At 35.0% G+C, this 63,747-nt stretch overlaps 4 protein-coding genes and 1 long non-coding RNA gene across 12 annotated transcripts; 4 read left to right on the forward strand and 1 right to left on the reverse strand.

Moving 5' to 3' along the window:
• The first annotated feature begins 15,080 nt into the window (after window positions 1–15,080).
• On the forward strand, window positions 15,081–23,672 carry LOC18438414 (CDT1-like protein a, chloroplastic). Of its 3 annotated transcripts, none has more exons than XR_016040894.1 (8): window positions 15,081–15,139; window positions 17,517–18,017; window positions 18,117–18,236; window positions 18,342–18,588; window positions 20,591–21,538; window positions 22,653–22,882; window positions 23,013–23,106; window positions 23,358–23,672. XR_016040894.1 is itself a non-coding variant. In XM_020669994.2 (8 exons), the coding sequence occupies exons 2-8, from the start codon at window positions 17,578–17,580 to the stop codon at window positions 23,437–23,439; spliced, it is 2,133 nt and encodes a 710-aa protein (XP_020525653.1). In that variant the 5' UTR covers window positions 15,081–15,139; window positions 17,517–17,577; the 3' UTR covers window positions 23,440–23,672. The 3 variants fall into 3 exon arrangements, 2 of the variants coding, with proteins under 2 accessions (XP_020525653.1, XP_088702976.1); XM_020669994.2 differs by having other exon boundaries at window positions 22,681–22,882; XM_088846850.1 differs by having other exon boundaries at window positions 22,804–22,882.
• Window positions 23,673–25,962: 2,290 nt separating this feature from the next.
• On the forward strand, window positions 25,963–27,505 carry LOC18438415 (E3 ubiquitin-protein ligase). Its single transcript, XM_006848599.4, has one exon. The coding sequence runs from the start codon at window positions 26,022–26,024 to the stop codon at window positions 27,240–27,242; it is 1,221 nt and encodes a 406-aa protein (XP_006848662.1). The 5' UTR covers window positions 25,963–26,021; the 3' UTR covers window positions 27,243–27,505.
• Window positions 27,506–28,762: 1,257 nt separating this feature from the next.
• On the forward strand, window positions 28,763–32,122 carry LOC148780285 (uncharacterized). Of its 4 annotated transcripts, none has more exons than XR_016040896.1 (3): window positions 28,763–30,164; window positions 30,565–30,629; window positions 31,541–32,122. It is a non-coding gene; the product is annotated as an uncharacterized LOC148780285 (long non-coding RNA). The 4 variants fall into 4 exon arrangements; XR_016040897.1 differs by having other exon boundaries at window positions 28,766–30,164; window positions 31,544–32,122; XR_016040898.1 differs by having other exon boundaries at window positions 28,801–30,164; window positions 30,589–30,629.
• A 13,444-nt stretch (window positions 32,123–45,566) lies between these two features.
• On the forward strand, window positions 45,567–48,473 carry LOC18438417 (high mobility group B protein 7). 3 transcript variants are annotated; one of them, XM_006848601.4, is made up of 8 exons: window positions 45,567–45,844; window positions 46,028–46,110; window positions 46,775–46,838; window positions 46,934–47,047; window positions 47,214–47,274; window positions 47,354–47,398; window positions 47,931–48,017; window positions 48,190–48,473. In XM_006848601.4, the coding sequence occupies exons 1-8, from the start codon at window positions 45,741–45,743 to the stop codon at window positions 48,229–48,231; spliced, it is 600 nt and encodes a 199-aa protein (XP_006848664.2). In that variant the 5' UTR covers window positions 45,567–45,740; the 3' UTR covers window positions 48,232–48,473. The 3 variants fall into 3 exon arrangements, 2 of the variants coding, with proteins under 2 accessions (XP_006848664.2, XP_020525648.1); XM_020669989.2 differs by lacking the exon at window positions 46,934–47,047; XR_016040899.1 differs by lacking the exons at window positions 46,775–46,838; window positions 46,934–47,047.
• A 2,477-nt stretch (window positions 48,474–50,950) lies between these two features.
• LOC18438418 (Leucine-rich repeat (LRR) family protein) lies at window positions 50,951–53,513 on the reverse strand. The gene has a single exon (XM_006848602.4). The coding sequence runs from the start codon at window positions 53,131–53,133 to the stop codon at window positions 51,262–51,264; it is 1,872 nt and encodes a 623-aa protein (XP_006848665.2). The 5' UTR covers window positions 53,134–53,513; the 3' UTR covers window positions 50,951–51,261.
• Between the last annotated feature and the right edge of the window lie 10,234 nt (window positions 53,514–63,747).

Below are 63,747 nucleotides of genomic sequence, written 5' to 3' on the forward strand. Positions count from 1 at the left end.
TTTCGTATTAGAAATTTTTGAGATAGCTTGAAAATTTATTTTTATCTCTAATTAAAACATTTAAAATTTTAAAAATAGTATAAATCGAACATATCTATAAATACTTGAAAATCTTGAAAATTAACAACCTGAACCTACATTACGGGATGCACTATTTTCAATACTATTTTTTATCATGTTCATACATCTTAATGTCGAAACGATAAATTTAAGGATTTTCAAGCAACAAAATATAAAATTTTTGATGAGTGCCTTATTTTGATTGTTTAGGGCCTCGCCTTTATATAAACCTTTTTCATTTTCTCTAATTTCAGCGTCGGACTACTCAATCTTTTTAGCTGGGATTTGGTGCCCATTTTTACAAAAACTTCCCTTTCATTTAATCTACGAGTCCTAAGACTCATATGTATATGTGCATCCCCTCTTCGTGAACTTTCTTTGAGATGGATTTTAGACCTAATTTTTTGCACATATATTATCTAACATTAAAATTATAGACGTAAAAAAAAAGCTAAAATTTAAGAACTAATGATAATATTTTATAAAAAGTTATAGATTATTGATTTTACGTTTTTTTGTGTGATGCCTCGGGGGGTGCAAATGTAGTTATGCATCTCCCCAACACATTACCCATTTTTCCTAGATTTTCCATTTTATTTTTAGTTTCTTATCTTGCTGATCAATTATAGGCGTCAAGAACAACTTTTTGCAGAAAATAGATAATAGAAATTTGATCAAAATACCACAATAGATTAGATATTTACTACCTTACTCATTTGAAACTATGGAAAGGTATCAAAACACCCACGAGAGATGTATTATTTAATAGTTTACATATTTACGGCTATTCCAACTCGTCATCATGTGTAATAAAATAAAAGCTAGTAGGAAATACACTAAGTCCTAGAGATGAATCGAGTATTAACTGTCGTGAACTTCCTTAATCCTAACAAACCCAACAATCCCTGGGTCGTGAACATCCTGAACCAAGAACCCCTGGGTCCGAGCGGATAGGATGTTTAAAACATTGCCTTCTTGAACATTGTTTATTTCTCTATTTTTCTGCAATATCAAATATGATGGTTCTTGTTTTGGACTAATTAAACTCGCATTGGATGTAAACGTGCAGAGCAAATAGATCTAAATCTGCTTTCCATTTTTACAAAAGGGCAAAGTTTTTATAATGCCTAGGCTCTAAACAATCAAATCGGAGCCTACTTCAAAACATTCACTAGAAGAGCTTGTTTTGATGCCTGAATATCATTAAATTGATCATCTCGACATCAAGATGAATGGACATGAGAAAAAATAAATTTCAAGTCTTAGAAATAGTGCATCTTGTAACACATTTTTTAATTGTCAATTTTTAAGCTTTTAAAGTTTTCATAGATCTGATCGATCTACACTATTTTTTAAGCTTTAAATTTTATAACTAAAGATAAAAATATAATTTAAGGCTATCACAAAACTTTCCCGCATTAAACAATATTTCTCGATACTATTTGAAGGTGGGCTCAAATTTAATTGTTTAGAGCCTTGGCTCTATACAAACCGCACCCTTTACGAAATATTCACAAAGTGGATACTCTTTTCCTCAATTATTGGTTGAAATTTCATTTGTGAAAATGATGATCACTAGTTTATTTATATTTCTTCTATAAAAGTTTGAACCTCCTAAAAATGTGAAGGGTCTGTTTTTTTATTTTGGCCATACTTGTTCCGTACCAAATTCCAAAAGCCAAACGTTGTTATACTCCCAAGGGAGCATGCCATCCATTTACTCCCTCGAATGTGAGAGCTAAGTGTTAGAAAGCATAAAATTCAAAATTTATCTTTTGGAAATAATCGTATAGTGATTCTTAATTAGTTCCCAGAATTTTAGGTTTTAAACAATTCACCCAAGTAGGTATGTTGCCTTAGGGAGTTCATGAACAGTATGCTCCTGTCAGAGCAGAGTATACACGCCCATGTGATTATAATATTATAACATTATAATATTGAGCAATGTTCCAATGCAACGGTTGTATCATAGTATAATGCAACGATACTTTTAAAAAACTATATTTGTGATATTTGTCTGACCCCAAATTCTGCACAAACACTTTCTTCATCTCAATAATCAATCCCCTTCAAAAAAAAAGTTCAATTTTAACCCTAGATATGGTCAAAATGAGTCCCCTCAAAAAACAAATCTAGATCATTCATTTTGTGAATTTAAGATCTTAGCATTTATAAAGTCAAAATCATTTTTTTTCTTTTTTAACATTGTTCATCTAATGATAATAAAACCATCTAGAAAAATTGAGAATAACAAAATCCTTCTAAAGCGTAGATCTAAGCATCTCACCAAAATGAATGGCCTATGTTAATTGGGCTAAAAAAATACTTTATAAGTTGTGTTTTCAATTTTTTCTTTTTTTGTGATTGTTCATTAGAATAGAAATAGTGTATATTTCAAAATTTGGATCAAACAAATGGCTATAAGATGGTTTTTTTAATGTTGTTGCATCATATTATTATACAACCATTGCATGAAATTATTGCTCTATAATATTATCGAGACTATAGGACCAAGACCACAATGTAGTTATGAACAAGTGGTGCTTGGCGGTTCGTAAGGCCCACCCAAGACACGGCCTCCCTTAGGTGGGTCATGATCTATCAATTTATGCATTATTTTGACATCATCTATGATTGGGATTGGAGTGACGTATGAACAGTAACTATATCCAAAAATGGGAATACCAACAATGAAGGAAAGAGGACGTAAACTCTATGGCTTCTAGCCTAGACATTTTATAATCCCACGGGAGCATACTGTTCACCCAAGCCCACAATGATATTATATCGAGAAGAATTTTTAGAACCCAAAGCTTCCTGCTTTCAGGTATGTAATCTTTTGAACCTAGCCGCAGCCTCCAAAGAAAGGAAAGAAAAAAGAGCACAATATATTGTATATGTGCCTGAAAAAATAATATCCTATGGTCGATCAAGCAATTAGACAATTAAATTTAAGTGTTTAAAAACAATAAATCCATTTTTTTTTCATTTGAAACACTCATTTAGTGAATCTGAAGGTGGTCTCAAAATTTCATTGAAAAAGAGAAAAAAACTCGAGAGTGGGCATTTTTCTAGAGGGAGTAAATGTAAAACACGCTCCTGGGGGTACACCATACATTATTATTATTTTATTAAAAACAATATTTTATGAGATCCAGAGTCACCATACATGCTTATTATTTTATTAAAAACAATACTGAATGAGATCTAGAGTCCCACATTAATATATTGTCGTTTCTAATTTATTATGACCTGCGGACAATCCTCAACTGTTATAAAGGGTGTGGTTTGAACAAAGCTGTGGCCCAACACAATTTAAGTAAGGCACACCTTCAAATACTGGTGAAAGATGTTGTTTTAGTAGTGTGAAATTTTGTGATGGCCCAAGGCTTTATTTTTATTTTTAATTATAAAATAAAAAACTTAAAAAATAGTGTCTATCTAGCATATCTATAAGCATTTGAAAAATTTTGAAAATTGACGGTCTAGAAAATACATTACAAGATGCACTATTTCCAATATTTGAAATCTATTTTTTTTTATCATATCCACACATATTGAGATCGAGATGATCGATCTGACAATATTTGGACATTAAAACGACTTCTTTTAATGAATTTTTGACATGCACCTTAATTTGATTGTCTGAGGCCTCACCTTTATATAAACTTTTTCCATCATTAGAATTAGAATGTCAGGTAAGGTAGATGGATAGAGAGAGAGAGATACCACAATAACTAAGCAGCTATGTAGAGGAAATTGATGTAGAAAATGAAAACGAATATTTCATGTACTATTGTGACTAGATAATGCACATGGAGGTTGATAAAGAGCTCCTAAAGTGTTCTAACTACTGGTCTGGAAGAGAAAAATATTATAATATGGAAAAGTGTTCAAAGAGTCAGCAAGTGCAAGAACCCGCTCACTATCGAACATCCATCTTAAGAATATGGACATTGTGTAAAATGTAGGGGCCAAATCAGACATGAACAGTGCGAAAAACACCCACCCAAAAGAACACATTTAAAATTTTTATTTATTTATTTGTGATCAGCTTGGTTTAGATGATGAATCCCCAAAATTTTGAATAAAATATTAATTTCTAAGATGAGTTTTAGAGGGGTTGCACATGTACTTATCAGTCGGCTGATTCATAGAAACCCACATCCTTATATTAATGTAAGAGAAAAATATTATAATTGGTAGGCCATTGGAGCCGCCTAGGAAAATTCACATAATAAAGCATATCCAAGAGGGGAATGGTCATATTGCCCACATAACTTCAAATGATTACTTATCTGAAGGTGGGGAATATGTCAATAAATCTTCTCCTCTCTCTCACATTTATTGACAAACTTACATTGGAGTCAAAATTGTTAGAAAGGTGGTGGCTTAATTGTTGGATTATAGTGTTTAGCCCATTGGACACGTGGTCGGATTCCATGCAGCTTAGGGATTTTTTATGCAATGACAAGTATTAATATAAATTTGGGTGTCCGTACATGCGTATACTGTGTAAAATCCAAGGGCTTGGTCTTATTCCTTTGTTTATTTTTGAAAAAGGAACCTATGTGATGAAGAGTAATGAGTGATTTGTTTAGGAGAAGATCTTTTACTTTTGTAATAATAAAGTCATAGTGACGTTAATTTATTATTGACACGTTCTCACCGTACCTTAAAAAAAAACTAACTCTTAAATTATTTGAGAAAAATGGCAGGGGCGTGTTTTTCCCGGATTGCTTGACGTGAATCACAAAGTCCGAGATTTTATTTTTTAAATTTTGTATTTGATCAAAAATACTTTTACAACCATCTATTTTAAAATTTAAAAAACAATAAAGATTGTGATCTTAATGTACTAAAGCCAAATGATTTCTTTGTAAGCATTCCCAATCAATATGTGGAAAAACAGGCGAAGATAAAAGTTACCTTGTGGAAGAGGTTACATAGATCGGAAGGGAGGATCAAATCGGTGATTTAAAAATGAATTCGTTGAATCACCTGGTTCTTACGTCTTATTTTTTAATTATTTTATTCTAAATTTTTATTATTTTCGATGTCCTCCTAATCTGGGTAATAAAAAATTGGTCCAAATTAAGCTTCATCAAGAGCAAGGCCGACCTTCTTGATATTGGGAAATGAGGATTCTAATTATCACATTTGGAAGTAAAGTAGCTCTACAAGATTATGACAACGGCTATGACCTATGTGGGCCCAAGCCCATAAAGAATGAATAAGGTCCAAGTCCCGCCCCAGCTCACAGTGTGCTTGCATAGCGTTGTACGTGGGCTTTTTCCTAACGAAAGTTAAAAACTGGATCGGTGACCTAGATTGTTTATCCAGAAATCGTTATGGATCGACAAAGCGCTGGTTTGGATTGGGGATATGGCCGAGTGAATCGGACAATAAATAACCAGTGATTTAAAATACGGATCGGTGATCTAGATTGGGCACTCTAAAAACTAATTTGAATTGGTGAATGGGTGGTCCAGATCGGCATTTTATTGTGAGGTAAAAACAATGAGCCCGTGAAAAAACAGCGAACAAGCAAAAAATCAGTTCGGGTAAGTGAATCGGTGGTCCAAATCACCGTTTACTGTGCAGAACCGTCGGTGCCCTTCTAGACTCACGCATAACCAAAATGGGTGATCGATTCCCAGGTTGAACCAGGCGATTGTGTTCCAATCCGACGCTTTTCAAAAAACAAATTAACAATAAATGAAATGTGGGACCAGATTGGCATATTGCTTGACAAAACCGAACAGTTATGTCAAAGAACATACTCGGCCGGTTCCGCTCCTAGTGGCCACCGATTTCTTACCCGCATCGGCATATTCTAATGCGAATCTGCGCCGTCTAAAACACTAGTAAGCACAATTAATGTCATTGCAATTGCACCCAAGTGCAATAGTCAAAGTCCATCATTTTTAAGCTCAAGGTAAATGACTAAATATATTATATAAGGCTGACGCTCTAAATTTATTTTTATATGTAATTATAATTTAAAGATTACAAAATAATGTAGATCAAACAAATATATGAATATTTGAAAATCTTGAAAATTGACAGTCTAGATAATACATTACAAGATGCCCTACTTCCAATACTTGGAATCTACTTTTTATCATCTCTATACAACTGGAGGCAGATTGAATTGATGGCTTTCAACATCGAAACAACCTCTTCTAGTGAACTTTTAAAGTGCGTCTTAATTTGACTGTTTAAGCCCTCAACCTTAAATAAATTTTTCCTTTGTTAATTATATGAAAAATTTAAAACTTAATCCAGTTTTTATTTTATTTTATTTTAATTTCACCGGCTGTGTTTACCCCGACAAAAATTATCAAGATAATTATATTTATTCTCTTCGATATTAAAACTAATTACATAGCTTTCATGTCACAATAGTAGGAGCAATATAAGTAAAAAGATGCTATGCCACTATTCCGGAGGTGGACTGAAAACGCTAACAAAGGGGTGGAGTGAATACGTGGGGAGAGAAAGTGATCGATGCAAAAGAGGAGATTGAGACATAGAGAGAGAGAGACTGCCTAAGATCTAAAATGCTCAGAGAAAGAAAGTGTCATGAGAACATTACAGTTCTTGTGGGAAATGGGAACTAAGTCAGATTTTGGCAACAAAAATGTATAGGGGACAGACCGTTAAATGTTCAATTCCCTAATCTTTTTATCAAAGTGACTTTAAAGAGCAAGATGGCCAAAGAAATGGTTAAAGGCAATGGGTATGATACTGATAGGAATATAAGGTGTTCGCATAGAAAAGTCGATGAGTTTGCAACCGAGGAATATGTACGACGTTTGACGATGCAGTAGTAGCACTACCATTGCCCAGTAGTTATGGAAGATAAGATTACCTGGGAGCTAAGTACGAAAGGAGCATTCACTGTGGGATCGTTACTGTTTAATGATCGAAGAAGGTGGAGTGATTCAACATGGGCTGCTCTGAAGGAACTCTTAAAAAGGTTGATGTGCTGCTCTAAAGAAACTCTTAAATGTTCATGCGTTTAGGAAAAGAGGCAAAACCCTACCAAATGTGTTAAAAAGAAGAGGAAATAATAAACGCTTTGTTTTTTAGTGTGACCATGTAGGATCGGTTTGGAAATAGTGTCTTGATAAAAAAAGGGACGAGGATTTGAAAAATAACTATTCTATGGGAACTTTGGAAAGAGAGGAACAGAAAGATTTTGAACGAGTAATTAAGGAAGTTGAAGAGTTATGTGAGAAGATAAAAGTGAATGATAATATTAAAAAAAATGAACGAGTGAATGTTGCAGAACATTGACCGAGTCGAGTCCCATAACACTGAATATGACTATATTCATAGGTAAATACGATAAATGATTTTACCGCTCGCCTGAGTCCAAGCCAAGTGAAAAATAAATAAAAATAAAGGCAAATAACTGAATACATCTATGATTTGCACGATTGAGTATATTTACAAAAAGCCCAAAATGGTGTACTGGTTATCTTTACCGCCACTGTGTGCCTCTCAGTGCAAGAGGTCTTCGAGCTCAATCCCTTAACTAAAGGGCTAACTACAAAAAAAAAAGCAAAAAGAAGAGGCATGACGTACAATAGCCACACAACCTACCCAACAAGCAATATATTAAATTGGAATTTACATATATTATACTCTGTGTAGATGTTGTTCATTTATTGTTCATATATTATTTTTCCATTGTCATCGACTCTATCTATTTATTATTTGCACCACATAACTAAGTTGGTTTCCTCTTGACACACATCCTACCCAACAAGAAATATATTAAATTGGAATTTACATATATTATACTCTGTGTAGATGTTGTTCATTTATTGTTCATATATTATTTTTCCATTGTCATCGACTCTGTCTATTAATTAGGGTTTTGCACCACATAACTAAGTTGGCTTCCTCTTGACAACTTACCTAACATGCTATCAGATGGGTTCCACGCCCAGCCCTATAAAGCCATAGAATTTATCCACTAAGCACAAAAACCATATATTTTGTTTGAAAAACGTAAGTATCTATGTCTTTATCTTTTAATGATTAAATTTTAAAACATGACTTTTGGCTCACCGATTTAGACTCTCTTAAAGGAAGGATCATCTTAAAGGGAAGCGCTGTGTAGACTTTCTGCCCTCCTTATAATATTATGGGAAGAGGCACATTTTTTTTTTTTTTTTGTGTAGTTCAGCGGAGAAAGAGTCTTTATTCAAGGTAAAAATAGAACTTAAGATATCACGTTGTAACTACCTGACCTTGAGCCCACATACCCATTATAAGAGGCATATGGTTCTATGATGACTCGACTTTCTAAATCGATAATTTCAAATTAGGTGACTAGAGTTTGTAAATAAAAGTAAAAGGAAATGTTTTTCCTACATGCACTTCCATGTATGCCAATCTTCATTCCTAGAACATTTTACGGTTTCAGTGAGTCCTAGGAGTCATATGTAGGTATGCATGCCCTCTTCATGATTCATTTTTTGGGATGAATTTGGAATCTAATTTTTTACGTATATATAATCTATAGCATGGAGAACATCACTTTGGTGTCGTTTAAATGTCCTGATAGCCTCGTTCCAATTGTATATTTATTGCTATTATGGGCATATGTGAAAACATGTACTCGTTACCGGACATGTTAGAGTACTACTTATTATGGGGCAACTTTGAATAGAGTTTTATCCCCAACCCAAACAATCGAGAAGTCCAAGCGAGGTCTTTGTTTATATGTTATGCCCTTAAACTAAAGGATGAGGTTTCTATAAGGCCTAAGCTTTACGAAATCAAAATAAAGCGTCACCTCAAATTGTCATCTAAAAAGCACTTTCTCCAATGAAAATTTTCGGTGCTAAAATCAATTTCCAACACCCACAATGAAATTTAAAACTCCAAAAATGATAAGGATCTTATAGATCTATAAACACTTATTTTTAAGGTGAAATGGATGGTCTAAATAATTTGTTACAATATACATTATTTTTAGATCTTGAAATCCTAAATTTTTTCCACAACCAAAATGTTCAAGCAAAGATGATCGATGTAGAGGTTTCCAATGCTTGAATTGCAATTTCCGATGAGTTTTGAGGTGAGGTTTTATTTATTTTAATAGAGATGCAGCCCTATCAAACCATTTTCCTAAATTCAATCTAGTAAAATATGCCCTATATAATTGATGGTTACATGAGGGCAGTGACGACCTGAGAATAATGGGTAACCATGGAAATGTGCATAATAGAAGATATCAAACCTCGTCCTCAAACTAAACGAGATGTGCCTATTATAACCCTAATTAACCACGTCCAGAGCATGTTAATCTTCGTAAACTAGGGTTCTAAAACATGGGCTCAACCTGAGACGTGTTAGGGTATCAAGCCCGAGTCACCTAGTCTGACTCCCGGTGATGTTCCAACTTTAGGGAGACTTAGGACGAGTCATGAGGTTCTGCCTCTAGATTTGTCCAGGTGTCAATTTAAATGGATAGCCGAGTCTCGAGTTGAGTTCCTCATATTTTTTAAATTGTGATTCTATTTCGACATAGACGGTTGAGATGACTCCAATATGTTGGCCAATTTGCACTACAAGATATCCCCTATACATGTCTGATAAAGCCGCACCGACAATTAATTCATGTGACTATAATTTTGTGCACAATATCTTAGATAAACTATGGGAAGTATTACTCAAAGTTTAAACCAGTGAAGGCAATATCGGCCGGTTAGAGCCCGGTTCCAGTTTTGGCCGGTTTGGGTGATCTGGCCAGGTATTTTAGAAAAACTCCATTTTGAAGTTATGTAAAATCCTAAAAAATAAGGGATTTATTTGTAATATGTTTTTTAATATTTTTTTTATCATTTTGGTAAAGATTGGAAAGTGTTTTAGTCGTGAATACTTATTTTACATTTTTCCATTTTTTATGAAAATTTTCAAAAATAATATTGGACACAAATCTATTTTTTAAAATCCATTTTTCATTAATTTTAAACTTCATTTGGATGTACTTTGTTTAATCATGCTTTAACTATACTTCTCATATTATTTTGTATTTTTTCAACACTTTTTTTATCGGCCAGAACTTGCTTGGTTACTCCAATCTAACTGGCCGGTTTATCGGTTACTTAGAACCGGCCCTTGGCCAGTTTCCGAAAGTCGTTCGATTTTCCGATCACTAGTTGAAAATAATGGTCGATGATGACCCATTTTCTTTCGTAATTCTGTGTGCCACGTCATATGCCATAGTGATCGGCTTTAGGTTGAAATAGATATCAATCCAATCGATGGGAAATGAAGCTTAGCTTCGTTTGGAATACGTGACAATCAAAGCTACTTTTGAAAGTCGTGACTACTTAGAATGACATGATATATAAAAATCTAGAGCCCCATAACCATTCCTAATTCCCTGAGAATAAACCATGATGGGTTCAATGCAAGAGAAGAGATCGAAAGAGATCAAAACTCACTGAATCGACAAAATTAAAAATAAAACACTAAATATAATGGGAAAGCTTTATATGTTCTCCCTACAACATATATGTTCTATCCTCCTCCTTATCTAACCGTCCATTTTTTAATGGAGGGCTAAGATTGCCCCAATCATGATGTCACGTCTCTACACTGTTTTATTTTTAATTATTTTTCTATAAACTGTTTTGATACTAAATTTTAGACGTTCATTCCTCCATTAGACTCGCACTAACGAAAAATATATAAAAAAAATATTTTCATTAAAATAAAATGATCAAAATACCCCTGAAAGCTTCAAGGGGTAATTTGGTTATTATTTGTATCGAAAAATTATTGTTAGTATTTTTTATAGGTGCGTCCCAATGAGAAGATGACACATACTAAATTTCATATCCAAAAAATTTGTATTAAAAAAACTAAAAATAAAATACTTTGAGATGTCGGATGTAAGATCAAATGGTGAGTGGCTCTCTTGATAAAAAATGGATGGCTAGATTGTAGGGGGAGGATAGAACTTTTATGTTGTAGGAAGAACATAGAAAGCTTTCCCAAATATAATTTCAGCTGTCTGATTAGGATCAAATGATTTTAGCTGTATAGCACTCTAATATGGAAAAACATTGTAATATTTTCAAATATTTGTGTACTAAAAGACCATTTATTTACAATTATTTTTTGCTATTGGATATGAAATTAAACAAATGAATGTGTGTCACAAAATTGGAGAATTTTTTCAGACTTTGTGCTGAAACAAGAATACATCATCGACCACCTAATTTCTATTTAACAATCAACGATGATTATGCCCTTATTGTATAAAAAATAAATGGTCTCATTGTATACATTTTCAATTTGGGACTTTCAACACACACACACAATGTTTGGCATGTTCACAAAGATTACTAGTATTGAGACCACATTTATCGACACTATTTCAAGGTGGGCTCTACTTTGATTGTTTAGAGCCTCGGCTTATACAAACCGCACGTTTTATTTATTTATTCATATTCATGATGATTTTGATTGTCTAGATTATGAAATCGAGAAAATTTGGATCCAAAATCCATTTCTAAGATGGGTTATGGAGGGACGACTCCCGTGAATAGGTGAGTAAGTGGGCTCACACATTCAAACGCAAAGTTGCAATTCATAATTGTCGAGATTCTAGCCAATTCGATTGTGACTTTTGAAATTAACGATTCTTTACATAATTAAAAATAGGGAGAGTATACAATGAGACCATTTATTTTTGGTACAAGGTGGTCACCACTACTTATAACTATTTTCCATTTTGTGACACATTCAAACAATTAGATTTCACATTTGATGATTATAAGTAGTTGTGACCTCTTTGTACTAAAAGTAAATAGTCTCATTATATACATATACAGTCCCTTAAAAATAATAAAATGAAAAGTACGTTGCACAAACTAAAACGCATATCAATCAAAGGAGCACTTTTGTTTTTGCTCCGACTGAAGCATGCAAATACTCATACTCAACTTGCTTATGGAGGAGTGCATGCATTAATTTTTCTTTGTTGCCAACATTTCACATTCTTTTTATGCTTTGATCGTTTCACAAGCAGTTCACAAAAGTGGATTCCTCACCCATTATTTGACTTTCCCTTTTTTTTTTCTTTCCTTTTTTTAAATTTTTTTGACTTGGACCTTAATGAAACTATAGAGACCATGCTGTGGCACCCAACCACCTAGGCATAGTTGTCATTTCTAATTACCTGTGAACGAATTCACTATCGTATGGTTGAGGGGCTATTACTAGCGAGTCCGGCTTCATGTAGGCAAGTCGCAGTTAGTAGTCCTAACTGAGGACAAGTCCTTGGAGTTACCTCACCTTTGCGGGAATGTGACCCTTTGTTCCATCCATGATGACACGTGTCACCCATGACCTAAGGGTTCTTGATTGTCTGGTTGCGGTCGATCCAAACGAAATGATTTTTTATATATTTAACATGCCAACTATTAAACAACTAATTAAAAGGGTAAAAGGTTATGTTAGCGTATTCATACTATATAGTAATTTAGCATTGTACTCAACAAATTTGGACACTTATATACTATTATTTTGTACATGAAGCGTGTTTTTAGTAAGGCTGTTTTTTGTCATTATGAGGGTATGATGTCATTTACATAAAGTGTGACATCACTCACATAAAGCATTTAATAACGCACTCTATGTAGATGATGTCACATCTCATGTAGATGAAATCATACTTCTCCTAATGACCAAAAATACCTATATTAAAAAAATATTACATATACAAAACAAAGATGTAGAAGTGTCTTAAATTTGTTGAGTACATTGATAAATTACTTCATAATGTGACAATGTAAAATTACTCCATAGTGTGAGCACTTTAGCATAACCTCTCATTAAAAACACAACTGAACCAATAACAATTTGTACAAAATACTTGCTCTTCGAGGATGCCCTCCGCGTAAAGGGCCATGTATTAGTATGTATGTGTGACTCACTATAATAAACTAAATTGGGCAGCTGTGGTTTGACTTAGGTCACACAAATCCCCTTTTAAGTGTCTTGGATATGGAACCAAGTGTGCAGTGTGGTCTCCTAGGACCACCACATGCACCTTGCTTGTAAACCAAGTTAAGAGTGATGCTCAAATGAATCGCAACCTTGCCATTTGAGAGGCACACCCCTTGGTGAGAACCATTGGATTAGTGCTAAAGCTATTTCTTAAATCTTTTAATCAAAGGGGAAGTCTTTTAGAAGATTTATCAGAGTTGCAATCTTTAGAGGCCAATCACTGTTCAAGAAAGAATTCCCAATTAAAAATTTTCTCATACCTTATTCAGTTGTTTACTGACACAATATTGAGCCAAGTCTTCCTCCGATGCCCATATTTATAATTTTAATTTCTTTATTGGTAGATGTGAGTAAGTTCAAGTGAAAAATTAAAACAAAACAAAGAATGGGTCCAAAAAGACATGGTTGGAAGTATTGAAAAAATATATGGGAACTTATAGTGGCCCTTAATAAAGTAAAATGGAAGACCATGATTCACGTAGCTGACCGACCCTAATTAGTTGGGAAAAGGTTTTGATGATGATGATGATTGGAGTAAAAAAAATAAAATTTCCTCACGTCTCTTATCATTTAAAAGATTTTATGATCCTATTAGAAAAATATATACATTTATTCCCTTAGGTGAGACGAATATATATATATATATATATATAATTGGATTGTTTAATGTTGCAACCTTATAGAAACCACATCCAATATCATAGTAAGCAATCCCTATATAATAAGGGGCCGTTTGGGCATGTATAAATCTATTACGTGAGCATAAATTACAAGGAAATATGACTTCAATAGTAAGGAAATAGAATGACATTATCAGAGACTTCCCAAAAAATCACCAAATCCATTATGGGGCATAAAAAATACAGGTAATCTTTTTTTTGGAAATCTTTCGCTTGGGTCTCTCTATATTGATTTAAATAGATGTACGAGACAACTTTTTACTACAATTATAATAAAAAATTTATACATTCCCCTATCCCCAATTCAGGTTATAAATTTCTATATCCCTCCATCCCCAATTTGGGTTGTAGTCCTCATTTTACTTTCATGTAAAAACAAATTTTTTTAATAATTGCTAAATAAAAGTAGGAAGAAATCTAAATTGTTTTGAACTGGATAAGAGAAAATTTTCTACTCCAATAGTAATAAAAAAATTTCTACATCCCTCTATCTTTAATTTAGGTTGTATCCCGCAAAATTTCTATATCCCTCTATCTCCAATTTAGGTTGTAGCCATGTGCTCTCGTATAAAAATAAAAATAATAATCGGTAATGGATGAGAAATTACACAACACAATCATAATAAAAAATTTCACATAGCATAATCCCCATAAGAGATTTGTAAAAAATCAATTGAAATGAGATACGTCTTTAATCTCCTCCAATGCTTCAAAATTGTCTACTTCAATTACCAAACTTTTTAATTTATTAATCAAACTTTTTTCCATTTTTTAACGTATACCATAAAGATTTTGATTTTGGTATCATAAATTTATTGCTTATTTGAAATTATATATAGAGAGATATTTGAAAGACTTTTATAAAAAATAAAAAAAAATAAAAATTATCACAATAAAATCATGTTTTTCCAATAACTTATCATATTGAAACGAAAGTTTAATCATGTTAGCCAAATGTAATCATATTTTTCATATTTGAATGGTAATGTATTTATCATATTTTTTCCGACATAGCCAAACAATAGTAATGTATTTCCCAAATTATATCTAAATACTACAATCCAAACAATAACAGTCCATTTGTTATTACACACATAATATATTTCACCGACAATATATTTCCAGGTATTAAAATGGCCCTTAAGTTAAACTGTTTTAGCGTCTTATGATAAAGGCCAAAAGCATAATGTGATTCTTAAAATTGTCAAGGCGTTTCTTCGTCATTTTATGTTATCATTTTTCCCGCCCTTCCCCATCCTATTCCGCATTTTAAGCAAAAATCTTGTCAGTTCCTTTTCTGCAATATTGGCCTGCTATTTTCTAGGGTTTTCAAAACCATGGAGGTGGCACGAAAAATCGTAAGGGCTTCAGCATTGGAAACCCTAATATTTACCTAGCAGAACTCTTACTTTCCTTTCATTTTGATCACTGTTCTCATTTAATTCCTGCAGTTTTTAACTCCCTTTGGTTTTTTCACATTCTTTTTTCATTTGATCAGTGATTTGTAGCTTGCCGCATTATATCATTAAACTGTCCAAAGCATTTAACGTCATATTTATATGAATTTATTCTTAGTTGAATTTTTCTCATTATTAATTCGTTTTGTAATTGGCGTAGTAGAAATTCTGCCCTGCTCACTTGAAAATTTGCGATCCTTTGAAGTTTTCCAAATTTACAAATAATGGCAATTTGCATAGCTATGCATGTTTAGTAGATGTCTAATTGGAATGGACCCCTTTCCTGATTTAATTTATATTTGATGTGCCCATGATTCTATCTCCTTTTAAGGGGGGTTTATATAATTGATTTACAGTTGGTTAAGAGTAAATCTATACAGTAATTGTGTAGTATTAGCTTGTTACACAATGAATCCTTTTCCCTTCTCTTGTATTCTATTTTTTGTGAGTTTTGTGATATCTATACAGTAATTGTGTAGTATTAGCTTGTTACACAATGAATCCTTGTACCTTCTCTTGTATTTTTTTTTTAGTGATTTTTGTGAAGAGCGATTTATATTTAGAAGTATGACTCAACTAATGTCTTGTATTATTTGTTAATTTAGTGTGATCCATAATTACCAGTGATTTGCATTAGTTGTTCTTAGGTCACGCTTATTAGTAATAGGTAGGAATATAGTTATTCCTTCAAGGACTTGTGGGGAAGATGAATCATTGGTATCAATGTCAATATAGTATAGATGTAGCAAGTAAGCCATGCTTTGGCAAGAGAAACTTCATTATTAACCAACACTACCAATATCTCGATGTTTCAACAGATTTCATCTGCTTGTTACCTTTTGATTTCTCCATTCTCATTCAAAAGTGGAGAAAATCGTGTTCAACACGCTTTTAAGTTGTTAAAATTTGTATGGCATTTATAGCTCCTATAAGATATAGAATTTGGCCCACAAATTGTTGTAGTTTTCTTTATGATGATTTATAATGTACATTGGAACTACTACTGAGTGCTTGCTAAGTAGTGGTAAATAGTTATCTTGCTTCTCTTTAATCTTGTTTTGTGGTCTGCTCTCATGGAGTCGTGTTTGAATTCTTATGCATTTGAATGAGGAAATACCATATTGTTGTAAAAATGGTTCAGAACTTTCTTAACTCAAGGAATGACAATGGATCTGTGAAGAAATAGCGATGTGTTATTTAAGTAACTTATTCAGCTTCTATAGATTTTAGCTGTCTTTTTTATGTTCTACCCAATGGCAATCGTGGCTTTGAGCTTGATTGATTCCATTTTTCCACTCTACATTAACCATTCACTGACCCATTGATTCAGCATGGAACCTAGGTCATTCGTTTTGATGCTTCTTAGGTCAAGGATAAGTATGGAGCAACCCTTTTGTTCGCCTACCATACACCTGCTGGGTGAGACCCTGCTGAGAAGGATTACTTTGTAGTACATACTTGCCTATTTGTTTATAAGGTTTTATGGTGTGTTGGATGACATGGCCTTGGTTTGTTTAATGATTTTTTATATAGGCACATATGGTATCTTCTGTAACTTCGAAATGAAGTTATCTAATGGATTACTATTGTTTAGTCTCCATATATTTTAGCAATTGAAATCTTGGTTTGCAACTTGGATCGTAATCCATGATCTTTTCTCTTATTAAGTGGTTGAATTCACCGCTATCATGTATTTCAGACTAGGGAGTGGTTGTGCTTTACCATCGCTAATACGGGTTATGAGAAGCCTTTAAAAGGTTTAGGTAATCTCAAATCTCAGAGAGAGTGTGACATTGTTATACCTGCCAAGTGATGTTACCATGTCGATGTTTTTTTTTTGAGGCCAGCCTGAGTCCAATTAGAAGTTTGAAGCACTGCATTGTTATGGCTGTAACATGTGGCCATGGCACCACACTGTGGTTATAACTTGTAAGTTATGACAGTCATTATATGACTATAATGGTTATAGTAACGTTACTTTGAACCTTGCATATAAACCATTGTGTTTGAACTGATTCAAGTTGTCATAATTATTGCACTCTTCTTCACGAATTACTTGTGGATTTTGTATAAACCCGAGTTATCTATTGTTAAGTGATTCCATTCAGTTTAATGGAAAACGTGATGGGAACCCTGATGAGTTTGCAACCATGCTTGTAATAACTCTTTTTGCTCTGACCTGTATGGTCAACTGTTGTGCTAGGGGTGCATGCTTTTGATTGCGATATTCCTAATTTAGTTCATGTTCCTTAGGTTAACTTCCATTGCATTCTTTCAGGTTCTGATAGTTGATGCTGCTTGGCCTTTTATATGAAACTTTATAAGGTGGAGAGCTTGGAATGCAATATTGTTTAACTCCGTACTATCGAATAGAGATCATGGAAGATGATGCCTGCCATAGATTAGCTGAATCTGAACAGAAGGAAAGCCGACAAAATGCATTGAATTTCAAATGTAGGAAGATACGATCTGGTTTAGAGAAGGCTAACATTCGACCTGTCACTAGTGATGAATGCATGGGAGATAATGAAAACAAGGAGTTCCTTGAGAACATGGCATGTCAAACACCAGAGAAACCAGTCCAGCCTTCTGCAAGGAGTAAGAAGAAAAGTAATGGCAATTCTGTGAAATCGATGCAAACTGATGAATCAAATCAGGGTAACTATGCTGAAATTTCAGAAGACGGGACTTTCAATGACCGGAACAATGCTGTTGTACGTGAATCAAGCACTGACATCAGAAGATCGCCTGACAAAGAACCACTCATTCTTCCAGACAGGTAAGTGATTCAAAAGGAAATGCATCTCAATTCAATTTTGCTTTGTTCATTCATCAGTCATTCACACCTCGGATGCTAATATCTTCCCTGGAAAAACAGATATGAGACATTAAGGAGCTTCTTTAATAGTGTGGTGACTTCTGTAACATTGCTTGGTCTTCGTAAAATTTTATCTACATTTCAGAACATCAGCATTCAGGTGGGGATATTGGCAAAAAGGTGAACGGATCTTTTCTCTGAATTCCTTCCAAAAATATTTTTGATGCCTCTACACACACAAATAAACATAAATTGAGTCTGGTATGCTGCCTTTTAATGGTTCAGGAAGTTTTCATATGCCAACCTTGCCCAGCTGAAGTATATATTACCAGAAGCTATTCAAATAGAAAAGGTCATTGTGCATGATGGGAAGAGTCTCTGCATGGAGCCAGAATTGAGGGTTAGTCTGGTGCCAGATGCATTAGAGAGTGAGGAAGAGAAATCCACCACATTACCCAAGGGGAGCAGTATTTGGTCTTTACAAGAAGTTTTTCATGCAAGACTCCTGGATTTCTTTAAAGCACATCCGGAGGTACTCTCTCTTGTAGCTTCCACTGTATTCAAGGGTTTTTGGTTTTGGCTTAATGAATCCATGATATTTGTTTTGATGGTTCTAATCCATGATGTTGGGCTCCAGTTTCATTGTTTTTGGTTCGGGCTTAGAGCATTGATTTTATGAATGTTCATGTTCCGCTGGATTTAGGGTCTTAACTGTTGAGTTTTTCATGTGCTTTCCTACTGTTTATGAATATAACACAAATTACAAGCTTGAGTTGTAAACTTAGTGATGATGAACTGGTCGGTGGCTCTGGTATGAAGGATGGTAGAAACTTTTTGGAAAATGAGGGCCTGTTTGGCAACTGGTAGATGGGACTTCCCGGAAGATAGAAGTTTTAAATCGGGAAACTGGAACTTTTGATACTTTGTACTTGAAAATATTGTGTTCGTGGAATTTTAAGGGATTCTGGAAAACCATGTTTGATTAGATCTGGGATCTTGGAAACCTGGAGATCAGGAAATGAGCCTATTTAAACTGTTCATTGAAGTTTTCATTGATAAGAGGGTGATATTTGTTCAACGAAGCAGATTTTAAGTGAATTAAATAAAAAGAGAAGCATGAAAGGTATAGGAAAAAGAATAAAGGATAATTGGATCCATATTCAGAGCATATACTCACATTTTGCATACAAGTCTATCAAACCTGTCGTAACATACACATTCAACCATGCACAACTCCTCTTAACATGATCATGAACCATTTTAACTTCTCTAGTGCACTCAGTTTTACACAAGCTAATACAACAATGATCAAAACTACATTACCTGACCTAAAGCTACTATAGAGTCAGAGATTTTCAATGCTTCCATGCTTTGGCCCCACCATAGCTTTACCCAGCCAAAACAGTGCTTCACGATACCACATCTGTAACAAAACCCATATCTCCAAATTCTAGTGGAATTGTAAGAGATTATATTTCTCTTCACCATTTCCTTAAACAATTGGTGGGCGAAAACTAGAGAACCAAAGCTTGAAAAACATAACTATAAACCACCACTGACTGAATCAATTATGGTCTATTATCTTATAGCATCTGCATGTGTCAGTTTATGAAGAAATTGATAATGAGTGTTTTTCATTGCTCAATTTATTTCAAATTTCTTCATAAGTAGACATTACCTAACACAACATGTACAAACTCAACAGTGGCCCATGGATACTAGTCAATTAAATAAAATGCTTTGGCATAAAGAATATCTTTTTCCGTGGTGAAAAATTTGATGTAAGCACAACATTTTCTCCTATATGCTAGGGGAAGAAAAAAAATCCCCAACTTCAAATCAACTAGAATTTATTCCCTAGTTCCAGAGTTGAAACTTCATGTTGTCAAATGTACCTCTAGAATCTATGCAGTTTTTTTTTGAGAAGTGGATTTGACAATTCTAAAGACTTCACAAGTTATGCTTAATAGTTAACACATTCCAATATATATATATATATATATATTCACAAGTAAAGCTGAAAATCAGCAGTCAGTGAGAGTCAGCATTTCAGGATAACTAATATATGGAAATTTGTATTGTAATGTAGAATGTAATAAACTTGAATTCTTATGTGCGTTTGTGTTTAGCTACCTCATTTTTCTCTTTTGAATTTTTCATCTCTTCACCATTAAATTCATAAACAATAACGATTATTTCATACTTGAATTAGTGTCTCGATAGTCATCATGTATCTCTGTCCTATTTACATAGAATTGTTTGGATTGAATTTTTTCCATTATGCATTTGCTGCCATAGGCCAGGAAGTAAAAGTTTTCTTTTTATTTTTTTGTTATTTCTATGGAGGTAGGCAACTGTAAATGTGGTGTGATCATTTTGTTATTACAAATTTAAGGCATGTTTCTGTAATTTTTAAGAAGAGGCTTTAGATGATTCTCTTTCAAAACCATGAAACAGAGGAAACTTTGGCAGTTTCATGCTCTATTTAAGGTGAATATTGTACTCCACTGAAATGGTAGTGCCATGCACAACAGGTTGAGGAAATTCCCAAGGCAAAACTGCCTAAGCCATTCAATAGTGAAACTGAACAATTCTCTCTTCCCAACCTATTCTCTTTGCAATCATCTCAATTGTATCATGAATCCACCACTGATGACTATTTGGCTGTATCTTCGCATTTACCGCCTTCTTTCCAGCCAATATTTGCCCATAAAAAAATCCTCCCCAAATCAGAAAAAACTCAACTTATACCATCTCAAGACCCCATTTCCCAAGGAAGTTCTATTTTTGAGTTTACCCAAGCTAACAATTTATCTTCAAATGAGAACTCTTCTGATTCAGCCATGCTTGACTCTCATGCTCCTCTAAATGCCTACTCAGTTCTCAATTCTTCCTTTTGTGGAAGTACCCCTTTAAAACCCATCTCATATAGTCATATTAGCAATATACATTCAAAGGAGAACCCTTCTGATCTGGCCATGCTTGACCCTGTTGCTCCTCAAAATGGCCACTCAATTCCCAATGCTCCTTTCTGTGCAAGCACCCCATTGAAAGCCATTTCGTATAGCCATGTTGACAACTTAACTGCAGAGGACTCTTCCGATTCAACCAAGCTTCACCCTCTTGCTCCTCAAAATGCTCACTCAGTTCCAAGTTCGACTTTCTGTGCAAGTACCCCATCGAAACTCATCCCAGATTCAGTTAACTTCATGTCTGAGACACCATCTTTGAGTACACCTAAGAGACCTTTGCCCACTCCAAACGACAATTTAATCACTACAGTCGTGGAGGCATCAGGTCGTTTGCCTCCAAAGTCATGGAACCTTTTATTCTCTCCAAAAAACCCAGATGGAAGTGCTTCAAATTCAGCTTCTAGTTTTGCAAAAGAAAACAAAGACAGGAAGCATGAAGCTGGAGAAATAGAAAGTGCTTTGGTGGATGGAGAAACCATTGAAAGTCCTACTGCCACTGTGCTGCAACTGGTATGTGAACCCATTTGAATCTTCTTTCTATTATCTTTTGTATATATATATATATATATATATTTGAGGTTCATGCTATCATCCTTTACTTATTTTTTTGGAATATAATTATTTTATTGTATTTCATTTGAAATCAGTTAATCATAGAATAAATATCTTGGCTTTTAGATGGTGCTTTGTCACTGAGATTGTGGATCACCAGAAAGTTTCAAACATGTTAATAACTTTTGGGATACTTGTTTCGAGCATATGTTGTATACATAATACAATTTGTTATTCCTTGACTATTCAAAACATGACAATTACAAGGTTTACTCTTCTAAACTCAAGGAATCCGGTGAACCTTTTTTTCTTAATCTTCAGAGAAGTAATTCATTCTACTCCTTGAACTTTCTTTCCTAAGACAATTCTGGATTGATCTGACTTGTATTGACAAGGTCCAACAAAATTTTCTTCCCTTTTGTCTCAAAATCTTTACAAAGCTTCTGAGGAACTGATCACGCTCTATTATTATGTGAACAATTATTTCGTAATGCCAATCAAATGTGTATGAAACTATACTGTCACATAAAAAAAAGCATATGAAATTATACTTACCAGCAAATCCAATTATTCCTTGACTCTTCAAAACATGACAATTACAAGGTTTACTCTTCTAAACTTAAGGAATCCGATAAACCTTTTTTTCTTTATCTTCAGAGAAGTATTTCTTTCTACTCCTTGAACTTTCTTTCCTGAGACAATTTTTGGATTGATCTGACTTGTATTGACAAGGTCCAACAAAATTTTCTTCCCTTTGTCTCACAATCTTTACAAAGCTTATGAGAAACTGATCAGGATCTATTATTATGTGAGCAGTTATCTCGTAATGCCAATCAAATGTGTATGAAACTATACTGTCACATAAAAAAACAAACATATGAAATTATACTTACCAGCAAATCCAATTATTCATTCTCTATCATTTAAACTCTATTTTATGATTCCCCCCTCCCCACCCCCCCTTTTCTCTTTTATCTTGGGGACACATGAGAACAGTGTGGCTATGAATGATTGTTTCGGTTATCCATCCCCAGGCCAGTTTAATACTGATAACCATATGTAATATGATTAGTTGGACTGCATCTGGTTTTGATTTGAAGGAGGCAGAGAGAGAAAATGCACCGGCTGAATATTGTGAAATGACGATAGCTGGTTTGGAGCAACATCATCAGATGCTGGCTTTTTTGCCCAGCCTCTTCAACACAATCTGCCTTATATTTCAGGAAGCCAAGAGATCCTCTATAACAAAACAGGAGCTTCTTTACAAGATACTGACACATGATTCCAACATTACAGAGACAAGTACGAATGCATTTACTTTTAAGACTATAATGTGAATCCATGTGCGATTTGATTTACGTATTTTTTCTCCCCCATTAATTTTCATGTCTATGGTAGAACTTGGCTAAATCTTGAATCTTTGAAACTGTAGGAGATGTTGTTGAAGAACAACTGACACTCTTGGGAGATTTGGTTCCAGAGTGGATATGCGGAAAGATAACATGCAGTGGAGATTTTATATACTGGTAAGATGTTTGGTAGGACGCTGTAGAAATATCATAAACCTTTGCTTTATGTGATTTTTCTAATAATAAGGATTGCCTTAGTTGCATGGAACGTGATTGTGCAGTCTTCTGTCATTATGATGTTACTTTGTGGAATTTTGCAAGATCGTCTCTGGTCATGCATTTTGGGGAAATTTGATCTTTAAAGCAACCTGAAATGTGGAATTATTCTTAGTTACTGATATGTTTTTGCTTTTGATGAATAATTACAGTATTAATAAAATCTCAGATGCCGAGTCCATTCATGCAAGGCTTCAAGAAGCTGTGCAACCTGATCACAATAAGGTGGTGTAACCTGCCTCTTCTGCACTCACTGATTAAAAAAGAAAAGGATTTCCTCTTCCAGATTTGAATGACAAGTCAAGATCTTGCATGTTTTGTTGTTGAAGACTTGTCAGGTTCTCCATTTTTGTTGATAGTGTAGTGATTTCATTAAGTCACTGATGATCATGGTACACTCTACAGGACAATGACAGTTAATTTGTGAAAAGAACTGGTAACTCAGTCAATTGCTCTATATTTCAAAATTAGAGTTTTGACGTGTGTTGTGTTGGTTTACGTGGAGAGAGAAATATAAGCTAACAAAGACACCATGGTGAGAAATGTCAAGCTCATAATCGCAAAATCAGCTTTTCTGAGACAAGATATCTATGCAACATCTACAGTTGAGTTTCAAAAATAAAAAATGTCTAAATTCTTAACCTGTCAAAGGGGCCTGATCTCAATATATTAGCCCAAGCTAAAACTTTTTTAGATTGTATATTTACTTTTGGTATAAGGAGATTACAATATTTTTAGCCTTTAGATGTGATATTTAATATATCAAAATATGTCACAATATTCGAAAATTATTATCTTGGACAACGGCCAATAATAATTGCGATCTCCTTGTACATTTCTATTTTTTTTCTTTGAAGAGGAGATGGGGCAGTTAACCATTCTATACGCTCCACTTCTGGATTTTCACGAGTAAATGATAAGGTTCTGAATGGTGAGGCAGCTACCAACAACTCCCTAAGGCATAAATAGATACCTTGAGGATGTTTTAGATCCGAAATTTTGGGATCCATTTAACTGCCACTATATTATTATTTTAAGGAAAAAAAATGGATTTTTAAGTTCTTAAAATCGAGATTTTTCCCTCCGAAGATCTAATGACGTGGTTAGCATACAGCCAAGCCCGTAGAAATGCGGGTTTGGCAATAAATATATTTTTTTAATAATAATTTCATCCTAATAGTTAGAGAATATAGAATTTTTAACATGAAGATCATGAATATGAAAAAATAAATAAATTTTGAAAACAAATAATAATAATTATATTAAAAAAACATTACAATTGTTTTTAGATGGACCACCTATTTGTATCCATCTTTAAGATGGATGCTTTATACATCTAGACCCTGCATAAAACAATTGTTCGAGATGGAATTAGGCACATACCGATTACGAATTAAATTTTCTTTCTTTCTTTGCGTCCACTGGTTGTAGAGATTACATTCCTAAAGAGCGTGAAATCTACGTTATTGGGGGAGCATAATGTACATGAGAGTATTTTTTCAATTTAAAATTTAGGGTATTATTTAATAATCACATGATGATTTTTTTCAAAAGAAAAGATTTGAATTTTGAGTTTCCTAACATTTAGATCTCATCTTCTTTTTCAAAAAGAAAAAACACTTAGATCGCACCCTCGAAAAATTGAGCGGTCTCTATTCAATATTGAGACATCAACTACATAGATGATTCTATTAGGTATATTTATTTTGATTGAGATTCATTTATGAGTCGGAGAGGTTACATTCCAAAATTTGAGGTCATAAAATGAACCCTAGATGGAGTCTTACTTGAGGGAGTAAATAGACACTATACTCCAACGGTATAAATATCTTTTGGAGTTCCTACCACGTGAAATCCCCAAATTTTATTCCAAAGATCCCGAGGGAGCAAATGGACAGTTTGGTGGCAATCGCTTTTGGAATTCCTAAAATGTGAAATCCCCAAATTTTATTCCAAGGTTCCCGAAGGAGCGAATAGAGAGTGGTGGTAATCGCTTTTGGAATTCCTAAAATGTTAATTCCCCAAATTTTATTCGAAGATTCCCGAGGGAACAAATGGACAGTTTGATGGCAATCAGGAGCTGTACAACTGAGGCCGCATGAAGACCCGACCCGGGCCGGGTAGGGATCCAGATTTGGACCGTTGTGGGTTGGGTTTGGTTCCAAATTTTTGACCCAAACAGTATTTGGATGAGGTCCATGTCCATGTCCATATAGACCCTTTTCAAAATTATATTACTTTATTTTAAATATCTATATATATTGATAGTTATTAGCACATTTAAATGATGCATATATATTTATGAATGTGTTTAATCTTCGCCCTTATTCTTTTTTTAAGATGACGGGGATTAATCCTCTCATAATTTACTTGACTTTTATAGGGTTTTGATCTCTCTCTCTCCTCATTGTTCAGTGATTTCTAGATTGGGTCAGGTGCAAGTCGAGGTCCCTTATAAACAACTTTGGTGTGGGGCTCGGGACGGTAGAGCCGGTCCTGGGTCTGGAACCGGTTACGGAACCTAAACGTAAGCAAACAACTGTGCACAAGTGTAGTCCAAAGCGTCTTCATCGCATCCAACGTGTATCCTCTTTCTTCTCACTCTTATCCATATCAGTGTCCTCCTGGAAATCTCCGCCCCGCCCGCTGTAAAACAACCGCAGTGAGCTGTAAAAATCCCAGAGAGAGAGAAAAACTCCAAAGACCACAAGCTTATCCGCAGAGAAATAATATAGGGTTCCTTGAGAGAGAGGCTCCAGAGGAGATCCATAGCAAAGAAGAGGAGAGAGAGAGACAGGCTCCCCTCTGATCTCTCAATGGGCACCAAGACAGAGAACCTTCAATCCCTCCTGGACTCCGCCCTCCCCTTTATCAGAGGCGAGCTGGAGCTCATCGACCCTGACCTACCACGTCTCATCGCCGTCCTCCGCTCCTCGGGTGCCTCCGAGTGCTGGCACAAGCATGGCGATTTCCTCCACCACCTCGTCAGCATCTTTCGCATTCTCTCTCTATGGAAATCACCCCACCCTCTAGCTCTATGTGGCCTCTTCCATTCTGCCTACTCCAATTCTTATGTAAACCTTGCCATCTTTCCCCCGGAAACATCTCGACCGTATGTTCAATCCCTCATCGGCCCCCAAGCCGAAGATCTCGTCCACATGTTTTGTGTCGTGCCTCGCCAGTCTCTCATACACGATGACCTCCTCTTCCATTTCTCTGACACGGAGCTCGAATCAGCATTCATGAGAGAGGAAGTCCCCGAATCCTTGAGAGATAAAATTCAGAGATTGGTCCCTCCTTATGGTGTGACTGTTAAGCACATACGAACAGGACAGGACCTCGTAGTTCCTCGAAGGCTTGTGGCCTCCTTTCTCTTGATGACCATCGCCGATTTTAGCGACCAGCTTTTTGGGTTTCAAGATGAGTTGTTTGAGAATTCGAATGGGAGGCTGGAGTTCTCCGGGAACAACATCACCACGCTGTGGCCGGGGGACGGGAAGCCTGGGCTGTGGGTGAACTCCCTCTCCAGAATGGCTGTTTTGTACAGGCTTCTGGTGAGAGAGGAGGAGAGGAGAGAGAGTGAGAATGGGTTTGCTAATGGGGGATCCAAGAGGGGTTATGAAGAGATAGAATTGGTGGTGCCCCCTGTTTTTGAGAATTGCACCATGGTTTTGAGCTGTCAGGATGAGAGAGAGGCCAGGGATTTGTACTGGGAAGTTGTGTGTGGTGGTGGTGGTGGGAAGATAGGACTAGAGAGACAGAGAGAGTTGTTGGTGAGGTGCATTGAGAAGAACCCATTTGTTGGGGAGCCCCATGTGTTGCTTGCTCAAATATATGTGATGCAAGGGAGGTATGAGGAAGGAGAGAGAGAGGGAGAGAGGGGGTTGAAGCTCATGTTAGAGTGGGGAAGCAATTGGGACAAGAGGGTCTCATGGGAGGGCTGGGTGGCTTGGAATAGGGTTCTTATCATGAAGGCAAAGGAGAGGTCTTGGCCCCAAACCTCATGGGGAATCCTCAACCTAGGTCTTGTTCGCTGATCCAACCCCTGGTAGCTATGCCCCACGCTTTACTATTTCATTACTTGCATTACAGACACCCATCTTACTAGTGGGATAGATGCTGATCTATCTCTTCATGAAACCTTGTAAATGTATATTTGGATCTTTAGGTGTTAGGTGCTTCAATGAGATCTTGGTCTTGGAGTTGAATAATGGAGGTTCTCCATGAATTTGAAGAGCTTGCTGCTGAATCTTGAATATTATATATGTTATCTAGAGTGCTTTTGTTTATTCATGCAAAATTTATGTGTTTGGATTTTGAATAGGTTGAGAGAGTCAGTGTTTGTGTTTGTGTTTGTCTTGCCCACGAAGTCCTTGATTTCTCCATAGTTGAGAGAAATTGACGTTTGTGGATTTTGAATAGGTCGGGAGAGTCGGTTTTCGTCGATGTCTTGCCCACAAACTCCTCAATTTTTCAGTTTCTCCTCTAATTTACCAAGTAATGTACATAGAAATAATTGTAAGGAATCAATGAATTTTGTATTGTATATCGAAACAAAAGATTTGAGAAATCCATAACAACAATCCTTGATATTGCAAATCTATAAATTTTCTTGGATTTCAAATATCTAAAATTCCTAATTGTGCTATCCAAACATGCCCTAGGTTCAAAAATATTTATTTTCTTCATGGTTTTCTTCACAAGGTCCAAGAGAATGTATGTGCAGAAAACCAAAAACCAAAAACAGGTGAAGACGAATCACTATAGCAATCCGCCCTTGGGCATAATAAAAGTTTTTCCTCCTAATGGGTGCTGAATGCTACATCATACTTGTATTATGTTCACCATCAAGGAATTATTCATCTCCACCATCCATCACGAACGATAACTAGGGGTGGCAATGGACCGACCAAAGACAACTAGGGGTTGCAATGGACCCAACGACACGTAGGACCCGGCGGGCAGACCCGACTTTGGACCTGGGTATGGATACCAAATTTTGGACCTAAGAAGTCGGGTCTGGATCCGAGTTCAACCAGACCCGACTTTAATAATATGGGTATATGTTATGTGGGTATTCATAAATGTTGTCAATGCATTTATTTTTTAAGAATTTTCAGTTTTTACATAAAACAGTAAGGAAAGTGGTTATATGTAGTATTCATCAGGAAATTGGGCATATGTAGTATTCATCAATGTTGCGCAATACTGTAAATGTTGCCAATAATATGACTATATGATGGTAAATAAAAGGGCCAAGCAAAAAAAGAGCTCATAGTCGTGGCAATGCACCTGATCAGGCTTAAGTCCCGACAGGTTCAGGTATGCGAGGCAATGAACCCGACCAGGCTTAAGTCTCCACAGGTTAAGGAATGGTTCTAAATCCGGGACCTGAACTATTCAGGCCACCCCTAAAGATAACCTATTTTAAAGTCCAAAAGAAAAAAAAAAGAAAAAGAAGAAAGCACCTCTTTATCTTTTAATTTTTACTTCTATTTTTTTTAAAACCCAAGTTTTGAAAATATTACATTGTAAACAAAAAGTTTCCATACCTTCTATCTTACAAACCCCTTGACAATCGTGAATATTTGATTTAAACAAAAACGAAAATGACACGCTCAACGCATTGTCTCTCTCCCCTCTCTCTCTCTCTAAAAACCCATATGTCTGAAAAACCTATTGCCCTGTTGCAGCCCCAACCCCCTGAGCAAAAAGCTATTTCTAGTCTCACTAGGAGAAGCGGGCATAGGCCGGAGATAAGCCCAAGCCGCTTCTTTGACGAGCCTATTCTTTAGAGAGATCTCGCCCCACCCACTGTTTCACACCCCGTTGGTGACTGGATCGCATTTGGTGAGCTCGGTAGAAGATCGCGAAGGCTTGCGTATGATAGCGGCTTGAGGGTTGTGCACGATAAGTCATCAAGGGTTGTGTATGGTGAGATTTTGAGGTTTGCAAGTTCTTTGGCTTCACAGGTGGCCATGGAAACGCTCGAGCTTTGAGGTAGCCGGAGCTCGATGGACACAGTGGCCGGAACCATGTTTCTCTGGCGAAGTGACGGGGGATCCATTTTCACGGCCACCATTTTGGCCGGAATCTTGACCGGAATGTGTAGGGAATATTGATGGCAGGAAAATCGGCCAGAGATTGCAAGAAGAAAGAGAAAATGCAGATAACACTAATTGTGGTTTTATTGCTTTAACTTTAGATGGAAATTGCAAGGAGAACCCACAAATTTTCGGTTTAGGGTTTCACAGACTGAATTCAGCTTCAATTTATAAGAATAACGGAAAAAATGACTGTAATGGCCGAAATTTTGATCGGGATTTGCAAAGAGTAAGGGGAAATCCAAGGGTCAGGGGTTTTTAGCCTGGAGAGAGGTTTTTGATGAAGATTGCGGCCAAAACACAAAGTTTCCGGTGGAGGTTCCAAGCCCAGTAGTAGATATCTAGTGAAGACCCAGCCAATATTTTGGAAACGATTTCCGTGAAATCAGAGTCTTTCGTCGGAATTTGATCGTCTTTTAGGGCTCAAAGTTTGTTTGGTCCGCTTGTTTGCCGTGAAAAGTTTTTGGGGTGTCATTATAGTTTTTATTTGGGTAAAAAATTTACGGTTCCATAGATCCAACAAGTTTGTAAGATGGAAAAGATGGAGACCCTTTACCTACAATTAATATTTTCAATTTTTGGTTATCAAACATTACATAAATAAAAAATAAGAGATAAAAAAATATTTTTCAAAAAAATAAAAAATAAAGACATCCTACCATACGCCCCAAGTGCAAATGGTATTTGCCATCGACGCAATTGAGTTCTTTTCACAGGGTACGAGGAAGAATGCTAGGTTGGACCTTGTACACAACTGCGGTTCACACTGGGGACAAAACTATGAGATGAGATGCGATGCGATGCGAAGCGATGCGATGCGATGCGATGCGATGCGATGCGATGGATTCTCAAGAGGTACATTGGAGAAACTGAAGTCTTTCTTTTCTTTTATTTTCCCCGAGACATATAGGGATCACCCGCATTTAGCCAGTGTTTTAAAAACCGCCCGCCCACTTCCTACTTGAATTGTCCATCTGGATTGGAATCGTTCATGATTGAATCAGTTTTGGGTGATATAAGGCCCCGCCCTGCCCTGTTGCCCCCTAAAAACAATTTGTATATTTTAAGTTCATTTAATATTTTTGTAGTTCCCGTCTATAAACCCTTATTTTAATTTTTTTTTGTCTCATTTATTTAGCAACATATTTCTAGATCACGAATTTGTTCTGATCCAGTAATCCGATACAAATTTGTGTGTAAATTATTTACGATTTGATATAGATTTGTATGTAAATTATCTGCCATACCAATCCAGGTTTTGAAGTATTGTATTTCTTAGATGGGTGCAGCTGGCATACGGATGCTTTCGTGCCTGTAGAGGTAAGGTGCACCTTTAAATTTTATAATGGTATCTAATTTTGATGTAAAATGTTATTAGGACTATCTCAAAATCTATTTTTATATCTAATTATAAAATTTTAAATTTCAAATATTGTTAAAATCAAGTAGATCTAAAAATATATGAAAATCTTGAAAATAGACGGTGTAGATAATATGTTGTAAAATGCACTATTTATGAGACTTAAAACTTTTTATTTTTCATGGTCATACATCTCGATGTCGAGATGATCAATCAAAGGGTGGTTTTTTAACATTAAAACTACCTTTTCTGATGGATTTTTGATCCGTAGTTGTACATTATAAGGGTGCATCCTTGTATAAATTTTCTCCTTTTTAGATTGGACGAAGCACTTGATGGGTTTGGTTTTTTTTTTTTTTTGGAAATTTATCAAAAGCAACGAAGAGATGAACCATTATTTTTTCCTTAATTTCAAAAATCTTAGCGCATGATATTAATCATGGATTACAATAGCTTATATTTTAGATATGTTTTGACAAATACGTAAAAGGTTAAATATTTGGGATTTTACCCATTTTTTATTAATTTTTTCTTTTCTTTCACTTGCCTATAAATACACAACCCATTTTTTGCTCTTCAAATAATGCTTGTTTAGAAAACGCAACAAAATAATGCTTAGTTGGTCATAGTCAGAGGAAGAATAATACGTGTAGAAGAAAAAAAATTGCTGCTTAATTGCATAAGTAATTGTTTTTAATGCATTAAGCAACCATTATATAAATGTTTAATGCTTTTGATCTCTGGTTTTTTAAATTGATGGTTAACTAATTACAGGATACCAATTTACAAATTTTAAACATGACAAATTTTGTATAGAATATTTACATTTCAAATATTTCATTTTCTCTTTTTCATTTTCTTACTCGTACAGCAGGCTCTTCTGGGTGCTTGAACAGTTCCCAACTCTTATGGTGCGGATACTGTTATTGTCATTGAACGAACCAACTAAATGGTTCCAACACGTTACATAAGGAAGACCAAAATTTCGTCTTCTTCAGTTGTTTTCTTATATGATTGCAGTTGTGTAGGGCTGATTATGGGTGAGGCGGCCTGGCTCAGCCCGATCAAACCGCCCCTGAAAGAGTAGGGCCTAAGCCACAAACTTTGGGCCGACGGTCGAGCAAGGGACAATGTTAGCATGGCCTTGCTCGGCCCGCGCGACTTTTTTTTTTTCCCCCCCTTTAATTTTCGTTTTTTTTCCTGACCCAGAACTAACAGGGCCAAGGCCAGGGTTGTGCCAACTCTATGGGTACCTTGAGAACCTAGAAATGGAAATTAGACAAGGTCCATTTCCATTTTGTTATACACTTATACCCATTTTTTTAAAGTGAAAGTATACAATGAGATCATTTATTTCCAGTACAATGTCGCAATCAATCTTTGTTGTTGGATGTAAAACAAGTGGCCAAGGATGTGCCATTGATCGGATTCAAAATCCAAAACAAATTTAACATATCTAGAGCTCTGCAAGACTTCACATCTGCAGGCTATTGGTGGCTGTGACCTCCTTGCACCATTGAAAAAGGGTATTATGGCATATAAACCCACTTATAAACTGTGCAAAGGATTAGGATTTTTGTAGGATTGACCGACTTAATCAAGCAAAGATGGTTGGATATGACAGGCTCTGTAGTTTGCTTATTTGAGATGATTTTGGTGATTATGGACCTACTTCCTTATGGGAACAACTTGAAAAAAACAATAGGCCAATGGAAATGGAAAGCCTTATAATTATTGAGTATGAAAGTTATAATTGGCTCAAATTTGATTCTAGAAGTTAAAAAGATGGTGTGTATATATATGCTGGTCCACATGTGCAAAGGATATATTAACTTTTGGGGGTAAAGTTGGTATAAAGCGCATCTTTAAAGTAAGGTGCACCTCTAAAATTTGTTTAGAGATTAGTTTTAGTTTCGAAAATTTTATGATGGTTTTATAATCTATTTTTATCCCAAGTTATAAAATTTAGAATTTCAAAAATAGTAAAAATCTAACATATCTATAAACACTTGAAAATCTTGAAATTATATGATCTAGATAATTTATTATAAGAACTACAATATTTAAGGCTTGAAATTATTTTTTTCTTCATATCGACAAATTGTAATATCTAGATTATCAATTGGAGCATTTGTCCAACTTCATAACACCCTCTTCTAAATGATTTTTTAAGTGCACCTTAATTCAATAGAATGAATTTGCAACCATATATAAACTTTTTTCTATCTTTAAAGGAAAACCAAGCTTTTCTATTAGTGGACAAGCATGAACACCTTGTACCACTAGGATATGAGATTAACCAACAAAAAAAATTAAAAAAAATATTTAAAAACTTTTATGAAATATGAGAATTTTTTGTTTTCTCTAAATTCATTTGAATTAATTTTGAAAGTCACGTTTTTCTAATTGCAATTACTAAAAAAACATTATTGTTAGAAAATTCATTTTAGTGGAGTTTTAAATAAGGGAAGGTTTGTAACTTTGTATATGGTGTCCACCTTATAGTATACAATGCACCTCTAAGATTACCCCAAATATGTAGGTCAGGTGTTAGAAATCCTTCAATGGCTTGAAAATCCGTACTCAACTTGAAATATAAAAATTATAATTCAAACAATAGTACGGACCGAGCAAATATATATAAATTATCATAAAATACATTATTCTAAGTAGTTGAAATTCTCGTGTTCTTTTTTAGGACACGGTTTCTATGAGTCCACATACTCACATGTAGAATGTGAGCCCCTTAATAATTTATTTTTGAAATATAATTTGATTTTAATTTTTAAATAATATATAATATTGGGAAAATTATAGATATATCCCAAAAGAGTAATGATATTACGAGACCTTCCGACATTCATGCATATAGGACTTCAAAGAATCACTATTAGATTTGACACAGATATTTAGAAAAATCATCACATATTATGGAATTTGACTTTTCTAGAGATCTATGCTGAATTTAATAGTGATCATTTAGGGTCCAACACACATGGGTATGGGAGGGTCTCACGAGATCCTTTCCTATCCCAAAAATGAATTTTATAGACATCCTACCCACAATACTTTTAATATCACACCCTAAACCCAAACATTGTTATTTATTGTATTTATCAATCAAAAAACTTGAAACTAAAATGCTTTTCTTCTCTCTCACTCGCTCTATCCATCCTCTCTGTCTGCCCGCTCTCTCTCACTCTCTATACCTGTCCTCTCTCGCCCTCTTTTTACCCACCCTCTCTCTTTACCCGCCATCTCTTTCTCTCTTTACCTCTCTCTCTACCCACCTTCTCTTTCTCTCTCTACCCGCCCTCTCTTCTTCTTTCTACCCTCCCTCTCTTTCTTTGTCTAGTGAGAGATTGCGAAAGAGAGTGCAAAAAAAGGGCAAAGAGATTGGGAGAGAGTGAGAGATTGATTCTAGGGGAGAGGGAGGGGAAAAATGGGTTGAGAGAGATTGGGAGATAGAGATATTTCAAGAGAAAAAAAGAGAGAAAAAAAAGGTTCGAGAGAAAAAAAAAAGCCAATCTCTATTAACCTGTTTTTTTGCATTCTCTTCCTTGAAATCTCTCTCTTAAAGACTCCCAACCCATTTTGACCTTTCTCTATTCTGAAATCTTTCTCTCTCCCAATCTAATCTCTCTGTCCATTCTTCCGCTCTCCCAATACTCTCTCTAGAGAGAGAGAGAGCGGGTAGATAGAGAAAGAGAGATATGATAAAAAGAGAATATAATATGGAGGCAAATAGTTTTGGCAAAAGCAGGTGTTAATGCAGATGAGCTAATTGTTGTATAAGGCTTGTATTTTTTTCATTTTATGAATTTGGTTGTCCCTGATTTTTAATCAGGTTGATGTCGGTGCAATTTTTTTGAATGATGGAATGAAACTGTTGCAGTTCTTCAAAAAAAAACAAAATGAAGGGTGGAGAGAGAAAGAGATAGTGGGCGGTAGAGAGAGAACGATAGAGAGGCAGGTAGTAGAGGGTTGGTAGAGAGAGTGTGAGAAGACAAGGGAGAGTTTTTTTTTACTCTTTAACTCAAGGGTAAATACAATAAAAAATTGTGTTTGGTTTTAATGTGTGGTACTAAAAAAATTGGGCGAATATGTCTATAAAGTTCATTTTGAGGTATCTATAATTTTTTTTATAATATTTAACATAGAGATTATTATTGTAAAAATAAATAAATTTTAAAAACTAAAAATGATATTGGAACCATTGATTTTACTTTTTTTTTGGATGAATATTATTTACGGGATACGGTTTTGGTGGACGGTGTAGATCTTTTCTACTTTTTTTTTGTTTCCATGTTTTTTGAGAAACAGTTACCGTTCATATCATCAAGGTCTCATTTCAATATCCAATTAACCGAAAGAAATAACATAAACCACAAATTAACAACAAAAAGATATTCCAGCGTCACTCACTCCCGTCTTTAGCAAGACCGTCCGCCTCCTCCTCCATATTAAATCTTCTTTCGATACCTCTCCCGCTTCCCTTAGCAAGGCAAGGTATGTAGAGCCCATAAAAATTCATCCATTTACTGAATCTCATCTCCTTCCAGCTTATCGAATGAATCGTTTGCCTAATTTAACTCTGTAAGGCATGTAGAGCCCATACAAATTAAACCTCCTTTTTCATCCATTTTATCACTAAACATTTAGTGAATCTCATCTCCTTCCAGCTTATTGAATGAATTGTTTAGCGAATTTAACTCCTTGAAGCAAATATCTCAGATCTGGTTCATTTGTTTTGATATTCCCAACCGGAGCATAATATTTTAGCAACACATTCCCCAACGAGTCACGGACCTATCCACCAATTCTAGTCAATCTTGAATTTAAGCCTTTATGGTAACAGGTGCGGCCTTGGACGCACCAAACAATTTTCCATCGGTCAGAAATTTAAAATTATTAGGTGCACTTTACCGTTGCAGTAACTTTTTCCTATTGTACGTGTACACACTCTTGCCTAGACGAAACCTAAAATTCTCCATGAAATTAAACTGCTCATCCGAAATTTCGTCAGACCAAAACGAAATCTTGAAAATAACCAACCGCGCATTTGACTCCCTACACCGTTAGCTTAATGGAGATCACGTGTGGCTGACACGTGGGTAGGATAGCGCACTTTTATTAAAGTGTTTTGACCATATCCTTTATAAATAGAGGAAAATGAGTGTAGCCAAAAATGTCCCAAACTTTATCCACAAAATGACAAGATGGTCAACCGACGAGTATCGACGGTCCTCATAATTCAAATGTCCAAATTACCCTCTGTTTTTTTTAGGACTATAACACCCTTCCAGGCATGTCGTTAGGGGAGAGGTTTCTATACTTCCCCCATAGCATAAAAGAATCGCGTTTTTCTTACTATCCAACCGTTCAATTTTGATCAACAGAGCTACGGACTATTTGATATTAGATCCAACGTTTCAAAATATTTTATTTTTAGTCTTTTTATTCAAATTATATTAATATAAAATTTGATGCATACCACCTTTTCATTGGATCTCACCTATAAAAATGTTAAATATTTTTTTTTGATAAAATATAATGACCAAAATAACTTTTTAAATTTTTAAGAGTATTTTGGTCATTTTATTTTATTAAAAACATTTATTTTTATATTTTTCGTTAGTACGAGTTTAATAGAAGATTGGACATCCAAAATTTAGTGTCAATTTAATCTATAGAAAAAAATAAAAAACAAAATAGTGTATAGATGTGACATTGTGATCGGGACAATCTTAGCCCTCCATTTAGAATAGAAAGTTGGATAAAGGGAAGTATATAAGTTTTATATTGTAGGAGATGCATAGAAAGCTTGTCCTTTTGTGAGTACCCCTATTTTTCTTCTTTTTGTTTTTTTTTTTTAAAATAAGAAGAAAGAAGTAGTTGTATTTACACCATCTAAAGTAGGGAAGTCACAATTATTCACACCATATGAAGTAGGGAAGTCACAATCATTTATCTTTGAAGTAGGGAAGTCACAATTATGTACACCATCTTATGTGAAATCTTATAGCTTACGTGTGTCACAAAGTTCGAGAAAAAATCTTTTGAACTTTGTGCTTAGTCATTGAAATAAATGTAATAACCTAATTTCACATTCAATGGTCAAAATTTTTTGCGACTACGTTGTACCAAAAATAAATGTTCTTATCATATACTTTCTCATACTTATTAGAAAACGTTTATGTAAAGGCAAAGTCCTAAATAATTAAATTAAGGCGCACCTTATAAATTCACTGAAGAGCGATTGTTTTGATGTTGAAAAACCCTAATTCAATCATCTCAATCTCAAAATGTATGAACATGAGAAGAATAGATTTCAAGTCTTGGACATAGCGTATCTTATAATGTTTTATCTAGACCATCAATTTTGAAGTCTTCATATATTCGCTTGGTCTACACTAATTTTGAATTTTTTCGATTTTATAATTAGAGATGAAACTAAATTTTCAAGTCAATGAAAAGAAGGATAAAGTTTATATAAAGATGCAACATTATAATGCAGAACTACGGATGCACATCAAAAATCCATCCGAAAAAGTAGTTTTAGTGTTGAAAAACCCTTTGATTGATCATCTCGATGTCGAGATGTATGACCATGAAAAATAAAATAATTTTAAGTCTAAAAAATAATGCATTTTACAACATATTATCTACACCTTCCATTTTTAATATTTTCATATCATTATAGATCTACTTGATTTTAACCATTATTTACATTTAAAATTTTATAATTATACATAAAAATAGATTTTGAGATCATCCTAATAACAATTTACATCAAAATTATATACCATGATAAAATTTGAAGGTGCACCTTACATTAGCAGCTACGGATGCACCCCTATTCCAACTGCACCCTGTAAAACATTCTGATATTAGACCAACATGTTTTGACACTATTTAAAGGTGTATTATTTTCTGATATTAGACCAACATGTTTTGACACTATTTAAAGGTGTATTATTTGAAGGTGTGCCTTACTTCGATTGTTTGGGGCATCAGCCCTATACAATCCACACCCATACTTATCTATACTGCAATCTCGCTTGCTTTGATATACTTATAGTGTGGATCTCCCATATGGCTGGGAATTAGTGGGGATGGAGTTGGTTTTGGATGGTATAGGTCCCGGGTCAATTCTTCCTAAGAGCCCCTGTTTTGATTTTTTTTCCTTCTTTAAACCTTAAAATTCCCACCCTATCGACTTCTATTTTATTTTTTGTTTTATTTATTTATTTTTAATACTTTCTAAATCACCATTTTGGATAGATCCATATCCGAGCCGGCTTACTGATCCAGCGGATCCGTGGATAAATGCTCCGCCCCACCAATCTATGGGTTTGAAACATTGGTTACTTGGTTGAGTACTTTCCATGATTTAAAACATTCGATTTGGGAATCATTGATTTGAATATTGATAGAGGTATGACATGATCAATATTGGGTTTTGGTAAGATAAAAGAAGGACCTGGTTTATTATGGGCGGGTCGTTTGAATTTTGGACGATTCAGATCAACCAATTTATCCGGTTCTCACCCAGTACAACATGGGTTAGGAGGTGTGAGTTAGTAGACATGGAAGGATTGAAAAAGATAATGAATAGATCCAAAAGAATGTGGTTGGAAGTAGTTTGAAAATATATGAAGACTTATTACTTCACTCAAAGTATGACATTTAATAAAACGTAATGACGAACCATAATTTGTGTACCTTACCCCAATTAATTGGAAAAATACTACGATAACGACGATGATGATGAATCAATCTATCACAGCCTTATTAACAAGTTTGGCCGAGTTTGGCCAAGATCCATTTTGGCCAAGTCTGTTCTAATTTTGGCGAAGTCCAATCTGGGCCACACCTACCCATTGCAATCCCAACTTGAGCCAGCTCTCACCTGGCATGGTAACCAGAACGCTGCCACCCTTCCTTTTTTCTCATGAGTTAATCATTTTTTCTATATTGTTTACTTATTTGTACTTTTTATATTTTTAGAATTAATATCTTATAAATTTATTTATCAATATAAGATAGTCATAATCACTTTTAGTCCGATAAACTTCGGTGTACCACAAAAAGTAAGAAAATTTAGTTTGTGCCCAGTCGATGACGCATTCCTAATCACTCAATTACATATGTAATGGTCAATAGTGATTGTGACTACTTTATATCAAAAATAAATAACCTTTTATATATATGAAAATATTTAGATAGGGTTGTAGCCCTATTAAAATAAGTACATTCAAATCAATCATCTTGACCTGAAACATTATGGTTATAGAGAAAAATTAAGATTTCGGACCCAAAAAATAGTGTAGATTATAATAAATTATCTAGACCGTTCATTTTCGAGTATTCAAAGATCCCTAAGATATGTACCATTTTTTTGAGCTACAAATTCCATAATCAACGGCATAAATTGATTTTAGATCCATCATATAAATTTTCCATGTCCAAACTGTTTTACAAATGAGATTCTAAGGTGAGACTTTATTTATTTTTTATAAAAATTGTGCTCATGTATATATATAAATAAAGGGTTAAAATAAGGGCTTTGCCTTATGAAAAAAAGTATTGCTGCGTCTTGAATCATTCCAAAAATTGCAGTTATTAATCATCTCAATCTTAGCCATTACGAATATGAAAAAAAGTTTGATTTCAAGCGCTTTAAAAGTGTATCCTTGTCGTTACAAATTAAAGAAAAAAAATATATATAATAGGATCATTTATATTTGGTACAAGGTGGTCATAATTAATATCTGACCATTACATTTATTTCATTGACCAAGCTCAGAGTTCAAAATATTTTTTATTGAATTTTGTGACGCATCTAAGCCATCAAATTTCATATCGGATGGTTGCAAATACTTGTGATTTAGTAAATGATCTCATTGTACACAATCACTTCAAAAAATAAGAATTGTTATTTGAAGGCTCAAAAAGGTGTATCTTATAACACGTTATGTAAAACATCTATTTTCAAGTATTTTTAGATCTACAAGATCTATAGCATTTTTTTTATCTAAAGATTTCATAGTTAATCATGGAAATAGATTTTAGAGCGGTCATATGGGCTTCCCATGAACGGATTGTTTTTTGGATGAAATTTAGCTGCAAAAAATTTCATTTTTTCCCTAAAGCACCTTATAGAAATCACATCTATACGAATGTATAGGATGAAGTTTCTATAAAAGCTAAGTTTTATAAAAAGAAAATAAAGCCTCACCTTAAATATTTGTTTAGAAAGTACGTTGGGCATAAAAAATCTTCATGAGGGCTCTAAACTAAACTTACTATACAACTAATACAATTTGAAACTCAAAAAATAATACAACTATCGCATATCAATATAAACTTATTTTTAAGATAAAATAGATAGCCTATATAATTTATTACAATATACCCTATTTATAAAGCTTAAAATATTAATGTTTTACTACCATCTTCAAATCCAAATGATTAACGTAAAAAATTTTGAACGCTCGAATTGATGAGTTGAATTGCAAATTTTGATGAGTTACGAGCTGTGGTCGTGCTTAATTTTTGATAGGGGTAGCAGACCTATCAAACCATTTTCCAAATTTATATTGCATGTTCAAGGAGGAGCCATCTGTTATTTAGTGTTTCTCACAGGGTATTTTCGGCAATTGAAGAAAACCCGAGTCTTGGAACGGGTACAAAAAAAAACAGCTCGGCTCCAGAGGACCGACATCTGCCGACTCCTCATATATCAATCTTCTCACTTTTCTTTTAATTTGGAATTTGATACAAACGAGGCCCAATGCCTCTTCATGTGACTCTCTCTCTCTCTCTACACAATGTATCTATCTACCCATTCTCTCTCTCTCTCTAGACCTCCCTAAGTTGTCTTTATCTCTCTAGGTGTCAACTGGTACTCTCTCTCTACTCTCTAGCTTGTGGTCTCTATGCACCCAGCAGTCATATCTCCACTACCCGCTTTCCCTCTCTAACATTCTCTCCTCTTCTATCTCCCTACCGTGTGGACTGTTCATAGCTTAACGCACGCGCTCTTTACACACCATGTTCTGTGCTATTTTACCTATCCCCTCATATGCTTTCTCTCCATCACATGTCAACAATCCCTCTCACTCTCTCTCTCTACTGCAACAGCACCCGTACATACACAGACAGCTTGGCTTGCCCAACAAGCAATCTCCCTTAAAACCCCAAATGCGCGAACACTTCAGAACTTCGAACGAAAGCTGTCTTCACATCTCTCTAACTTGTTTTCTATTCTATATTTCTTCTTGTTTGCTGTTTTTTCCTATTCCACTGGTCTGCATTCCTTCCTTAGGGTGTTGATAAATCTCTCTCTTCTGCATTTGTCTATTCCATTCTATTCTATGGGTATGGTGGATGAATGGTTCGGCGGGCGTTTGTATCGGAGAGTGAGAGCAGAGATAAGGAGGAAAATGAAAGGGAAGCCTAAGTTCACCTTCAAATATGACGCTCTCGGCTACTCCCTCAATTTCGACGATGGCTATCACTACCCCACCTAACACAATACGGCCTCGGCCTCTCTCCGCCTTCGCTTCCGATATTCTCTGTGAAAATCATCATCTCTCTTTGCTTTCTGCTTTCACTCTCAAAACGTTAGTGGAATACATACCTCTTCTCCCTCCCTCTCTCTGAGACACGTTTGGTGTAGCTTCCAACTCCGTACATTAATTTTTGTTTTGCTGTAATAAGGCGTTTATATTTATTTACATGAAACGAATCTTCACATCTGGACTGGAAGGAGTACATCTCTCTCTCTCTCTGAGATGTTAAAGTTAAATTGCTAATGATTTAGAGCTTTGAAGTTTATTTCACATCGTACAAACTAAATGTGCTCCTAAAAGGTAACTCATTTTTCTTCTTGATTTTTATGGGATATCGTTTAAAGCCAAATGTTGGCTCTCTCTCATTTCTTTTTGCATTTATATGAGAAAATGCAAAATGGGACTTTTATTTTTCTTCCGCGAGTCCATCTTAATATTCGTTAAAAAAAAATGATCCGTGTCGCTCAAAAACTATGGAAAATGAGCCTCTTATCCCAAGAGCAATGGCTCGTCTTTCTCTCTCTGCTTTCTACTTTGTACCCTTTTTTCTTCTCCTCAAACCCCTCTCCCATGCTCTTCCCCTCAAATTGCTATCTATTTCTCTCCCACGCATCACATCCTCGGTTAAAGAGTGTGGTTTGGGTACGGATGCATCCGTAGGTGTAAAGAGGTAAGGTGCACCTTTAAATTTTTTTATGATATATAATTTTGATGTAAAATGTTTTTAAGATTATCTAAAAATCATTTTTATATCTAATTATAAAATTTGAAATTTTAAAACCAGTGAAAATCAAGTATATATATATATATATATATATGTAAACATATTAAAATTTTGAAAATTGACTCCTTAGATAATATGTTGTAAAATGCACTATTTACGAGACTTAAAATGTATTTATTTTTCATGGTCTTATATTTCGATGTCGAGATCAATCAAACGGTTTTTCAACATTAAAACTATCTTTTTCGATGGATTTTTGAGGTGCATCCGTAGTTCCACGAATCCTTATATAAACATAAATCCTTATATAACTTAAATGACTCATAAATCGACTGGACTGCTTACGCTCGAAGATTTTGCATCCAACGGTTTGATTTCGTTAGTCCCGTCTACCAAATGCGTGACGCAGAGTTATAAGATATAGTTGGAGTTTGAGATTTCATTTTTTCTTGCTGAAGATGTGGTCATGTGTATTATACTTCCGCAGGAACATAGTGTATAGCGTTATATTTACTCTATCTGTTAGAAGGCTTATTTGGGAGGATTTTTTTATTATTTGAAATTATGGGAATTACCTAAAAATTACTAGATGATTATTCTCAAAAAAAAAAAAAAGATTTTGAACTTTGAATTTTCAAACACGTAGACCTCACACTCTAAAAATTAGATAGCCTTTATTCGATCTTTAGACCTTATTTTTTCTAATACGTAGACAATGCAATTAGATACTTTTTATTATTGAGATTGATAGTCTTTATTCGATCTTTTTATTATTGAGATTGATAGTCTTTATTCGATCTTTAGACCTTATGTTTACTAATACGTAGAGGATGCAATTAGATACTTTCTATTATTGAGATTTATCTGAAGGTTGAAGAGGTTACACCCTCAAAATTGTGGTCCTAAAATCTAATCCTAGCTGGGTTTGCCGAGGATGTAAATGCACAATATACTCCCGAGGGAATATTACGTCTCTTGACCCTATAGGTCTGTATGTGTATTGAGATCAGACCCATTTGTGCGCCTTTTAATACCTCTTTTTCTAATGTGAAATTTGAGGGTAGCTTTTAATGCTATAAACCCGCAAATTTCTAATTCTTATTCCTTGCGACTTATACATTAAAACCATTTATTTTTTATATAAAATGGCCACTATTTTTTACTTTTGGATGCAAAGCAAACAACCGGGGGTTGTGTAGTTGACCAGGGTCAAATGTGAACTCTTTGTAACGCACTGAGCTATCAAAATTGAAATCTAACAATTGAGAGAGATTGTGACATTTGAATTTCTAAATTAAATGGTAGTATACAAATCTTTATACTTTTCATATGACACTTTTAATATATAATGTGGGGGCAGCATTTTGTAGCCTCGAGTTTCAGAGTGAATATACGGGGCTCGATAATAATAGATTTGAAAAATAAAAATGGATTTTAAATTTGAGAAAGGACTTTATCTTGTAACACTTTTCTTAGACCATCCAATTGAATTGATCACCGGGATGAGGGTGTTTGGTACTTTGAATTGAGACCATCTTGTGCTCCCAAGTTCATATTGAAATTTGATATGTTGGAAAGGTAGAGCTAATGTATAGTTAGACATGTGGTATATGTATAACCACAGTCCGTTCGAATGTGTTAGTGGGGTGGTGTTAGTGATGGAAATAAAAACCACAACGTGATGACTAGAGTAGAGGTGCTACCACCAAACCCCTGTCCCTTTTCCATACCCCAGTTACTTGCATCTACATTTTTGTACAACACTGTAAAGTAGAACCCCCGATCTTAGGGGACACAAAATGATCTTGCTTTTTTTGAAGTATGCACCCTTTGTTGAATTTACATAAACTTTCTCACAAAAAATCTGAAATCCTTACGTTGCTTTAATATTTTTACTTGAACTCATGACAATTTACTATAAAATTAAATGATATATTTATTGATAATTTAGTTTTGGGATACAATCGATCGAATTATTCAGTCTGCCAACCTTGCATGCACGTAACATTGTCTCTCCAAAACTAAGTTTTAAACAACACGAGCTGACCTGGGTGGGGATTGGTAACCTCCCTCTAGGATCCCCCAAATATATTTCGTATTATTTTTTACCAAAATTTCACTAGTTTGGCGAATTTGGATTTCTAGTCCACCCAATCCTTGGGTGCTAAGACCTAATTTTTGTTGTTCCCCAATCGTTGCTTTCAAAACACTTTCGAAAGCAGTATTTAAAAAAAAAGCCAATCTAGATCATAATGGTTTGATATAGGTTTGGAACTCATGGGATTCGAGTCGGTTATCAATCGAAAGTCGAAACCGCATTGGGTATGTTCCCCTAGAATTGTCCAGTCCCTTGAGGGAATCGGATCGATACTTCCATCGATTTATATACGGAAAAAGTTTATTTAAGGATGCTACCTTATAATGTAGAATTACGGATGCCCTTAAAAATCTTTCGGAAAAGGTAGTTTTAATGTTGAAAAACCCTTTGATTTATCATCTTGACATCGAGATGGATGACTATAAAAAATAAAAAGACTTTAAGTCTCATAAATAATAATTTTGACAACATATTATCTACACTATAAAATTTCAAGATTTTCATATGTTTATAGATCTATTTGATTTTAACCATTTTTTAAATTTAAAATTTTATAATTAGATATAAAAAGAGATTTTGCGATAATTTTAAGAACATTTTGCATCAAAATTATATACCATGATAAAATTTGAAAGTGTACCTTACCTCTACATCTACGGATGGATCTATGTCTGAAAATAATGGTCCTAAAGTTATCTAGCAAAAGGAAGTTGTCTGTCTCTTAAGTTTCTCATGGAAAAGTAGGGGCCGTAATGGACCCAAATCCGATCTGGGCATGGGTCCAAGAATTGGACCCCGTGGGTTAGTTCCAAGTTCAAATATTGGACCGAAATACTATTCGGGTCAAGTAGGATCCGATCCAAGTATGGCCGGTCGAACTTGACCCGATCCGTTGATTTAACCGCCAGGGAAAAGATAAGTTGGCACGACGGGAAACGCAAACCTACGACAAGGCGCGCGAAGAAAAGCGAGGGCTGCCGGGGTATTTTGAGAAAGGGAACAGAGAAATCAGAACTGTCAAGAGCGATTGAATCGACGGTTTAAAAGGCAGGACCCCGCCAAAATTCAAAAGGCGGGAAGGCAGGCGGAACTGAAAAAGCCAAGAAAAAGGAAATAGAAAACACATTTTCACGTCCTTTCCCTCCAAAATCGACACACGATTCAAGGACTTCTCTTTCTCTCTCTTAAAATTTTCGCTATTTGGATTCAGTCTCTATTTCCCCATTATTCCAATTTTTCCTGATTCTACATTCTCTCTCCACAATTTTTCCTTATTCCACATTCTCTCTCTAAAATTGTTCCATATTCTACTACATAAAATTGCTCCTTGATTTACATTCTCTCTCTAAAATTCTTCCACAATTTCCCTATATTATCTCTCTAAAATCGTTCGTTATTGTACACTCTCTCCACAGTGCTCCTCAGTTTCTCTCTCTCTAGAACGTGGCGGGAACGCAAAAGGCACAAAAAACTCAAAATCGACATTTTCACGTCCTTTGCCTCCAAACCGAAAACCCAAATCGAGGCGCCCTTTCTCCCTGTTAATACCCCCTTCATCGCTTAGAAGCTCTCTGTCTCTAAAATCATTCCCTCTCTTACCATCTGTCTCTCTCACTAGTGTCCTCACCATTTCTCTACAATCCTTCCCTTTTCTACTCTCTCTCTCTCTAGAATGGCAGGAGCATCTGCAAAACCAAACCCAAAGACTCGAAAGAGGGTCGATGCGGATACTGGTTCTCTTAAGCGAGCAAGAGATGGAAGCGCCTTCATGAAATGGTGAGTTTCCCATCTCCTTGAAATCCAAAACAGAGTGCATCCCCTGTCTCTCCTGTCTGGTTTTTCCCCAATTTCCCCATTCAGAGAGGAATCATGAGCTTCTTTTTTTATTTTTTTTGCATTTACTCATGCTTTCTATCGGAGAAGAATAATTTATTTTTTATTTGATTGATGGTTTTACAGTGAGGCATGCAAAAAAGATGTTGCTGTTGCTCTTGTTGACATGCACAGCTGTAGCTTGGATGCAAAGATCAAAATGACATTTGGTAAAACTTAATCTCACCTTATTGTTTTGCTTTTCGTTTTCTTTTTCTATGAACAAATTTTACTGATAGTTTTGTTTCGTTGTTCATAATTGAATTTCTCTGAAATCTTTATAAGTTGTTTAGTCAAATTGAACTCGGTACCAAGTATGAGCACAAATTTTCACTTATCAATAAATTTATGTGAATTCCTTTATAGTTTTATTAATTGAAATAGCCCATATTTTTTATTATTTATGTGAATTCCTTTATAGTTTTATTAATTGAAATAGCCCATATTTTTTATTTTTCCTTTATCAATATAAAATTGTCCGAGTTATTTCATAATCTGGTAAATCAAATAGTCCTTGCACTCATTCTTGTTTCTCTGTGATCTGGTAAATAAAAAAGCTCCCATAGTTTTGTTTGTTTATCTATGAATAAGTTATTTTGCATCAATCACATTAGTGGGCTGAATTTATATCAATTCTTTGTTCATATATGTGTTTCTTATTTATCAACAATGCCAGGTTCTTTTATATTTATGTATATTTCTTCATTAATAAGACTTAAATCCTAATATGTTTTATTGTTATATCTATTTGATTTTGATTTGTACCTATTAAATTACTGCAATATGTTGTCTTGTATATATCATTCTTTATTTGTGTTTATTAAATTTTTACAGAGTCTCAGATTGAAGAGAGAGTGACTGAGATAAAAAAACCAGTAGAAAAATCGAAGTCTAGTGGGTGAGCTTTCCATCCTTTTTTTTTTTCTGTTTTGTATTCTCTTTTATTTTTGTGGTTGTTTTCACTGTAAGTGGTTGTAAAAATTGTTCTTTTAGGAGTAAGAAAACATCTAAAGTTACAACTGAGAGGGCGAAGACTGGTAAGAAAGGGAAGAAAGAGAGAGATCCTAACATGCCAAAGCGCCCTCCTACTGCTTTCTTTGTTTTCATGTATGTCACTCTCTATGCGCACTTCTCTCCATGTACCTCTCTCTCTCTCTCTCTATCTCTATCTATCTATTTATCTTTTTATATATCTCTCTGAATATCTTTATACATCTTTGTCTGTATCTTTCTTTATCTCTGTGTCGCTCCGTCTCATTGTCATGTTTTGCAGGGACGAGTTTAGGAAGACTTTCAAAGAGGAAAACCCTGAAGAAGCTAAGAGTGTCTCAAAGGTACTCTCTCTCTCTCTCTTGTTTCTCGTCTGTAAAAATCATCGGAACAATCCTTCTCATTTTTATGCTGCGTTTGAAGGTTGCAAAGGAAGGGGGTGAGAAATGGAAGTCGTTATCAGATGAGGTAATTCTTTCTTATGCAATCACCCCTCTCTCTCTTTATTTGCATACCTCTCTCTCTTTACTCTGAAATTCTCTCTCTCTCTCTCTTAATTTATCAGTTCCTCTAAAGTGTCTCTCTCCCAGTCTAAGCTTCCCAACTCTCTTTACATATGTTTCTCTATAAACTCCTCTTTTTAAAATTGACTCTTTGAAATTATCTGAATAAACTTCTTTTTCTCTTTAAAATCATCCCAATTCTCTCCCTTGAGGTAAGTTTTGGACTAGTAGATTGTACATTATGTTTCAAAAGTTTAATTATATTATTACTTCGTAGTTAAGTCCTCCAATGTCTTCTTTTTTTAGTCTTAAAAAGGCTCGAGTACCTTGGCCGATTCAATTTTTTGAGCCGTGCTTTACACTTTTTTTTTTTTTTAATCTCTTACTCATTCCAATCTTTGCTTCTCAAAGTATTTCTGACTCTATACTTCTCTCCTTGTAAGTTGCCTCTCTCTAATGTTCTCTCTTTCTCGTTCAATTTATGTTTGGGATACTAGGAAAAGAAGCCATATCTTGAAAAAGCAGCAGAATTAAAAGCAGAATACGAGAAAGCAATGGAGAAATTCAATGATTCCTCCAAAGAAGTGAGTTTCCCATTCCATTTTTATCTTATTTTTGATAATCCCCCATTAATTCTTATATATTTTATTCAATTTCTAAAATTGACTTATCACGAATCAGTTATATTTTTTTTTTTGCCCTTATCCAATTTATCACCAAATTAATTTTGTTTCACCTTATTTTCCCTTTTGTTAGGCCAATGAAGAAGAGGAGGGTTCTGTCAATGAAGAAGAGTGAGAAGCTGCCATATTTGGAGGTTTAATTGCCAAGGCTTAATGGCCTTTGTTGAGCTGCACTTTTAATGGGGTTGGTTTTCCCCCACCTTAATAGCCGTGCCATAGAAAAAGAATGCAGCAAATTTTGTAAATGGGAGAAAGAATTTGATCGGGTTTAATTGTATTTCCTTCACTAAAACTAGAATGGCATCTATATATGTCTCTATTCTCTTTATTCAAGCTCTGAAAGTAATATTCTTTCTACATCCGATTGTTCTCTTATTATGAAATCTATGTTTTTTTTAGTACAAAGAGGTCACAATTATTTTAGCTATTAGATGTTAAATTTGATAGCTCAAATTGTCTTATAGTTTATGAGATTTTATTATTTTGGACCTTATTCTTGTCAATGACATTCCCATCCAGTTGATTTCACATTTGATAGCCAATAATGATTGTGACTTTTTTATACATTGCTTAATGCTCTAATAATCAATGACATTCCCATCCAGTTGATTTCACATTTAATTGCCAATAATGGTTGTGACTTCTTTATACATTGCTTAATGCTCTAATAATTTTTTTTGATTGAGATCACCACAATCCCTATTGATTTTACTTTTGTCAAGTGTATTGTTACATCTTTGTACTAAAAATGGTTTTATGGTTCAATAGAAGTTATATGTGAGTAAAGGGGACTCATTGCTTCCCCTGACTATTTGTACAAGATGAATGTTAAGAAGAGGCATCTTAACAAAGGTAAAATAAAAATTACATATTATTTGAATTTTTAATTTCTTTTTAATTGTTATGCCGATCTAAATTTTTTTAATCTAAAAAATATTTTTAAGACGTATTTTTGGGTACGAACAAGCACATATGTAGACTCATCTGATGATTTGATCTCAAAGTACCTATAAAGCAACATATGTACTAATTTGATAAATTTATTTTATTGTGCGTTAAAAGTTTTTTACCATATTTTACCCACCGTATTTTCAATCGCGTTTCCCGACCACTTTCCGCCAAATTTGACGCAATTGGGTTTAAATTTAGGTCAGAGATGTGATCCATTTTTACAATATCTTTCTGAGTATCTTATTTTGCTTCACTAACCTCCGATTAGTAATTTAATATCAGTATTCTTTCTCTCTCTCCTGTTGCTATTGGAATGATGGGTGTTGCTCTTTTTGAGTTTGCGGCTCCTAAATTTGATGCTTAGGGATTTGCCTGATCTTGAAAAGAAAAAAAGTATGATTTGCCTGATCTTGAAGAGAAAAAAAGTATGCTCGACTTTGGTGAATTCCTTTCATGGCCGTACTCTCTCTTAAACCTCCATCCAATTTATATTCACCATTAGATGTATAAAAAAGATTTTTGCATCTGATTGCTTGTGGTCTTATAAAAAAGATTTGCATCTGATTGCTTGTGGTCTAATTTTGCTTTTAATGCTTAAATTGTTTGAGAAAATGGTAATTTGGATCGACAATTGTCAATTTCTATTAGAAATTGTTTGGAACAAATCCGGTTTTGTGATGGTATCAGAAATTTGTCCGTTTAACATTTGCTTAGAAATTGTTTGGAACAAATCCGGTTTTGTGATGGTATCAATAATTTGTCCGTTTAACATTTGCTTAGAAATTGATTGGAGCAAATCTGGTTTTGTTATGGTATCAGGAATTTGTCCGTTTAACATTTGCTTTTTTTTGGATGGTAAATCGAAGGGTTGGAAGTGTGTACAAGCTCATATTTAACAAGTGCTTTTTTTTTCGATGGTAAATCGAAGGGTTGGAAGTGTGTACAAGCTCATATTTTAAAAGAAAATTTTTTGATCTTTATGAAACACTCTCGGAACAGTTAATGGCTGGAAGTGATTGTTATGTTCTTGTAGCAAAAAATCAATGATTTTATAGCATCCAATCCAAAATTTATGGTTTCACATTTTGGTTATAAAATGACATTTTCATACTAATCATAAATTCCCTTGTATAAGTCTGTCTTTTCCTTTATTTGATAAAAAGGCAAATATGATGCTAGATGTAGCATATAGACAATGAATCCTTTGTAGCCTCAACCATTGAAATGGACGGTTGTGATGATCCATGTGAAAACTAGGCAGCTGAGAGAAAGTGTCCATCGCTACCATTCATTGTCGCCGATGGATGTTTGGGGCTACATGCAACATGCTGTGTATATGCTTCATATAATGGTACAACATGCTGTGCATATGCTTCATATAATGGTACATTGACGTAATATGGTATATTTTGAATTCGAGGGATTCAGATGGGGAAATAGGTGCCCATTTGAGATTCTGAGAGTGTAATGGTACATTCACGTAACATGGTATATTTTGAATTCGGGGGATTCAGATGGGGAAATAGGCCCATTTTGAGATTCTGAGAGTGTTCGATCTTTTCTCTTTGATGCACTTGATCCGGAATTGGGTTCTTAACGTTTATGCTCGAAGTACCGCTTTCTTCTTATTCAAGTGCTGAAGGTGGAATCAAATAGTGAGCTATTTTCAACATTCAAAAAAAAGAGAAGGGATTGCACTTTTCTCACAATCAAATGTACCACCAAGTCTAGAAAAGACTTGGGATCGGTAGTAGTACCCCACACTCTAATCATCACGCTGCGGTAATTCCTGAACCATTTGAAAATTCAAAAGGGGCATGTCTACCCTACTGAACGATATAAATAAATAAATAAATAAACAACAACCAGCTCCATGAAATGTATAGGGAATACACTGTTGGCATTATAAATGAGAGAGAGAGCGTGAAATTGCAAGTGAAATACAAAGAATTACCATGTATAATGTGTTGCCCACAAGAAACAATAATAAGTGACTTTCTAACTTTTTGAGGCACATGACAAAGAAGAATCACATCACTACAGTAAAAAGGCCTCAATTCAAATGGGTCATTAAGGTGAGAGGAGGGAAAAAGATGAACGAATCATTCACTAATTAAAAAAAAAAAAAAAATCTAATCTTAAATTTAATACCCCCCGCATGGACCCCACAACTCCACGGGATGCTGAGTCAGCATCAACAAGGGAGCAGAGGCCTTCCACAGAGGCACTTATTGTGAGCATATGCAACTGGTGGGAATATATTGAAGGGCTTTCCTTGTGGTATAGCTCCACATAGGTCATTTACTCTAAAGCTGACGTGGCGAAGGGATTTTAGTCCTAATAAGCTTTGTGGTATCCCTCCACTAAACCCATTATAGGACAAATCAAGCCACATTAGCCTCTCTAATTGCCCCAAACTTGGAGGGATTGGGCCCTTGAACACATTTCTTGAGACGTCAAGCCTCACCAAACCCATGAGTTCCGAGATCGAATCTGGTAATCCTCCGACAATCCGGTTCCGAGAGAGGTCGAGCCACTTTAGGCGGGAGCGGGAGCCGGAGCCGGAGCCGGAACCGAATTTGGGAAGTGCACCTGTGATTTGATTGTTGGATAGAGTGAGCATCTCCAAGGAGCTCCCATAGTGGCTCTCCAAGAACAGTGTGATCGATCCATACATCCTATTCGAGCTGAGGTCAAGGGCAGAGAGGTCATTTGGCAGGGCAATGGAGGACACATCTGAGCTCAACATGTTGTTGGACAATTTTGCCCTCTGCAAGCCTGTCATGTTCTTGAAGAAGAGGCCTGTGTCCCCTGTGAGAAAATTGCTTGACAGGTCGAGGGTATTTAGGGAATTTGGGCTGGTGAATCTTGGCAAAGTGCCCCTTATTCCACAACCAGCTAAGTGGACATTTGTGAGTTTCCTCATTGTGACCCAATTGGGTATGGATCCTAAACGGAGGTTGTTGTAGGACAAATCCACAGAGAGAAGGGAAGGGAGTCCCTTTGCTAGGTCAGTCGGTAAGGGGTCAGTGAACCCATTTCTGGAGAGATTAAGGTACCATAGTCCTTGCATTTTGGCAATTGATTGGGGTATAGGACCGGTGAGAAGGTTGTGGGCTAGAGAGAGAGAGCTGAGAAGTCTTAGATTGCCAAGAAAAACAGGGAGCTCCCCTTTTAGCTGATTATGCTCAAGGTTGAGATCAAGCAGGTTAGTCAGGCTAGAGAGAGTAACTGGTATGGTTCCACTGAACTGGTTATGAGAGAGGTCCACATAGGTCAGGTTCTTGAACTCCCCAACAAAAGAAGGGATGGACCCTGAGAGAAGGTTGTTGTTTAGGTCAAGGTATTGCAGCCCACGAAGGGTTTTCAAGGTGGGGGGGATTGGACCGGTGAGAAAGTTCTTCCCCAAGTTTATCTGTTGAAGAGAGAGAGAGTACCCTAGAGATAAGGGCACCTGCCCCACCAACCTATTGTTAGAGAAAGAAAGTGCCCTAAGGAAGGGCAGGTTACCTAAACTTGGGATGGTGCCCTCTAGCTTGTTGTCCTCTAAGTAAAGCTGGGTAAGCTTTTTCAAATTTGACAAGCTTTGAGGAATGGTACCCCTTATTTCTTTGAGACCACTAATGACTAAAACCTGAAGAAATTGAAGAGAACCCAATTGAGGAGAGAGAGTACCCTTCATATATTGAGAGCTATCCCCATTTTGGTGGCTTAGTAACTGGATGCCTATAACTCTTCCACTTCTTGGGTCACACTCTATGCCTTCCCAAGCTCCACAGCAATCAGTGCCAACCCAAGAGGAAAGGATAGTTGTTGTGTCCACCAAAATGTGGGATTTGAAGTGGAGGAGTGCTGCTCTATCTGAAGGGGAGCAATTTGGGGGGGGGGGTTCTGGCTCTGCATGAGTCACAAGTCTTAGAGAGAAAAAGGCCCAAATGGTCAGGACCACTGTGCCTTTGAAGGGCACCCTCTGCATTTTCAGAGGTGGGGGTTTCCTTTCTGGCTCAACAGAGAAGGTGGGGAGGTTACATGTGCTCTCTCTCTCTAGAAATGGTGGAAAGTTCATTTGCTTTCTCTCTCTCTAGAGATTGTGGGGAGGTTGGTTTGTCTCTCACTCTCTATAAAGATGATGGGGGAGTTGCTTTTCTCTCTCTCTCTCTCTCTCTCAACAGATATGTTGAGGAGACATTCTCTCCCTCTCTGAACAGAAGAAGGTGAGGAGATATATATAGTCCCTCTCTCTCTTTCTCTCTCCTCCCTTGTTTTTCCTATGGCCCCGCTTTCTTCACTTAGGGTGGAAGGAACAATGATCACGGGGGGAAAAGTGGGGGAATGATGAAAATGGTTTAGACGTTAGAAATATGGGAGTGGGGACTCAGGGTTTTATGCAAGTGGGTTTCCGGGATCAATTAAATGTTTGTTATTTTAAACTTTTAAATTTTTTTTCCTCATTTATTTTGGATCAATTAAATGTTTGTTATTTTAAACTTTGTAATTTCTTTTCCTCATTTATTTTTGGTTTTCATTGTATAAATTTTGGAGGATGGCTAAAAGCATTCTCTTAAAAAAACAGATATGTGACCCAAATCGGGCACACCAAAAACCGGTATAGATCGTCGTTTTATTGTGAGGAAAAAAATAATGAACTGGAAAAAAAACACATAAAAAAATAATGAATCGGCAAAAATTGGTTTGGATCGGTGAACCGACAGCCCCGATCGCCGTTTTACTATAGAGAATTGCCATTTTATTGGTGGAACCGCTGGTTTATTTTTAGATTTGTTCATTTTCCTATATTTTATTTTTGAAATGAAGCAATCATTTTTCTATATATACATAGAACCAAAACATTGTGACCGATTTTTAGATCGAACCGGACGATTCCATCACAACCGGACGTTTTTTAAATCATTGGCTAAAAGAAATGAGATTATAACCGTTTGGTAGATGATGGATAGGTGGAAAAGGAAATCGTGAATTTTGATATGTTTATCAAGAGAAATTTGATCTCTTTTCCATGTACTTTCTCACTCTACTCCTTTTTAAATTTTCTCTTACATGGGCAAATGAGCTTTCGACCGTTGATGACTCACGGGACGTTTTGAACGTTGGAGCGGTTTTGGTACTTACTACTAAGAGCTTAGAAAATAAATACACATATAATGATATGTAAAATAAATGCACAAATATATAGCCAAACAAACATATATAAAATTATTATTTATATGGTCATGGTGATTAAGATATTTAAATTTTGATTATTTCTTTTTTGAGTTTTAAATTGTAATTACATGTCATCATCAAGGCCTTATCACAACAATTTAGGGTGTGTTATTTTAAAAGGTGCAATTTGTATAATGTCATCATCAAGGCCTTATCACAACAATTTAAGGTGTGTTATTTTAAAAGGTGCAATTTGTATAAAGCTGTAGCTCTAAACAATCAAAGTAAAGCGGATCTTCAAATAGTATCGAAAAATATGATTTTTGAGGTGAGTTCAGCCTCGGCTCTATATAAACTTTTTCTTATTTATTATTGCAATTAGTTTCAAACATGTCATGAATATTGTTTCCTATGGTTCTGGTGAAATGGTCTCTAATAGATATCAACCATTCTTCAACAAATGAGAATGGAGTTGGAGTCGTGGTGGTAATACCACTTGTGTCCCAGCTAAAATCTAAGCTTCCATTCTTACTTATCGCATTAAAAACAACTAAAGATATAAAAACCGAGTAAGGGCTCATCATCCCCACTGAATTACCCAAAAAACCCATTCTTCAACAAATCCCAAAACCTTAGAATTGCGTATTGATGTTTCAAAATCATGTCGGTCAGTATCTCCAAGTTTTTTTAGGTTTTTTCTTTAAAAGTACTTAGATATAACAAGTTGGACAAGGGGAACCGGAATCAAACCCCGGGAGTTGGCCCGATCCCGTCTTTTAAAACACTTGAAATGCAATTATTTTCGATTTAAACTGTGTTTATTATCTTTCTCATCCTTCTAATTAGTTTTATTACATTAAGCCAGTAATTTAGAAAATGCTGGGCGGGCAATGTGGTTCTTGGTCTACTAGGAATCGCGCAACTGCATGGGTTTTCATCTTGTTATTATCGATTTTTTCCATTCCATTCTTTTCTGCACAAATCAACCCAGCAGGTGACCAACAAATTGAACCACCCGATCCATTTTTGTTAACATTGATGAATACACAAATTTCCCTACCAATAGATGCGTGTTGGATTATTGGATCGTTGATCCAAATCGAATTGAATCATTACTCTAAAAAATAAAAAAAATAAAAACTAAAATAAAGGTTTATGGGATGGGGATTAAAGGCACTATAGAAAATAATATATATATATATATATGATACTCATACATATAAGTGTTTATTCAATGTATTTAATTTTTTTGGACATTCATATATCCTTGTTGTTTAAGATATATTTTTTAAATAATAAAGGTGCTTTTCGTAATGAAGAAAGATAGCATAGATCTTGGTATAAGAAAGTAATGACATTTATTAGTGGTTAATAACCAATCATTCATTTATGCGAGTGATGTCATGAAAATATCATTTTCCACTATAGATAATAAATGTTTTATTTCTTTTTATATATAAAAGTGAAAATCGGGCTGATACCCATAGCACCTTAAAGCCGATTTGGTTTCGACTCCCGATAGATTCCCATCTAAAGCAACCATCCATAGGTTTCCCACATTCTCCACCTAGTATCATGGTTTTGGTGTAAATACTTAAGGTTTTTCATTTTCGGGAATTGATGGTTTTGGTTTTTTTTTTTTTTTTTACAAATGGTGGTTTTGGTGTTTTCTTTCCCATTTCCACGCACAGGTTGATGATCCTCCTAACCTTTGGTTCATTCTCTCTCTCTCATTCATGTTGTTAGCCCTCTTTTCTATGCCATTTGAAACTATTTCTCTTCCTTATTGTAGGGGGCAGTTGAGTTTCCACTCAAAACGAGTTTGGTGCGGTGAACCGATATGATGGTTTTGTTTGCTTCTTCTTCTTCTTTTCCTCATATTGGCTTTTGCGTGACTGGCGCGACACAATCACTCTCTCCATCACTCATCAATGTTTTTGTCTCACTTCCTTCTTTGAGTCAAATTTTTATTTGATGCTCTGAGCAATCAAATGAAGGCACACCACAAAAATTCACTAAGAGGTTGTTTCTATGCCCAATAGTTCTCAAATTGATGACCTTAAGATGTATGAATATAAGAAAAAAATAAATTTGAAGTCTTGAAAATAGTGTATCTTGCAATGTATTCTCTGAACCGTCACTCTTCAAGTTTTTCAAATGTTCCTAGGTCTGCTCGATCTACAGTATATTTGAAAATTTAAACTTCATAATTAGATATGAAGATAATTTTTCACACCATCACAAAGATTTTCAATACCAAAACAACATTTTTTGACATTATTTAAAGGTGCGCCTACTTTGATTGTTTAGGGCTTGAGCCTTATATAAACCACAACTTTCTTATTTTAGGTGAGCTTTGTATACGGTGACTATTTTATATACAAAGTGCATGGTGAGGCTTCAAAGTCTATGTTCAACCCAAATTATAAAATCTAAAATTCTAAAAATAGCACAAATCAAGCTCTCTATAAATACTTGAAAATAGATTGTGAACCAGTTCTATGATGTACTATTTTTAGGACTTCAATTTATTTTTTTTCGTTTATATTTATATATCTAAGGTTGAGATGATCAGAAGGTTTTCCAACTTCTGAACACTCTTTTCTACTGGATTTTTGAGTTGCACATTACTATTGTAGTATAAGCTTGCAACCTTATACAAACATTTTCCTTATTCTAATGCATGTTATAATCAATCTTTCCCTTTTTCTAATGGATGTTATATTCTTCTTTTTCAACAATCTTATGTTATACTAGCCATTCAAAAATTGCTTATCATCAGGATTGGATGAGATTCGGAGGCCATGGTTTCGGGTTCTCCCAAAGCAAGGAATAAGTATAGTTTAATATGTTTTTATTTTTCTTCTCATCCTATCTTTTTCTTCCTGGGCCGTTCAAAAAGCTTGGAATCGGCACGCATTATTCCGGATCACATGGAATCAACATAAGGGTAAACCTTTTATGCTTGCCCTACATTTTGAATGGAGGGCTAAGATTGCTCCAATCACAATGTTACATCTCTATACAATTTAATTTTTAATTTTTTTTTTATAAACTATTTTGCTATCAAATTTTGGACGGCCAATCCTCTATTAAACTCGTACTAGCAAAAAATATAAAAAAATATTTCCAATAAAATAAAATGATCAAAATACCCCTGAAATTTTCAAGGGGTATTTTGATCATTATATTCATCAAAAATTTATTTTTAATATTTTTTATAGGTGTGCCCCAATGAGAAGATGGCACATACCAAATTTCATATTCATACAATTTGTATAAAAAAAAACTAAATATAAAACGCTATGAGACGTTGGATCTAAGATCAACGGTGCGTGGCTCTCTTCATCAAAATTGGACGGCTGAATGGTAAGGGAAGCATAGATCTTCTATGTTATAGGGGAAGTATAGAAACCTTTCCCTCAATATAAACCTCGATCCATTATTCCAGTGGGTTGGTCATTCCCTGAGCACCAACAGTTCAAGTTGAATATCGATAGAGTTTCTTTGCAGAACCTAGGTTTAGTAGGCGGCGGTGGTGTAATCAGAGACAACAATTGTGCTTTTGTTGCTGCATTTGCAAAGCCGTTCGGCATTACCTCTAACAATTACGCACGCAAAGTTATTTTGCTCTTGAAGAGGTTCTTAACCTGGCTACCCAAAGGGATAGCTTTCCTTTCCAAATAGAAAGAGATTCATCATTATTTGTGAATGTCATTCATGATGCCCCATGGAGATTGCATACGATTGTGGCCAACTGTTGGAGCAGACTATCCACTTGTACGCGGACAATTTTCCATATTTTTCATGAGGCCAACATGGTAGCCGATGTCTTTGCTAAGAAAGCTTCTTCCAATTCTTGAGTAACTATTTGACGCTCTCGACAACCAAAATTCCACTTGTACGCGGACAATTTCCCATATTTTTCATGAGGCCAACATGGTAGCCGATGTCTTTGCTAAGAAAGCTTCTTCCAGCTCTTAAGTTACTATTTGACGCTCTCGACAACCAGAATTTATTTCCTTGCTTCTACTACATGAATTAGTGCGACTGCCCTATTATAGTGTTGTAAAATAAATAATTGTTTTTTTTTATTTTATTAATAAAAAACGGGTAGAGGGCGAACTTCCCCACTAACTTACCCAAAAAAAAAAAAACCCAGTTTCAATACTGTCAGGAACCGAAACGATTCCCATTGATTATTGAGTCCAATCGGCTGATTCCAACCCCAACAAATACTAAAATTAAAACACTAACACTAACTCGTATTATGTTACACTCTTTCATCAATACCAGTCTCTCTCTCTCTCTCTCTCTCTCCATGTCTCTGGCTTGCTGGCAAAAACAATCACAAGTAAACGCGTTCTATTATTCTATACATGTGGGTGTTCATTATAGGGCAGCAGGTGTTACTGATTAGGACAATAGCTATACGATAAGCCCTTATGGGGACCCACAATTGCAAGGTTGGCTATGAGTGTTCCTACTGGGACCCACACGGACACGTCATTGTCTTCTATAGGCCATTCCACTGCATGTGGCCCCAGGAAAGGGGTCCACTTATCCTTAGGGTTGGCCCACATGACGAGGTTATGGGCTAACTTCTTTCTCTCCCCCGCCCCCCACACACACACACACAATAGCTAGGCCCATGAATTGGTCCACTTGGAGGGGGAAGATTTCCTTCTCTCTCTATCTACCTATATCTAGGGCCATGAATTGACGGACTTGGAGGGGGGAAGGACATCTTTTTCCTCTCAATTAGCATCTCTATCTACCTATATTTAGGGCCATGAATTGACCGACTTAGAGGGGAAAGGACATCCTTCTCCTCTCAATTAGCAACATGGAAAGGGATTGGGTAATGGGGGTAACACCTCTATACCTAGTTACCATGTTTTAGTTTCCAATCCTATTGACACCACCTATTGGTACTTTCAAAAAGTTAACTTTCAAACCTATATGAAAAAACAGATAGCAGAAGTTAACTTTCAAACCTATATGAAAAAACAGATAGCAGAAGTTAACTTTCAAACCTATATGAAAAAACGGATAGCGGAAGTTTAACTTTCAAACCTATATAGCGGAAGTTAACTTTCAAACCTATATGAAAAAACAGATAGCAGAAGTTAACTTTCAAACCTATATGAAAAAACAGTTAGCAGTATATCTTTCCCACTGAATTACTTTAAAAACAAAAAAATAGTAACATCGATCCCCTCAAAATTCTCTCTATTAGGAAACACGAAGACCACGAGAGGATCAAAGCTTTCCCTCTCTAAATGGAGTGATTCCATCGAAGCACTCTCCTGAGAAGAGGTGCCATCAAAGTTTCTCTCTCTAAGCTCGCACTCTCCAAATGGATTCCAAATGAGAGGAAGGACATTCGAAGTTCCTCTCTCTAAGCTTTCTCTGTCGAAATGGAAATGTGGGTCAACAAATTTTTCTCTCTCCAAATGAGAGAAGGGACCACCAAAGTTTCTCTCTCTAGGGCCAAGAGTCAAGGAGACATCTCCTTTCATCGCCATACCGCGTATCAAAAGGCGTTTCTCTTAGCAACTTTTCAACAACCCGCATTGCCAATATTCTCAACTCATGATCCTTCTCGTTTTGTGGCTACATCTGGCTCAATCATGCTTCTTAGTTTAAATGGCATACCTTTGCGACTAAAGGGCAGGTATTTCGTGTCGGCAAGATCCTTATGACACCGCACCTCAAATTGCCCGAAAATGCAGTTTCAGTGCACATAAAAATCAATCAATTTGACCTCAATAATTATGGGTCTTAAAAAAAAAATTCTAGCTCTTCCGTACAACCCCACTCCATAAAAAAAAAAAGAAAAAAAAAAAAAAGATTGTATATTAAGACTATTAATTTTTGGTACTAAGAGATCATAATTATTTTTGACGATTGAATGTGAAATCTATTAGATGAAAGTGTCACAATATTCGATAAACTTTATTTTAGACTTTGTGCCAAACAATGACACATCCTCAATCACCTGATTTCATATCTAACTGTTGAAGATGATTATGACCTACTTGTATAAAAAATAATTCCTCTCATGTATATATTTCTAAAAAAACAAAAACCCATAATACATTTTAAACCATCCATTTCAAATGTACTCAAATCCACCAATCTACACTATTTTTGGAGCTTCAAATTCTATATATAATAGCCAAAATAGATTTGCAAACATCACTAAGACTTCTGCATTTTCCAACTAGATCAAAAACCGCATCTTCCAACTGGGTTTTGAAGTGCGGCTCAACCAAGTATGGGAAAGCCGCGGCCTTACAAAAACAGCACCCTATTTTAAATCACATAACCTAGAAGCTAAAATTAGAGAGAGAAAGCCCCTCTTAACTCTTTTAAGTTAAAATACAATGGATGGGTTGTCCTTGAGTGGCATACAACTGGAGAGTTAGGCTCTTTCGGACCCTCCAAACCCACTTCCAATCATACAATCACATCAAAAGAAAGAAAAAACAAACCCCAATTACAATTCCATTCAAAATTTTAAATTTTCTTCTTATGGGCATCTGCCCCTTTTCTATGTTATCCATCACAATAAGTAAATAAACTAATCAATTATCCACCACAATTTTCCTCTCTAATATGCCCACTTGTCACTGGTTTGGTATAGAATCGGCCTAGGTGGACCACACATACACACTTTTAATATATAAGAGAAAATTATTATAGATATCTTTTTTTAATATATAAGAGAAAATTTCATTATTATAATTTTTATTTAATTAATTGAAGTCGACCACATGAATTTTGATTCGTCATTGTGCTTTATCAAGAACCACACCTCAATAAGACTATAAGTCTGTCATATTTTTTCTCACTATTTTCAACAACGTCCTTCGAGCCTACTCCTTATCTTTTTTTTATCCTTCCACTTGAACTAACTCGCACCTCTTAACAAATATTGTACTAGAACTGCAACATACATCGCTAGCCCACCTAAATTGATTTTCTCTCATTTCATCACCTATTGATGCTATACCTAAATTTTCTCGATAAATACGAAAAAAATCTAAATTCTCTAAAATCCATATCCATACCCATTCTTTGACTTTCTATAAATTGTTTATTAAAAATACCCTTTATCGTTCTATTAGGACTCCAATGCCTAAATCTCATGGCTTTTCTATAAACCATTACGGTGGTTCAATATATCCTAAATCAACCATCACGGTACCTTTAGTGCCATGATGATGTTTCAAGGCCCTACTTCATAGACCATCACAATACGAATAGTACTATAATGGTTTGTGATAGTCTACAAAAGAATATTTAAGTTGTACCGTGGCATTTTTGGTAAAAAAAAAAAAATATAGAAAGTTATAGAGGGTATGCACGTAGTTTTCAAATAATTTGGATATTTATTAAAATTATTAGGAAAAAAAGGATATTTCTGATAATTACCCTCTCTTTTTTTCAAAAAAATAGGTTTCAAAATTTTCTTGTACACTTATCAAGAGTATTGCTCCCATGGGAGAAAAATGTACCTTTGTCCCCTCCAACAAAACCCTAATAAATTTGAGGAACAAAAAGAAAAAATTGAACAGGTACTATCGATCAACCTCAAAAAAACTACACCCTAGGATTACAAACGAACCGTCCAATTTATTCACAGGAAAGGATCTTGATGTTTAAGCTCCCAAAATCCTTCTTTTTTTAGCACAATTTAAACTAGAATCCAAAACTCAAAATCAAGAACTTCCTTATGGAAAAGTCATTCTCCAGAGGGAATAGAAGAAGTTTTTGCTCATGCAACAACATAGTATGTGCACTCTAAAAGGTTTTAAACAGTTATAGAGAAAAGTTTATATCATATCTAATTTTTTTAAAAAATCAAAACCAGTTGCACGTGTGTATGGTTGTCTTTTATAGCTTTTTCTATGCTTCAATCCAATTAACCAAGTACTTGTTGAAATTCTAATGCAAAAAATGCATGCGCCCACAAAGTGACATGGAAAGTCAAAAACTTTCCAGATGGTTGTCTAGCTTGTGAGTAGTTGTAGATAACACACATGAAATCTGTCACCACATTTTTATTTTATTTTCTGGTCGGTAAGCAGGTTTTCAAAATTCAAAACCACAACCTCATGGTTAACTACAAGTGCCTTCCAGTTAAGCCATGGAACAAAAGTCTCTTTTCAATTTTCAAACCTATTATATATATATAGGCAATGATTTCATGCGGCCGTTGTATAAATAATATGATGCAACAACCTTAAAAACCCATGTTATGGCCATTTGTTTGATCCAAAATTTGAAATATACACTCGTTTTATTTTTAATGAATAATCATAAAAAAAAAAAAAAAATGAAAACACAACCTAAAAAATATTTTTTTAGCCCAATTAACATAGGTCGTTCCGTTCATTTTGGTGAGATGCTTAGATCTAGGGTTTAGAATGATTTTTTCATTTCTAATTTTTTTGGATGGCTTTATTATTATTAGATTAACAATGATAAAAAAGAAAAAATTGATCTTAAATTTATAAAAGTTAAGATTTTGAAATTCACAAAATGAATGGTCTAGATTCGTTTATGGAGGGGACTCATTTTGACGATATCTAGGGATCAAATTGAACTTTTTTTTTTTTTTGGGATTGATTATTGAGATGAAAAGAATGTATGCAAATTTTGGGGTCATACAAATACCACAAACATGGTTTTCTATAAGAGTCGTTGCATTATACTATGATACAACCATCGCATTGGATCATTGATATATATATATATATATATATGAAAACACTACGCAACGCCGATAGGTGAAAATGAATAGTGATTTCACCTATGCTCATCACCGTCCAAAGTTCAACGCATGGTCACAGTTGTCTGATAGTGTTTCATTTTTCATTTTTTTTTCTACAAATCGGAATGATCTAAAATTTGGAGTGTATATTCATAAAACACAGTGGAATCTAATAAAAATATTTAAAAAGATGATTCGTAAAATATAAATTGACCAAAATACCCCTAAAAATTTACGGGGGTATTTTGGTTAATTTATATTTCGTAAAATATTTTTTTCATAATTTTATTAAGTTCGCCTCACTAAAATGTACACACACTCCAAATTTCAGATCATTCCAATTTATAAAAAAAAGAATAAAAATTGAAACACTACCGAACAATCGTGACTGTGCAATAAACTATGCACGGTGAAGAGCATAGACAAAATCATTGTTCATTTTCGCCTATAGGCATTGGGAAGACTTATATATATATATATATATATATATATATATATATATATATATATATATATATATATATATATATATATATATATATATATATATATATATATATATATATATATGATGCATCCGTAGCTGTAGAGGTAAGGTACACCTTTAAATTTTATCATGGTACATAATTTTGATGTAAAATATTCTTATGATTATCTCAAAATCTATTTTTATATCTAATTATAAAATTTTAAATTTTAAAAATGTTAAAATCAAGTAGATATATAAACATATGA

The sequence above is a fragment of the Amborella trichopoda genome, chromosome 9, assembly GCF_054954075.1.
Source record: "Amborella trichopoda isolate Santa Cruz 75 chromosome 9, AtrichopodaSantaCruz75HAP2 v2.0, whole genome shotgun sequence".
Lineage (NCBI taxonomy): Eukaryota > Viridiplantae > Streptophyta > Magnoliopsida > Amborellales > Amborellaceae > Amborella > Amborella trichopoda.

Bases quoted from the DNA above. Each gene is read 5' to 3' on its own strand.
- LOC18438418 (XM_006848602.4), bottom strand. From the start codon at position 53,133: ATGAACTTTCCACCATTTCTAGAGAGAGAGAGCACATGTAACCTCCCC.
- LOC18438417 (XM_006848601.4), top strand. From the start codon at position 45,741: ATGGCAGGAGCATCTGCAAAACCAAACCCAAAGACTCGAAAGAGGGTC. The intron at 46,839-46,933 runs GTGAGCTTTCCA...TTGTTCTTTTAG, and splicing joins GAAAAATCGAAGTCTAGTGG to GAGTAAGAAAACATCTAAAG. The intron at 47,399-47,930 runs GTAATTCTTTCT...TTGGGATACTAG, and splicing joins GGAAGTCGTTATCAGATGAG to GAAAAGAAGCCATATCTTGA.
- LOC18438414 (XM_020669994.2), top strand. From the start codon at position 17,578: ATGCAATATTGTTTAACTCCGTACTATCGAATAGAGATCATGGAAGAT. The intron at 22,883-23,012 runs GTACGAATGCAT...TTGAAACTGTAG, and splicing joins TTCCAACATTACAGAGACAA to GAGATGTTGTTGAAGAACAA. The intron at 23,107-23,357 runs GTAAGATGTTTG...GAATAATTACAG, and splicing joins AGTGGAGATTTTATATACTG to TATTAATAAAATCTCAGATG.
- LOC18438415 (XM_006848599.4), top strand. From the start codon at position 26,022: ATGGGCACCAAGACAGAGAACCTTCAATCCCTCCTGGACTCCGCCCTC.